We start from the raw sequence: 72,089 nt of genomic DNA, 5'->3' as shown, positions 1-72,089 counted from the left end.
AAATTGTAAAACGTTGATTGCTCGCCTCTTCACCCCGCGCTGCCCCCTTTCTCTTTCGACGAGGAAGCGAGAGGGGTGAAACGAAGTCGCGAGAGAGAGAGAGAGAGAGCTCGTAATCTCGAGGGGCGAGTTTCGTCGAGTACTCGCCAGGAACGGGTAAAAAGGCGCCTTTAGCCAGAAGAATGAAGAATTGCATTAGCCTGGATTAAATCAAGAAAAAACGCACCGTGAGCGAGCCGCGAAAAAAAGCTTCTCTCTCTCTCTCTCCTTGGCGCGGACGAAACGAGCACTTCCCTTCTCTCTTCTCGGAGGGGGAGAAAACAGCACGAGAGAAGAAACGTCATTTTTCTTCGTTCCCTTTGTTTTGTTCCTATTTTCAGCGAACTCTCGGTTACAGCCCTGCGAGCTTACGTTCATTACCGATTACCTCGAAATCAAATTTCGCCCCTCCCCTTCCAAATTGCTCGACATTTTGCCTACCGTCGATGTCTTTCAGTCATCGAGTCGCATACTATCTTCTATTCTCCAATCAAGTTGAGAGGTCAGGACAGTTTGAAATTTTCGAGAAAATCGATTTTGTTTGTTTGTTTGTTTTAAATAGTAATTTGAAGTGTTAAACAACAAGGTACAAAAGGTCTTCCTAGCCTTTAAAACGACTTATTTTTGGGTATAGTAATAAATCCGCGGATACAGAATAATTAAATTTGCATCACTACTTTAATTAAGCAGTATTATAAAGTGTAAATGCGTGCGATTCGAATATTACTTTTAAAGGTGAATCGAATATTAGGGGACTTGGATTCAATTTAGTTGTGAATTGTAAGAACTGCGATATATAAGTAAAAAAAAGTAAGCGAAGGACACATATGAAAAATGACGTTCTGAAATTTTAAACGCTTTTTTCTCGAAACTAGATTTTTAGAAACGGTGTGCAAGATATCTCGGAATCTAACCAACCGATTACTGTGAAACTTGCTACGTATCTTTTTCTAATTTTTTAATTTTTAACAATTTTGTAAAATATGAACAAAAGAACGTGGAAATTTTTGGCATGAATTCGATATCAAAAACAAATAGCTATTATTTTCATAATTTTCACAAAAATGAAAATGTTGGATCGTCAATCCCTAGAGAATATTGTTTACTTTTGAACTTTCTTTTGCCTTTTTATTGCAACTAATCATGTTTGACTGGAATCATGCACACCGATAGGCAATGTAAAGAAAAAGTTATGTAAAAAGTTGAAAAGTTAAATAAGATCCCTCTTTTTCTCTTTTTTTAATGTTGCTTTTTATAGTTCACAATGTACTGAAATAAACCACAAATGCTCGTGTCAATCAAATATGCACTTTTCTTTTACTAGCCCTCTGAAGTCTTCGTAATTTTTAGGCCCGTCCTGCTCCCTTAAACACTCTCATAGGCAAATTTTTCTCTCTCGTTGAGAAACCTTTTATTTTGTTGCAAAGTTATTCACTGAAATTTCAATTCGTTCACTTGTTTAATTTCGAACAGACAATATAACATTAATATTAAGATTATAATATCGATATTATAATATTAATATTATAATATTATAATATTAATACTAAGAACAGAGGTCCACGCAAGAACGTTCACTCCGTACTAGAGTCTTATACAAATAACCAGAGATCGTTTGAAACGATCAGTTTACTTGTTAGAAGTTCAAAGAGCAGGATACACGTATATCTCGAATGAATTAAAAGCGCTGTACTTCAAGGCAATTTATCATAAAATTTCAGACTTTTGGTAATTTCATCGAGCATTCAAAAGTGTTGGTTAAAATCACGTCTGAATAATGTCAATAACTCAACACCGAGTATGACAATGGAACAAAATATGCCCAACATCAACATCCGGCTGGTCGGTTCATAACTTCGGTGATTGAAGATGATCCGCGATGCCGAGGAGGTTTATATTCGCGACCCAGATTCCACGAACTTGACGCCCCTTATAAATTTTCACGTTATTGTGAGATACGCCCGTCAGTGCGAGCTTTTAAGCTGTCGCGTCGCTTGGATTCCCTGATATCGTTTCCACGGAGGGAGGATCCACACCGGGCGAAAGGGAAATACGCTAAATTTCACCGCGTGCGAATTTCCACGAATGCATCTGCAATTCAAAATATTCTACACCGGCGCGCGAAAAAATGGGTATCCGTGTGTGTGTGTGTGTGTGTGTGTGTGTGTAAGTTTGCCCACGATCGCATTTTGTTTTTCTTTCTTTTCTCTTTTTTCTTTTTTTTTGTCGGCGTTTTTTTGCCCTCGATACATGTACCTACTCCCGATACTATGCATCGATCTTGTTGTATGGCAAAAATATAAATGCATCGACAAGTAAGAATTTAGCGGCAACTTGCGGTAGTAGAGGTTCAGTGTTTAAGATATAATATCGTGAGGCCACGGATGACTATAGCGTTATTTAAATTTAATTTCACTCTGTATTTTATGTCTTTGTGGTCGAACGATCAATTCCAAAAATCAACAGACATTTTTTATGATTTTGAAAATATTTCAGAAAATGCTCAGTAAAGGATTCAGTTTATTCTTAGGTTTATTTTCGTTCGACGGACGTAACTTACGTAGAAAAAAATAATATAACTCAATTGCTGCTGTGATTCAGATACTCATACTAAGACGAACTCGCAGTCGATCAACTTTTGTTAAAATAAGAGGAAGCTAGTGAATTTTTATCGTCCAAATCCCTCGATTATCCTTATTCTCGTACGTGTTTGGGTATACGAAACTCCTTTTTGCACACAAATCAATTTCGTTTCGAATATCTCCTCGTACTGCTTCACACATTCGTGCTCGAATTTTCAAAGCTTGAGAACGAGAAACGAGAACGTGTTTTATTTCTTTTCCATCGACTATCGATCGATCGTCACTCTGTGTACGTTGATGATCGGAATTATTATACTACGCGCAGCACGTTTTATGGAATCAACGTGTCCGTGCATTATTCCCTTTTTTCATTCATCAAATTACCGGGACAGAGAAAGGGTAAATTGAGGTCAGAAGGGTAAGCGAAGAGCAGATGAAGATTAAAGAAAGTCGTATGAAGAGGAAATAAAGGATAACCGGAGGTCGGACGAAGAGATAAAGGGGACCCGGTTAAGTAAATCAAGAGTTAAACGAAAGACAAATGAAAGGTGGATGAAGGTTAAATGAAGAATATACGAAGGGCGAATGGATGCCGGATAAAAGTTGGATAAAGGCCGGACGATGATAAGACTCAGATTACAATGCGAAACGAAAATTGAGTCTGACTTGGGAAACAAGAGTTGACAATAACGAAGAATGACAATAACGTGCAAATGCAAATAACACTATTAATAAAATTCTATTAAATAAATACTTAATAAAATATTCTATTAAATAAATACTTAATAAAATATTTTATTAAATAAATATTTAACAAAATATTATGTTAAATAAATATTTAACAAAATATTATGTTAAATAAATATTTAATAAAATATGCTTTTAAATATTTAATAAAATATGCTATTTAATAAATATTTAAGAAAATATTCTGTTAAATAAATATTTAATAAAATATTCTACTAAATAAATATTAATAAAATATTAATAAAATATAAAATATAATAAAATATTCTGTTAAATAAATATTTAACAAAGTATTCTATTAAATAAATATTTAATAAAATATTCTGTTAAATAAATATTTAGAAAAATATTCTATTAAATAAATATTTAAGAAAATATTCTATTAAATAAATATTTAAAAAAATATTCTGTTAAATAAATATTCAATAAAATATTCTATTAAATAAATATTTAACAAAATATTTCGTTAAATAAATATTTAATAAAATATGCTTTTAAATATTTAATAAAATATGCTATTTAATAAATATTTAAGAAAATATTCTGTTAAATAAATATTTAATAAAATATTCTACTAAATAAATATTAATAAAATATTAATAAAATATAAAATATAATAAAATATTCTGTTAAATAAATATTTAACAAAGTATTCTATTAAATAAATATTTAATAAAATATTCTGTTAAATAAATATTTAGAAAAATATTCTATTAAATAAATATTTAAGAAAATATTCTATTAAATAAATATTTAAAAAAATATTCTGTTAAATAAATATTCAATAAAATATTCTATTAAATAAATATTTAACAAAATATTCCGTTAAATAAATATTTAATAAAAAATTCTATAAATACAATAAGCATTCCGGATGATGGCGTAACTTATGGCGTAATCGCGTAACTGTTGAATCGCTTGTTTTCAATGTCAATGCGAAAAGCGAGATTTGCTGAATGTTTACTTGTGCGTTGTGACAACGAAGATGAGATCTTTTAGCAGAGGGAATATACGTACACGTGTGTGTACATACATATGTCAAATATTGGACAGCAGTAGTGATGATTATGCGAGTCAACTATCGGATATACCACTGCAAACTCCACATACGCACGTACATACGTACATATCTGTGAAAATGTTTCGTTTCCTTTTTACAACTCCTTTGTCAGATTCGTTTCCTAATTGTTTAACAATTACAATTAATCGCATTTCCTTTACGGTTGTTCGTGAAGATATTTCTGGAAATGTACGATCTGTCGTACATTTTCGGCGCGTTATTCCAAACGAATTCCAAATCAAACGAAAAGAACGTCTACGTTCATTTGAAAAACAAATTTATTAACAGGTCAACATCGCTGAAGCGCAACGTCAGACGGAATGAATAAAGAGGATAATAAACGACGCGGAAGCGAGTCGATCAGGATAAAAAAAGAAAGAACCGACTTGATTAAAATATAAAATCGGACGAAGGCGGACACGTTCCTCCCCCCCCATCCAACCGTGTCGTCCGAGCAAATTGAGCAAACGATTTCCCCGTTCGCGCGCGCGAGGACAGTTTGCCCGGTTTTTATTAAACGACACCGGGCTCGTTTACTGCCCGCCTTTGAATTTATGTAGTTCGATTACGCGAGTCGTCTCGTTTCATCTCGCGTGCAGAGAAATTTATGCTTGGAAAAAAAAAAAAAAAAAAAGAAAAAACTATTTGTACATAAATGTAAATACACGTGGGCGGTATCATCGAGATCGATTGACGAGCGGTGTGGGGCTGGTATTTGCGTTGCGTATTCTCGCAACAGTGCAGATATGCACGTGCGTGTGCGTGAGACGCGTGGGTGACGGGAATTGGTCGAGAGCTAGTTCAGAGAGAGAGAGAGAGAGAGAGAGAGAGAGATGTCCAGAGTTGTTGTTGGTACGAGTAAAAACCCCCGACCTGACCGAGGGGGTTCATTCTATATTTTATGGTGGCCAACCCCCCCGCAGTGGGGATGCTACTAGCTGGGTATACCCATTGGCGATAAGGTGATAAGCTTGAATGTATTGGCTCCCATCAAATCGTGCGCTTTACTGCTATAGCCAACCCCATAAACGCCGCTCACCCTTTTCCACGGTTATTTACGTGAAAGAATATTTCTCGCGGACGATTATCGTACTGGAATCATTACGATAGTTGCGTTATTTTATTTTCGCCGGCGTTGCTCGTTAGCTGGTTAAAAAGTAAACGCCAAATGTTTGAAACAAAGTGGAGGGAAGGAAATGGAATGAACGAAAGTGAAACAGCTATCTGCACGTGAACTGGAACGATAACTGCAGCTATCGCGTGTGAATCATTAAAATATATACGAGAAATATCGTGGTAACATTGTGCGCAAGCAGTGTGGTCGGAACAATTTTTAAAAGTAGCGAATGTTTTCATTTGCCCCGTAACGAGAGAATTGTTTTCCGCGTTGCCAGGAGTAGATTGTTCCTTCGTCGTTGCATCAAATGGATGGCGTAACAAACCGATGCGCGTATAAAGGTATTTTTTATGGAACGATTGATTGGATGCAATTGCAAATACGCCGTAGAAATTATTTCCTTTAACGCGATCGGGATCCTAGCACGCGGTAAAAAGAACATAAAATATTTATAGCCCCGGCAATCTCAACTTCCTTCTCATTCTGTATCTTGTAAAGTGAAAATAATAACGTTTTTGCAAATGTCCATCGATGTCGATCCTTGAATTTTTCAAGAAAATTATTAATTGAAGAACAAAGTGGATTATTCGTCTTGATTATCGTCGTTTGATTTAAAATTTCAACTACAGTAATTATCAGTTTTATATGCAATGGCCAATACATACTCTCTCAACTGTAGTAATTATCAGTTTTATATGCAATGGCCAATACATACTCTCTCATCGATATTGACACTTGAATTTTCTTGAAGAAAATCATTGAAAAACAGTGGAATAAGATCGATTAATCACTTGCGCTGGCAACTGATTGCGGACCATAACGAGTGACCGAATCGTATCAAATAATTCGTCGTTTTTTTTTTTGAACGACTCGTCGGTATGATATCACTGGATAGAAATTATTGATTAGTAATAAATTTAGTATTTGTTTTGTCTGTGTTACGCTTCAATATACTTAAAACTGAGAGAATATTGCAATTTTTGGGACAAAAAGTTTTCGACGTGCGTGGCACGTCATTCCAGCGCAAGAGGTTAACCGCTTGCGGACCATAACGAGTGACCGAACCGTATATACAATAATTCGTCGCTTTCTTTTTCTTTTGAACTCATGTCGGTACGATGTCACTCGGATAGAAATTATTAAGAACTTATCATTTGTTTTGCCTGAATTACATTTAAACATACTTAAAACTGAGAAAATGTTGCAATTTGGGACAAAATGTTTTCGACGTGCGTGGCACGATGTTAAAGATCTCAGCTATAATTGTAACCTTGTTTCACAATGGCCGAAAAATCATACGTTTGGTATCATTCTCGCGAAAGATACAAACTCGTTGAAAGCTAAATCGTTTCATAAAGAGCTCGATCATTTCATCTCACAATTGCAGCAACGATTACAAGAAAGAATCTATACGTTCACTGGTTCGGTCTATACGCGGAATGAAAACGTTACAGTTTTACGACGCGTACGTCGATGATGTCTTCTCTTCTCTGCCTCTCTTCCCTTCGTTCCACGTGTGTGGATGTGTATAATACATCGCGGTGACTTTCGACGGACATTGCTCGATATTAAAAGGCGTTCTCGTAATGTTCTGCCGTGTCGAGCAACGGACTAACGAGTTTTCCCCGAAAGATTCATCGTGTTCTGGCAGCGGATAACGGACAGAAAATTGAACTCCGGTCGAGGAGAGCGTGGCTGCGATAAAATTGCAAATAAATTACGCTTGAATTTCCACCATCGAACGGGATAGGGGAGAGAGAGGGAAACTACGAGTTTTTTCCTTCGAAGAAGGATAGAAAGAAGTGGTGTGTGCGAGAGAAGATAAAAGGATTGTGGAGAGAGATAAAACTCGTGTCTTGCTGCTGCTCCTTCTGAAGTATATGATGTATTATAAGAGTGTGTCTCACAAATCATGGACAATCGGTTAAGGGGTCAGAGAAGTTTGAAATTTTCGAAAAATCGACTTCTTTTTTGTTTTGTTTTAAATGGTAGTTTGAAGTCTTAGGAGTAAGGTATAAAAGATCCTGGCCTTAAAACGACTTATTTTGGGGTATAATAATAAATCCGCGGATACAGAATAATTGAATTTGCATCACTGTTTTCTACTTTAAGCAGTGTTACAAAGTGTAAATCGTGCGATTCGAATATTACTTTTGGTGAATCGAATATTAGGGGATTCAATTTAGTTGTGAACTGTAAGAACTGTGAGCCGCGACATATAAGTAGAAAAAGTAAGCGAAGGATATGAAAAATACATATGAAAAATGACGTTCTGAAACTTTAAACGCGTTTCTCTCGAAATCGGGTTTTTAGAAACGGCGTGCAAGATATCTCGGAATCTAACCAACCGATTACTGTGAAACTTGGTGCGTATCTTTAGCGTAACATTTACTAGGTATTGAGGATCGAACGTTTTTCTAATTCCTAACAATTTCGAAAAATATGAATAAAGAAACGTAGAAATTTTTACGGCATAAATTCGATGCACAAATAAAATAGCTGCTATCTCAAAGAAAAACGTCTCGTGAAAGGAAGAGGAACTGTGTTCTACGCTATATATTTATTTTCGTCGGTCAGTTCACCTACTTGGCCTGAAATTTTCAAATTGTTGAATCTTACGACCGACTTATGCACGTGGAATACGAATCCCTTCGCTCGATTGTCCACGATGTACGAGATAGCCTGTATATAAGCAAGAAGGAGCCTCGAGAGCCAATAATCAGTAAGCCAGCCGCTCGTTAGGGGTTGGTTAAAAATACGAAGGAGCCCCGTTCTTCTTTTCTTTTTCACCCTTTTCGCTCTTCTCAGCTCTTCGTTGCTTCTAGAGTTCTCCCTCTTGTCGGGGGGGAAAGAACTCGAGAAGGGTTGGCAGGGTGCCGTGGAAAATAATGGCTAGCCGTAATCGACGGCTCTTTCTTAGCCTGGTTAAGGCTCAAGGACGAGGTCGTGCCACGGCACGAATGCTTGCTTCCGCAAATGCGTTCGATTAAAATCGAACTCACAGCGATATATATATATATATATGTAGAATCTATACGTATTCTTGCAAATATCTGAAAAAAGAATTTTTTTCATTCGATTGCATCGAGATTATTGGTGAGTTCAACACGTTGTCACTAGATTCGGGATTTTTACGTATTTCCAGGGAATTTATACAAATTTTGAACTTGAAATTGTAACGAAGGAACATGTAGATCCACTACAGTGTTCTCTACGTTTTCTACAGAAGCTTCAGTCTTTTTTTTTTTTTATTATTACTAACTATAGATTTTGCATCGGTTCCACCTTCTTATTATTATTATAATAGATTCAATATAAACCACTTTATAATATTACAAATTTTCATTTTCGCAGTGGAATTCTTCAACTTTGATATCTTGCTAATATTTCTCTCATGTCCTTTTAATTTTTACGATGGCTTTATCGCATTGTCGATAATAGTTGGAAGAAATTTCACGAGAAACTCAGTTCAAGAATCAACATCAGTAGTTTGCAAGAGTCTTACATCTTTTTTTTCCCAATATTTTAATAATTTCTTCAGAAGAAAGGACACATTTTCATCTGTATATCTAATTAATCGCTCCGTAAAATATTTTTATATCACGGGCAAATAACAGACATCCACACTTTTGAAGAAGGATTGTTTAAATTAGCGATAATCGTACAAAATTGTTGTAACGTGTAATTTATTATTATTAACGAGACAACAAAGAATAATTTATAGATCCCTAGAAATATTGTATCTGCATGTGGCAATTGCAGTGATTGCTGAATAATCTGCTGAACTAACAATAAACGATCGCGATAATAATCGCGACGACAGGATCCGATTTCGTATCCACAGCTCCGATTCGCGCCAAGTTATGGTTGATTAGGCATTAGCCTGTCACTCCTTTAATCTTCTCGTTAGGGACAGAGCCTACACCCTTCGGTTTTCTGTTCGTGAAGTTTACTGGCGAAACCGCGTGGGACGGTAGTCTTGACGGTGACTTAAAGTGGCTGTAATTAAAGATGGCCGTTTCGAAGAGGGTTTGGCGACGCCGAGATCAGGAGGGACTGCAAATCGGATTAAAGAGATGATGCGAAGCACAAACAACGGGAACGGTCGCGAGAATTTCTGTCCTCTTTTTGCCTTTCGTTTTCTTCTCTGTTCCTTTCTTTTCTCCCCTCTCTCCACTCGTTGAACAGAATTTTTTTCGTTTCAGTGAGAATTAGACTACAAAATTTGCCAAGCAATGAGGCGCTTATTAATTTTATTCGACCAATCGTTAATTTGTCTACGTTCGGTATTTCTTCTCTTGAAAATCTACCAATTATTCTCCGTCCAGTCTCGATTTAACCAGATTTTACTATTAAAAGGCATCCGATCCGAAGTATCTGCTTTGCTTTTAATAATATAAAAGATGTTTCGAACAGCGTTTGAATGTTCTCATAAAGAGAGTATAGTGTATACACATAGCCTCATATACGTATTCTTTTTTCGTGAATCATCTTTTACGCATTTTTTTATACGCTGCCGATATTTTTCGCTGAACAGTATCCTTTTCACTATATCATACAAAACGTATTAAGATACGTTCGTATTGTAACTTTCATGGTCGATTTATTTTTGAAAATGAAGCCTTAAATCAAAAAAATCCTCTTTTCGGGGATTGTATCACCAGATTAAAAATACTCCACTTGGTAATAAACGATTAGAATCCATTCATGGAAGAAGGAAAATATTTCACAGAAAAGTTGTCTTCTCAAGGATTCGAATAAATCCGATATCTGTGGTTGGTTATTGGACGATCCATCGTATGTGGATCAGCACAGATTAATTAATTTATTATTATTTATATTATATTATTTATATAATTGTATAACTATTTAGTTATTTTATTTATTCCTTAATTTATATTAACTTAAGATTAATTCCGAAATAATTCTAAACAAATAAATGAATAAATAATAATCACACTTTAAATCGATGTTTGATATTGAACAAATTTCGAAATAAGTATACGCCGTGTCATTAAATACGGAAAATTGGAAGAAATAAAAGAATTTGATACGCGAAATAAATCGATGTGAATTCTAGAAAGGTGCAGATCCAAATTCCCCCGTTGCTTTTAAAAGTCGCGTTCTGTATTGCTTTGAAACAGCATACTCTCGTTTTCATCTCTTTTTCACTCTCTTTCATCAATCGTGCCGCGTTCCGGTTCAACGAATCGAGCGAGTTTCGGGTTCGATTATACGGCGGGCAAAGTGCGGAATCTCGCGGTAAAATCTGATCTCTTTGCCTTTACGGCTTTAAATTACCTTCGTTAAGTGGTCGCGCGGTTTCTGTGCGCGGTTTTCGAAGTGTCCGAGGAACTCATTCCAGATAGCTGTCGATAGTTTCAGCAACCGGCTTTACCAGCCGGTGGTAAAAAAGCGAATTGATTGTTAATAAAAATCTAAAAATTTTCATCCCTTTGTCTCTGCTCTCTCTTCGTTTCCTTCTTTCTTTTCTTTTTTCTTCTCTCCGAGTTGCAAGACCCCGTTCTCATTGCAGGGGAACTCATTCCGAACAATTTCAACCGCGTAATGAAATTTTTATCGCGCGCCGCGGTGTATTGTTATTACTTCCGCGAGAAAATGTGAAAATCATGATTGGACGGCGTTTGTTCGTTCGCTTTTTAGTTGTCTGTAATCGAAAGCCATTGACGCATACGCCAGCAATATTTGAACACTTGCTAGTGTAACTGGGTCGAAAGGCAGACGTTTCTGTTACATCGAGCGTAGTTATCGTTGTGTCGAAAAACGTTTCTCTGTTTTTGATCATTTTTTTATTACTCGGCGCAGATGGATTGAAAAATATCGTGCCATTCAGTCGCACGTTTCAAGTTTCATGTTTGCTTATTTGCAACGACTGACGACTTTATAAAATCAAACAGAAACATCGAATATTATATGTCAAAAGTATCCGAACATTTGTCATTATGTCACTGTTGATTTTATAAATATATGACATTACGTGTGTGCTACACACGTGAAACGTTTTCAAAGTACTTGTTCCTCCGCTGTTGCATTTTATCAATGCACCATTACGAAAATACTGAATGATTCATTTGTATATCAATTGTATATAATAATTGTCAGTTTCCTAGATTTTAATTCAGATCTTTGGATTTCGTAGATCAACGAAATCTTAATCGTGGAGGTTTCGTATCTTGATTATCCATATTGGCAGAATTTGAAATCGATACATACTCAACAAAAATATTAATATACGCCATTGATAATTCTACTGATTATTAAGTGTTATTATCACAATGAATAATCAATTGTTTAATTACTTTGATGATACTTGTGGAATATTGTATACACTTGTATTAAATTGTATAATATAATATAATATAATATAATAAATATAATAAATTATATAATACAATTAATACAATTATATTAAATGTCCCGTCATTTTTATATATATTTTTATATTCAATTCAATTGGTTTCAACCATGACAGTCTCGACGAAATTTTATACAGCGTTTTACACAGAACAACCATAACGTGAGCAACAAATATATTTCAGCCACTCCAACGTTCCAACAGATACATATATTTATTATATAAATCAATTTATCTCAGCTAATCCTAAAGATCTAGAAGCCAAGATAATTATCATAAACGTTACAGTATACAAATAAATCATTATTGGTCACAAATAAATTATCATGTTACAAACAAATCGTTCTTTCCCTCGAGAAATCTTATCAAGGGTGCACGATTGTCAATGAAAAGAATATTAAAATTAATTGAATTAAAAACATTCTGGATAACTCGAGAACACTTGCAGGAAGAGCGAACGTTCCATACGATCTCACCCGGAAAGCGTGCCACGTATCGAGCCAACGGAATTCAAGAAATCTCTCCCTCCCCCCTCCTCCTCCTCCTCCTCCTCCTCCTTTTTCCCTTTCGTTGACGAAATGTTTGTAATCGCTTCCATCCCACCAAATTGGATTTTTCCAGGTGCAGCTTTCAGCCGACGTGAAGTAGCGTGTTGAGCCACGGATTTATAAGGGAGAGCCCGTCCCGCGATATTCGAGAACTTTTAGAACGACTTTACTTCTTAATAAGATTCAACGTTCCAAAATGAAATTCGAAGCTGTACGTACGACGAAAGTCGTTTAGTGGCAGTGCCGCACTTCCGCCAACTTTTCCGGGGCGAAACTTTCAAAGCTTCCTCTGCGTTATTTCGCCCTCTTTTCGCTGTTTCTCTCTCTCTCTCTCTCTCTCTCTCTCTTTTGCCTCCTTTCGCTTTTTATCTCCGTCTACGTTCCATCCCTCTGTCGCCACTTCTCTTTCTCTTTTTCTTTTTTTTTTTTTTAAACGTGGTTTAAGAAGAAACGCTTCGCGAACTGACGCTGAATGCATTACGATGCTTTATGCAAAGCGTGTGCTCTCTCTCTCTCTCTCTCTCTGTTTCTATCTGTTTCTCTCTTCTTCCTTCGTCCTTTGTATAACGACATATTTCGTGGGATCTCGCGGAAGCTTCTTCCCTTAATGTTTCCTCGTTGTTGCGCCACTTCATGAACCCACCCGCTTGCTCGAGCGTCTTTCCGTAACCCGCGTTATTTTCCAGCTTACGACTCATTTGTTTATCCAGCGAAGAGAAAACAGGATGATGAAATATCGGGAGAAGCGTAATTTAAACGTATTTCGTCTCTTTTCTTTCTTTTTTTTTTTTTTTTCGTAATTTCGAGCAGATTCCGGAAGGTGCGAGCAAGGGAAGCAGTAACGACTCGAGCGGACTTTTACGATAAGTAACTTGCGAGTTTTCGCGCGATTTTATATTTTTGCGAAGATTGGAAAAATTTAGACGGAATTTGGATAAAAAATTAGTTAGATGGAAAATTAGTTCATTTATTGAATGTTGTGTTTAAATATTAAATTAAATACTATGGGGAATATTATGCTATTATCTTGTACTACCGTTGCATCTTTAAATTTTCCAAAAAAAAAAAATATATATATATATATAGAAGGAATCTAATGACAGGAATTATTGAGAATTTACGTAGTGTATATTTTTGATTGCAGTATATTTGTGACAGCTATTGAGAATTTATGTAAAGAATATATTTTTAATTGTAGATTGTGATGGTCATTGAGAATTTATGTAAAGAATATATTTTTGCTTGCAGATTGTAATTCACATTCGTAGATTTATATTGAGTACATATTAGAATGTTAAATGAACATTTCAACAGTGTCTAAGAAAAATATCAGCTGGGCACATTTTTGACCTCTAGATTTATAATAATGTTAATAATAATTTCTAATAACATTTTTAACTTTATTATTCTCTTTTTTAAATTTATTATTATTTTTAAATTTATCTCGACACACAAGAACAAGCCCGGCATGTAAATCTGTTATTTGTAGATCAGAATCAAAGAATGAGAGCAAAATTGAGACAGAAACATTCGTACAACCCTGTAATCCTCACATCTATCACTTTTCATAGCAACTTAACAATTTCTCCGCGAAAGCGACGCAAACGGAATAATACGAGTATCGAAGAGAGAACAGCACGAATCCACTTCAAAATAATACGAACGTTTAAAAAAAGAGAGGAAAAGATCCTCCGAGATACAAAAACCGAATAGCGCTGCCGGTGAATAGACTTCCTCCGGATCGATTCCTGCTTTATAGACATCCGTCGGTGAAAGAAAGCCAGCACATCAGAATTCTGCGCCGTACTGATAAGTATTTACTGCCGTGGGACCTCTGTTCGACGACCCTTCTTTCCTCGAACCAACCTCGCGCGCACATAAAATCTCGTTCTATCTTCATTTCCACGCTGTCTGTTCGTTCCTTTTCGTTCTTTTTCCCCTTGCTCTCACGTTGCATACATCCAGGAAGCAGGAAGATCCCTCTGTCGTTGTCGGTCGATGTAACTAACGCAACGTTGGCTCTCACTAACATTGCACTCGAGGAACGAACAGCGGAGAGCCTAAAATTGAGCCAGTGCTTGTAAATCTCTTTTTGTTAAAGTTTGTTAAAGTCCGTGTTAGGATGTACACACTGCAGAGGAACTTTGCGCACAAATGTTAATTTGAGGCGATTTTTTTTTTTTCAAAGTTTCACGAGTCTTTCTCGAATGTTACGAATTTGTCTATTTGTATAAAAAAAAGATATTCGAAGAAAGATACTTATTGTTAGTTATTTTTCATTGTAAGGACCACATTGAATGGTACAATAAGTTGGTCAAATGAATGGTACAATAAGTTGAAAATATTTTATAGAGTAATCTTTCTGTGAATAAAATAGTCAAGGCGATCCAAATAAAAAAATATATGATATATATATATATATAAATTCGAATATATATTAGAAGATTTTGAAGACTTCTTCTTCTTATATATATATATATATATATAAATTCGAATATATTTTTTAGAAGATTTTGAAGACTTCTTCCCAATATAGCAAGAACTGATGCAAGTTCTATTTACTAGATCATGACAGGTGTTCTACTTTGAATCTTTTACATATCAGTTTTGCATATAACAATCTGACATTCGACTTTTGCATATAACAAATCAAACTTTTAATTTCTCAAAAGTTTACCAGAAACTATTTGAAAAATTGTTCGCGGAAACAAAGCATGGAATAATGTAGAAAATCATTTTATTTGACGACTAAGTGAATGAAATTTCAAGAAACATCCATGCTTGCTCAAATAAGCTACGCGAGGTATTAAGTTTAGGTATTTAATAAATGCATTTTTAGATGCGTTTATTAAATACCTATTGAGAATTTATGCGTTTAGATATTTAACAAATTTAAAAAATTATTGCCCATATTATAATATATATATTTATTAAATATATAAATATATATATATATATTTATATAAATAAAAAATAAATATATATATATATTATATATATTTAAAATTTATTGCCTATATAAACTACCTACGCTTAGGTATCTAATAAACAAAAATTTATTAAAATTTTTCGGTATGTAATAAATAGATAATCTAAACCTAATCTAAAACGCGAGATTATTTCAAGATAATATCCAGTTAAGCAGAGTTAATACGTTTCTCCAGTTATTTTTTAAAATTATTTTTCAAATTTATTCAATCAGTCGCCCAAACCCGATAGGAAATCCACGTTTGCTGATTCAGCTGTTCTCTTGACTAGTAACTCGCGCTGTTACCATCTCGTTGTATACCATCGGGTATATCCCCGTTTCCGCAATCGACTCGTGCATCCGCGTAAACTTGGCCAGAATGGACGCGTCACAGCCACAGCCCTGGAACGTGAAATTGACTTCTGTTCATGGGAGATGATCATCGATGAATTCGGTATTCGCGAGGCGGTGCAACAATTCCAATAACGTTGCAAGTTCCTCCATACGGGATCGGTTCTGCTCCGTTTTCGTGGTCCTCGGGCCAACTTCGACGAATTTTCTCCACTGTGATTTCACTCTGCGAGCGTCTTTGAACGGACGAACGTTATGCAGTTTCGAGAATTTCATGCGAAGTTCGTCAGCGATAGATGAGTATAGCGAGCTATTAACCACTGGTTAATCATCGTCAATATCGAAATAAACGGATAAAGTACCCGTTAGACAAAGATTTAATCCAGATTCCGTTCTTTTCGTTATTCGTTCGAGTGAAACGAATATTCTCCTTGATTGAAATTTAGTTTCACGAAGATACATTTAACTTGTATTTGAAGGATAATTTATGAAATACAGCGTGTTGAATTGAATTTCATAGCGTGTTCACATTCTTTTTTTTATCAAACATTTCATATTTCATTTTTCTGGTCAATTATCATTTTATATATTTATAATATGTACAATATTTTATTGTAATCATACGAAATTACGGAAAATTATGGAACAATTTAATTTTAGAAATACTTTAATTGTGGAAAATTAACGCGTACTTGAACTAGATCAAAAATGTCATTGTATGAGTAAAATTCTACCTCAATTTGGTACACTATAATACCACAGCAAAATATTAAAATTATTACGACCTCGTTTACGCGTTCATTATGTCTTTCCACTACAATATTACCTGGTCTAACATGGTTTACGATTCGTACAGAGAACAATGAAAAATAAAAATAAAAACTGAAGCAATTAACCTCTTCCTCTGGCAACTGGTTCGCGGACCATAATGAGTGACCGAGCCGTATGCAATAATTCGTCGCTCTCTTTTTGAACTCGTCGGTTAGAAATTATTAAGAAGTATTATAATAAACTTATCATTTGTTTCACCTGGGTTACACTTAAGTATATTTAAAGCTGAGAAAGTGTTGCAATTTAGGACAGAAAATTCTCGACGTTAACTACTACTGATTGCGGACCATAACGAGTGACCGAGCCGTATACAATAATTCGTCGTTCTTTTTTTGAACTCGTCGGTATATCACTGGATAGAAATTATTAAGAAGTATTGTAATAAACTTATCTGGGTTACACTTAAGTATATTTAAAGCTGAGAAAGTGTTGCAATTTAGGACAGAAAATTCTCGACGTGCATGGCACGTTATTCCAGCGCAAGAGGTTGACCACTTGCGGACCATAACGAGTGACCGAACCGTATATACAATAATTCGTCGCTATCTTTTTCTTTTGAACTCGTCGGTGTCACTGGTTAGAAATTATTAAGAAGTATTATAATAAACTTATCGTTTGTTTCGCCTGGGTCACATTTCAGCATACTTAATGCTGAGAAAGTGTTGCAACTTAGGACAAAAAATTCTCGACGTGCGTGGCACGTTGTTCCAGCGCAAGAGGTTAATTAATTACACACTTACAAACCAGAATATACACGTCAACCCGTCACCAAGTCCAAAAGAAAAAAAAGAAAAATGGAAAATTCCACTAACAATTCAAAGCATCGTCAATTCAAGCATCAAAATTCAAGTAAAAATTCTGAATATTAAATCGAGCAACTGCGAAATTCCCGAGGTGGGAGGTGGGAAGAGGGGGGAGAGACACACGATTGACCTCGTATCTCCGGGAGAGGGGAAGCGATTTTTCTTGCTCGGTACATGAATCCCGCGGAAGTATTTCCATCGGCAATCGGCCGTGGACCGTGGTCATTGAACAGGACGGTGAAAATAAAGTATCGACAAGACGATGGCGGGGGCCTAGCCACTGAGGAGAATCGGAGAGTTATCGACCCTCGTACGACCGCGGCAAGGAGAAATGAATGGAACGAGCCAGTCGGCAGGGAGGGGGCGATAGAAAGAGAAGGACCAGACAACCAGCGAGAAGTACAATCGAATGATTCTGGTTCGCTGATCAATTTTGTACGCTCGAACTTCTCCCGCTCGGGTTATCCATCACCGGAGCATTTGACCCCTCGTTTCTTCCATTTTTCGTAACCTTCCGGCACACCGTTTCTTACTTGCCCCTCGTTTCATACTTGCTGCTCCTTTTTCTCCTCTCTTCTTCTTCGTCCTCTTCTTCTTCTTCTTCTTCTTCTTCTTCTTCTTCTTCTTGCGCTCTAATATCTTCGGAGAAGTGTCACGACTCGTCTAGCGACACTTTGTTTTTTATAAATTGCCACGAAGGGACATCGATATCACGTTCTCGAGTCGAGACCGGAATCCCCGTGTAAACGAGATGGAACGTTTTCTGCTCGTTCATGGGCGTTCCCTTCGTTTTTTGGTTCACGTTTGTCGATGCAGAGTGTCGGGAAGCACTCTGGAATAATTTCTTTCTTTCTTGAGTACTTGCTTTCATACACTGATGTTTCTGCTAGGTCATCGAGAATTCTCAATGGTACTTTCTTCTTTATTTCCTGCGATTTATGAAGGATCGGCGCGTTTGGAAAGATTCCAAGAAGATTTCTTATGGGGTTTCTTTGGTCATAATTAACCCTTCGATCATGCTTAATTAAAAATGTAGCTCTCAAAAATATTCAAACAATTACTATAGACAAATTGTACATATTACATAAGTATCGTGTGAAATATTTTAAAGTTTCTGTTTCTGATTTGAAAAGGAATTTAAAAATTTGTCATATTTATTGTAAATACATTTATTAAAAAATTAGTTATGTATCCGTCGTATATTTTTTTTTGTATCTTTGTTTTTTTCTTCTTTTTTATTAGTGTATCTCGAACAGATTCTTCTTGTAGAAAAAGTAAATAAATCTTAAGCAGAAAAATCTTGTTAAATATTGGCTTATAGAAATAATTACACATTTCAATAGCATTTATGAAACGTATATTTACGTGCATATGCTTTTAAATTGTTTCAAGCTTGGCCGATATAATTGACAGTCGCGTCATATTAATAGTGTTAATTGAAATTTCAAAATATTTCGTGTATCACAAATATAACATATTCGAAATGTTCGAATACCTTTGTGAGCAACTATAAATCTCGATAGACCCTAAAATTTTCCACATCTGATTATTAAGATGTTAAGATTATTAAAATTCACGTCTAATTAGAAACTGGAAGCTGGATAAAAAATTATTTTATCTACTGTATAGTATAATTTCGAATCAAATGCTAAGTTGCATGCTGTGGATTTTCTTCTGTTTTTATATTTTTCATAAATGTCCGAAAGTCCGCAGACTTGTGCCAATTATATCTATTCTCCCGATTACGAACTGACATTAATCGTGTGCTTGTCACGAGAGAGAAACGAAGCTGATCGAAATCGGAGTCGACGAATCGTCAAAAAACGAAGGGGCAGATGTCGAACGAAACGATTCGTAAACCGGCGTGTATAACTTTTCGGGATCGAGCCGCAGAGAATCAGAGGGAAGTTTACGGAAGAGATTAAACTCACCTGGAAACTTGAACGTTCTTCTCTCCTGGTGACTGGCAACGTCTCCGCGTTGGAAAGCCACGAGAGCCACTTCTGCAATCAGAAAGGACGAAACGCCGATCGTTAGTACGCTGCGGTTTTCGAAGTAACAGGCCTTCGAGCGCAAAGAGACAATGAGAACCATGGTTCGAGAATCAACATTCGATTGATATCGTTAGATATCGATATGTATACAATTTGGAATTTCAAACGACTTATTCTTAAAATCTTCATTTTAATCGAACTTTGTCGATCGAATTGAGTTTTGAATTTATTCGATTGACTTTTTCTTTTAGTTGGGACTTTTTTCTTTAGTCAACGTTAGAACAATGAAGTAAAAAAAGTAAAAGGCAAAGCTTTATAATACAATTACACAAGCTTTTGTTTACTCATTTTTCGTGAAATCATTTAGTTTTAAAAATACACTATTTTATGTCTATAAGATTTTTGACAAAAACTATGAACTTTGGTCATTTGGCCACTCTGGTGTTAATTGAAATTATAAAATACCAAAATAGAATTGAATATTATAAATTTTTGAAAACTATAATAAGGTTTCATTATCTGTTTGTCAAGAAGATTCGTGAAAATTCGATTTTAGAGAGACATAGAAATATTTAATTAATCAAACATTTGATATATTCGAAAGTTATTGTATTAATTATTATCATAACTGTCATATTAACTATTGTTAGAAAATTATATTCTTTTTGTAAATATATATCTCGCCTTTTCTCAAAGATCAGTGCTCAAAGCAACTCATTCTTCATCATAGAAGATATGAACTCAAAGATGATGGATAATAGTATATTATTAAAACATGATTTACAAAATTGTTTAAAACAAAATTGTCGTCAATGTCGTATGCGACTGTGTGTCAATTCAGAAGAATATTCCTAAGACGAGTATTTTCGCATGCGTCGTATAAATTACTTGTTTTTCAAGGATAATTTTAACTTAAAAGTTAATTATCAATTTGTGTACATTATCTAATTTTTAATTTGACTTACTATTGTCGTTAGACTTCATCAGAGGTAATATAAAGTACAAAAGAAAAAAACAAATTAAATACTTCAAATTTTTGTAATATGACACAAATTTCATCTGTAGTGAATGTTCGACTAGATAATTGACTATAATTGTAAATCATGTATAGTAAAATGAATGACTAGTCACCTCAGATAATTAGTATCGAAGAGGTTAATAAAATTAATAAATAAATAATAATAAATAATAAAATAAATAATAAATAAAATTAATAAATTAATAATAAATAAATAATAAATAAAATTAATAAATTAATAATAAATTAATGAATAAAAAGAATTAGAGTCACAGTTTTTTTTCTCTTTTTCTTTTTTTGGCTTAATATTGAACTTTTTACGCGATGATTAAACGACGTGGCGACTTCATTTTTGAGATTGCGATCTGCCATGTTCCCAGGGACTGTTGGATTTTGCGGCGGCAATAGAGGAAAACAGATACGTTGTTACGTTGGGAACGGAGGTCAGGAAGCACACACGGTTGGCCAGATTCATCCCCGGGGATGTATTCGCGAACTTACGCCGCTCCTGGGGCCAATAGAATTCACCGGATGCGACGCCGGGTCCCGCGTAAAATCTGTGCCGCTTTAAATCGGGATTTCTCGTCTGGTTTACTGCTGCATCAATTTGTCTAGCGAAATCGGGGCCAGGGAAATAAAGCATCAAACAGAGCGGTGCGTTGCACTTTTGTAATTTTGGTGATTGACTCTGTTGTTCGATTTTTCTTCTTCTTTTTTTTTTTATGGGAAATTGAAATTGAAATGTGCACGTTATACAGAAAGAAATATTGGATAGTCGACAAATCGAACTTCAATTGTGCATAGTTTCTCGAAACTGTTGTTGAATTAATTAAAATAATTTTTGGTATAATCGTTTTATAATTATTTTTGTTTGTTAGAATCACGAATTTTAGAATTGAAAAGGTTCTAGAACGAAGCTGTTGTAACTTCTTTGTTTATAAAATAGTTGAAGATAATTTGTGAATTGATGATTTACTTAGGTAAAATCAGAAATATTTTTAATTTTCTCCTAATGCTGTATTTACGTTATAATCTCAATAAGAAACTTTCTGAGAATTTAAATTCGTACAAATATCCTGATTACAAGTTCCAATTTTAGATTCCAAAAGATTCTAGTGATGCAAAAAAAAAAAAAAATAAAAAAAAAATACAGTAATACTCACTTACAAAAATACAGTATTACAGGAAAATTCATAAAAAAAGGTCTTATAATATAGCTATTCTATTATTTTCACAGCAATTAAATCTATTTATAAACTATAATTAACTTAATCTAATTCAAATCTTGTCATAAAATTTATCCAAAGTTCTAAAATATAACATATTTCACATTCTAAAGATATCATTTATTCAAAGTTTTAAAAGTTATTTTATTTTACAAACCTTTTTCTACCTCAAATCTAATTCAATCCAAATTGTAGTTATTACTTGAATTTTAAAAGTACAACATGTTCCAAGTTCTAAAGTTCTAAAAGTATATGCTCAGAGTTCTAAAAATTATCCTGGAACATACTATTCCATTAATTTTATAAACCTCTTCATGCAACCTCAAACCTATTAATTTAAATTTTATTTACGATAATAATTACTCAAGTTCTAAAATTATAACATGTTCCAAATTTTGAAGCTCTAAAAATACAATATTCAAAGTTTTAAAAATTATCCAATTTCATTAATTTTCACAAACCTCTTCATACAACCTCAAATTTAATCGAATCCAAATCTTACTCGCCACATTACTCTCGCATGTACAAACAAACTATCGTTTCATAAAAACCACATCCTCTTTTCGTTTCAAAAATCCCATTACGTCGTACTCTCTCGTCTTGCCACCATTCCAATACGAAGAATCCGTTTCAAGGGAAACAGCGTTAGGGCGGCAATCGAGTGGAGGCGTGCTTGTTAAGGTCGTTACGTTCTGTTTCCGTGGCCGGTTCACGGTTGGTAGAACCTTTTCGCGGCGACAGAAAACCTTCTACGTCTTCTATTCTTCCACGTATCTTCGAATCTTACATCCTTTCGCGGGATCATTGTCCCCGCGGTTCAATCCTGATTTACGTCTCCCGGTTAAATCGAGTTTCCCGCGATCTTTCACGCCTTGTAGCCTTGATCGATGGCGATGGCGAACGTGTCTGGTTGGAACGCGCGACAAGTTTCCAAAAAAACGTTTCAGTTAAGGTCAGTTTCACACGATTGGTAGCTCAATTCGCGTAATTCTCGATACACGTGTTCGCGTATTTTTAAACGTACAGGCTGATTCTTAACTCATCCGGTGAAATAATAAATAATAGATAATAAATAAAAGAATTCACGAATGTAGATTTTTAATTTCTTAACACTAGAACGACTGAAGTATAATATCCGTAGCAAAGAAATTAAAGTGCTAGGAAAACTTAATAATACACTAAAGAACACAAGCTTCTATCGATGTGTTTTATCAAAAATCACTCGGGTATCTAAAAATATACTGTTATAAATAGACAAAATTTCCATAGAAAATCATGAATTGATCATTTCGATCGCTTCTGTAGTTTTAGTATTAATATTGGTGCCCAGCTGTGGCAGAAAGATTCATGTTCGATACATGTTTCACATGTCACATAACAAAAATGTTAGTTTCACGTGTCCTCAACGGCTCCAAGGTAAGAATCTGTCTCATTGATACACAGTAAATTCAACCAATAGTCGAAACAATGTACGGAGGGATCGTTAACCCCTTGATAACCCCTATATAAAAGTAAATCGAGGGATTGGTATCATCATTCATTCATTATTCACTGTTCCGAGTTTCCTATGGAAGAAAACTCAGAAGACAGTCAAGTAAGTCGCGAGACACTTTCCCAGCAAAATTCTGGAACAATGTGCTCCGAATCTGGCAAAAGACACTCGTCCAATGTCTGTCGTGTCTCCTTCGTTCGTTTCGAATTCGTCTCGTCGACAACTTTTCCCGTTTCAGATCGCGAAAATCCACCCGCGTGTCGCGAGAACAACGGGGGATGGAGGGCGATTCTCGTTAACAGGGCGGCGTTGAAGAGGGGAGTTGAAATCGCGTCGCGATGCAAAACCGAAGCGGAACGCTCGCGCCCACGCTGTACATCGTACATCGATCGTAACAAATGAGCGTTCGCTTGTATTGTGTCCCGGCGAATGTTTTCCGCGAAACGTGGCCGGTAATTGAAGCGAGCCGCGGCCCTCGGCTCGCTTTAATTTGCAACATACTCCTCGAAGGATTAGCGGCTCTAATTGGGAGAAGGGAGAGAATCGACGTCGACGAGTCGGCGAGAGGGTCGTTGACGAGTTTCTATAAAACAGGGTTCGGGGGAGCCGAGTCAGAAACGCTCGTGATAAATGTAAAGTACCGCACATAAAGTGCAGAGTGTACGTGTATAGGCAGAACGTGAATTAACGATCGAGGATTATGTTCAACGCGAGTTTCCCCCGGCTCATCAGTCAAACGATCGCCGATTATTAAATAATCGGTTATTCATTGATCGACGAACGAGCAATCAAAAGTCAAGTTGCGAATCGAATTTGAATATTATAATTGGATTTGAATAATGTAATTTAATGTGATCGTGAAATGGTTACACTTTTTGATTGTGCTTTCGTTTAGTTGTTTGTTCAGTAGATCAAGGAGAATTTGTAAATCTCTTGACGACGTGATGGAAATGATTCGTTCGAATTAGTATTATTATTAAATTTTCTAAGATGCTTTACCTGTCTTTGCCTGTACGATCAGGGATAATTTGTTAAATTTCTTTACGATATGACGAAAACGAATGATTCAGCGTTGTTCCAATAAAATGAGACGAAATTAATTATTAAATGTAATTAAAATTTGTTAAAGAGATACGTGTAAATCACAGTTTATTGCAGCTCACAAGTATTTTAGAACGTGGAAGTATTACAATTTGTAATTTTATCGGGTAGTAAAGGGATTGAAAAGCGAGGAATTTCACATTTCGTATGCACTCGTAATATAACACGTATTGTATAATTTCCAATACACAAATATATACATTGCAAATCCCAACGAAATGTGAATTAATCACTGGATCACTTAGAAATTACTGATTTGTGATTAAAAATCACGAAAATTACTCGTTACATCAATAACGTTTAATCGATCAGTGTTTACCGTGATAACGATTGAATTCGATAATTGATTACGAAACGATATACTGTGCTCGCAAACGAATTCAGTTTCCTATCGTTAGTCGTTTCGAAATGTTATTTATATTAATATTTATTTTATTTTATTTATATTAAATATATTACATTTATATTAATTATTTCTCCTTTCGTGTTTGACTATTTATTCAACAAGGATTGTTGATAAATGTATCGAAATTCCCGAGATCGATCACTGTTATACTCTGAACTTTTGCTCCCGCTAATGTAGATATTTTGTCATCAAAATAGACATTCGTAAAGGGAAATAAAATATATATATATAATATATAAGGCGTTTTTACGTAACTTTCACACCCGAAATATTTTTAATTACGCGTTAATGAAAAATTGTTTTTAATAAAAAAGTTGTATGGTTAAGTAAGGGAGGCAAAATATGGCATGTGTATTTTTTGTGTGTTGGGTGATTTCGAAATTCTCAAGGTCGCCTCTATTTTTTCAAATTAAACTACACTATACACTTTCTTTTCATCACAGATCGAAGGGGGATATTAAATTTTAAGTAAAAAAGTGTTAACCGATGTTGATCCTAAACCTGATAGCTAAGAAGATATTTTACGATAATTTATCTCGAGCATGAGAACATATATATATATATTTCGATCACGTCTTGAAGTGGATTTAACCAGAGAATGTTTTACCTGTCTACAACATCTACAATACCCCTACTAAATCCTACCGCCGCTCCCACTTTTTGTCGAAACTTGATTAGGCGCAACTGTATCCCACTCCGTGTCTAACTCACTCGATTACCACGTCACCGTGAATTTGCTCCTGTAACCTGGTTACCGCGACGAGTGCGGGTCGAGAGATTGAAAATTCGCGTGGAAAAAGCCCGCTTACACGCGATTGCATAACGCGAGCGGCGAGAGTGGACGTTGCCCGGGCAGAGTATACAACGGTCGCGTGTTCTGACGAATTTTTACGTCGTTTTTACGGATGAAACGTACGAAGACCGAAATGCATACGCTCGTAACGATCTGCATATATGCATACACACACGGCGTGTCCCGGGAGGATAACAGAGGACAAGAATAACTTTGCCAGCCGTGTTTGGTACGGCGTTCGATACACGTGTGGCGAAAAAAAATATTAACTTCTCTTTGAGCGAAGGTTTCTGCAAAGAAAATTATTTGTTCGCACGCACGAGCGGTGTAAAAAGAGATACGAGACGTATGAAAAAAATGATTGTTTCTGATGAATTGTTTTTCTGTTTCATCAGTTGTGCATAAATGTAAAATCTGCTTTTTTTGAAATAAATACAGTACAAACCGAGCCGAAACCGAATAGCGCGTATGATTCTGTTTACTCAGAATGATAAAATTTCCTCCTGGAACACCCTGTATACAGGTTTATTTTGAAATATGCAACACCCGTTACCGTGAAAAGTCTTCATAAATGGGACGAAGTGACAATAGCAGATCGTTATGGATTTTTATACATATTTTCAAGGAAACAAATCAACATGTAACACGTGTTAATTGTTTTAAACGTTCGAGAAATATATTTGTGGCAACTTTATTACGAATATATTATATATATAACGTTCAAATTCGAAATTTTGTTATGTAATATTGTAATAAGACTATCATGATTATGCTAGTACGAATTAGAAAAAAATGTATATATATATATATATACATATTTACATATATATACACATTTAAAATATATATATATATATATTTGTATGTGTGTATATATATATTTTTTTAAATGTGTATATATATATTTCTTAAATGTATACACACACATACACACACACATTTTTTTCAAATTCGTATTAGCGTAATTATAATAGTCACGTCTTATTACAATATTATATAACGAAATTTCGAATTTGAATATTATATATAATATGTTCCTATATTATACATATTATATATTATATATATATTACTCTTATATTAAATATATATTATATAGTATTATATATTATATTATATTATATATATTATATAATATGTTCTTCTATATATATGTAAGAGGAAAATATATTTGTAGCAATTTTATTACAAACATATTATGTATAATATTCAAATTCGAAATATGCGTGTATCGCGCCAGAATACTTTTGTGAGTCAGAAAATCAAATTCTATACGAAATTCTAAAACGTACGTTATCACACAATTATTTAACGACGCGTTAAATTCGAGACTCGCTCCACTCGCGTCGTGTTCCACTGCCTCGATACGTATCCGTGCTCGTCAGAGCACGCAGCCACTGAAACCCTAGTTTCTCTAGCTGCGTCTGTTCCTCGTCGAAGAGGAAGTTTGTCGTGACACGCGTCGGTTGCCCATGACAGGTATATAGCTAAAACTAAAAGGAAAAGGGAGAAAAAGGAAGGGAGGAGGAGAAGAGAAAAAAAAAGGGGGAAGAAAAGGGGGAGAGAGAATAGGGCAGAGCAGCGAGATAGAAGGAAAGGAAGAAAGAAGGCTGAAGCAGCGTGCGGCGAGATCTCTGGCAATTTGTCTTATCCTCTTTCTCTGTCCCTCTGCCTCTGTCCGATGCTCGCCATCTTCCTCTTTCTCTTCTAGAGCAGAGGGTAGTGTGCCTATCGATCCAGCAGGTCCTTCGAAGGGTGTGGTTGTGTTACTCGGCGTCGCGACGCCTCTACTCCCCTTCCTGCTCTCTCCCTGCTGCTCTATCCTCTCTCTTTCTCTCTGTCTGTCTGTCTGTCTGTCTGTCTGGCTGGCTGGCTGTGTGTTACACGGTTCATTCTAACCCGTTCGATGCTCCTCCGCCGGATCGAAAACGAGATCGCCACGTGTCTTTCGCTCGCATGCACGCGACACTTGGCGATCTTTGCTCCCCTGTGACGATGACCGCGACGTCATTGTTATTTTGCAATAATGACATGGACGTGGAAAATTTTGTTTTCTCCAATAATATTTTGTGTATTAATAATGTGTAATATTTTCTACTCTGTTTGTGTCTTCTATTTAGGTTCCATTTTTTCAATAATCTTCATACAAATATAAAATTGCATTAATGGTTCTTAACAGTTGATGTGACAATTAGAAGAAAGTTTAATATTAAGAATATTATTATTATAATATTTTTATATTAAAGTTTACATTATTACAATATAATAACTTTAATATCAAGAATATTATATTTAATATAAGAAAGTTTAACATTGAAATAAATGGTACACAAAATTATGTTTGACAAGAGCAGCGAACGTAGGTTATTGTTACCAGTATAATAACCAATATAATATTTTCTACTCCCTATACAAAGTATATAATGTTATAGTATTATAATGTTTCTACCTAGGTAATAATCTTTGTACAAATATAAAATTGCATTAACGCTTATGACAAATAGAAGAAAGTTTGAGACATTAAGTTAAATAGTCACACAAAACTATCTTTAATAAAAGCAGTGAACTTCAAGATAAATTACTGTTATCAATATAATACTGAATACAACATTTAGTAGATTATTGGCACGTATGGTATCTGCATTGCAAAGTCTCTTTTGTCCAGCATTGTAAATCATATACAGAAATCAGAAGCTAAACTAATATAGAGATAATTCTTATATTTCTTCTATTAGCTCTGGCTGATTTATACGAGGCTATACTACTGAATTCGTTACTGGTACCAACTAAAGATTCTTTAATATTCAGCTCATTTCTTGCACTGGCAATCGCATTATTTGATGATACGATCAACAATCGCTTCTTCACGAAACAATGGATATATAGATAGATATGAATATACATAGATATAATACTACACAGATGTACAATGCAGTTGTGGCTTTAAAACTCACTTGTCCATGGACAAAAGAAAATTGAAGAAATAAGAACTTTTAAAACTTTTAAAATTATTATACTTAAGTGTAAAATATTAGTGAACGACTCGATAATTTTACAATTTTACTTAAATTATTATAATTAGACAACAATGTTTATTAAATTTTGAAGAAAAGCGACATTACTCATGGATACTCCTATTTTATCATTATAAAACGTTCAAATCACAAGGCCGACATCGTTGCAATATTGCAACACCGTCTCTCTTTATCACGGCCTGTACTGAGAATCAACAAAATTCGATGAACACTTGTTCGAATCTTCGTCTAGACTAGATAGATGCCTTGCCTTCCAATTATTCGAGGCGCCGAGGAGGCGAAAATTGCTCGAAGTAATCGCGAAGTCCTCGGGCTCGATGGGTATAGACGGCGATTATTGATGGGAACGAGTTCCAAACGAATTTCGATATTAAGTAAAAATGGGTCAGCCGATCGTTATCGGCTGGATATCGCCGTGGAATTTCGTTGGCCGACGTGGATTTAACGACGGCGTCAGATATAATTGGAAATCGATGCCCAGGGAGATTCTATCCATCCCGGGGACAGGTTATTATCCTGTTAATTTGTTCGATTCGATTTCGATTGGAGGACAGTTGTGATTTTTCAAGCTCGTTTGCTCTTATCCTCCACTCTGGTTCCCTCTTGCCGATCTTATCGAACGAAGATCATTTTTTGTATACTTCGTACATTAATACAATTTTCTTTGACACATGTAATGAGAGATTATAAAAACGAAGTGTTTTCTTAAGCGTATAGTTTCATTGGATATTAATGTATAATTGTTTAATAATTTTATAATTTTTATAATTTTGTTTCAAACTCTACGGACATGATTAATGGACCGTCCATGTTTACGAAAGTTTAAGCTTTTACGAATGTAATTGAAAGAAAGGATTCTAATCAAACATTGTAGAACAAGTGTCATATTCTGTGCATTTTTTGCAATTGAAAATTTCCCACGAGTGCATAGAAATTCACAGTCGAGTCTCTTTATGGTAGTAATGAAACACAAAAGAGTTCTCGTTCGTATGAAAGATTTCTAGAAGCTGTCGAACGTTTCTCGCGAGCAACTGCAAATATAAAGATACGCTGTCAGTTTCCTGCAAAGGTTGAAAAATATTGCGACACACACGTGTATATATTTTCCTTGCTTTCAAAGAATCTTCGGTTGGATCCTCGATGTTATGCTTTCGAGAAGATGAAATGTGCCTCGTTCGGCATAATTTCGGCACCGGGGAAGCTCGTTCTTCCCTTCTGTGCCTCCTCCTTTAGATAGGAAAAGATCGACGAATCAAAGCCAAAACCGAAACTGGCTCTTATCGCTCGAGATACTCGGATTTTAGATCTTTCTCGCGATAACTTTATCCAAGCTCCTGTAAACATTCTTTGAAACGAACGTTATTCTTATATTCTCTTCGTCGTCTCGATGCTTTACGTTATTTAATTTAGGGATTGAAAAAGGGTTAAAGGTTAAAGGGTAAAGGGTCAAAGTTACATAAAAAATGTGCCGACAAAATCTACGTCTTTTAAAACGTTGAATTTATTAAATATTCCTACCACTGATAATATTCTTTGCTATTTTTATTAATTTAATTTAAATATTATTATTATCAGCAACTCTATTATTGAAACAAACTCGGTGTCATTTTTTAAATTTTAAATTCGCGCGTGGCTTCCATGTTTTGGTATTTCTGCATTTTTCATGTTTTATATATTTTTTTAATACAATTATTATATATTATTATATATTATTTATATATTTATAATATATTATATATTATTTATATATTTATAATGTATTATATATTATTTATATTAATTATTATAATATATTTTAATTTTTTTTTTTATAATTATATACAGTATAATATAATATATTTTTTAAATATTTCTTTACTCAATTTTGTTCGATAAAAGCAACAATTGCTTCTTTGTTCAAACACCTGTAGATGTTCTTTAAACAGCCAACACTACTCTTGCAGATAGACAAATTTCTTTTCTTTATTAGTCTCATATTTCCCAAGCTTTAATGTACTATACTATGTTATCCTATTCAGTTTGTCGGATGAAAAGATGTTTGTTATTATACTTGCACACAGATTTCTTTCATTTACTACTGTCGTATTTTTTCACATTTCCGATTCAATTCAGGGGATGAAAAGATTTTTCTTTAGATTCTTCCTTTACAACATCTTTTTATTATTGTTCTGCATAAGATTCTCGCCTTTACATACATATTCCGTGAGACTGCCTGTTTCTCGATGCTTTTGTTGTTCGATTCGACGAGAAACAGGAACGAGAAAGAAAGAGCAGGAAGAACAGAGGTTTGATGAAATCTCGTGTACAGTAATAAGCGATCCTTAGTTACATCGGGGCAGGCTGGCGTTTTCCTAATTCCCTGCCAGACGCGAGAAAAATCGTCGGCAAGATCTGCAAGCCCGCTGCTTCTCAACGTTCCGGAAAAATTGCTCGAGAACTCGTTACCTACCCGGCAGCAATCGATTCGCAAATGCTTCTTTTCCCATCGATCAGTCTGCCAGCCTGCGCGTCGCTCTCAAGATTGAGATATTTATGAAGGCGATCCCGGTGGACGCGTGTGTATTTGTGCCGTAAAGTGGAACTGGAAGAGGGGACGCTTGCATAATCGCTCTCGTGCGTGTATACGTATACACACACGTACACACTGTTTGTTACTAAAAAAAATGTTAATCAAGGAGAAACTTGGAGAATATACGACTTACGTCCAAAATGTCCTCGGGACACTTCATATTTTTAATGCTCGGTACTTATTATAGATGTATAGATGTAATTTTATTGTTAATATGCTGATTACAGGTCCTTTTTGTATTATCAATATTATTTGATTTTTTACATTATTTTATTTATTATAATATTAATAATAATATTAATTTATAATTAATATAATATTAATATAATATAAATTAAAAATAATATTAATTTATTTATTATAATCAATATTTTTACATTATTTTATTTATTACATGCTTATGTTCTGTTACATATTATACGCGTATGCATTATATTGTGTATTACATATGGATATTATGCGAGCATTGTTTAATTTTTCTAAGATTTTTGAACTTTGATATTGTATCGAATGAGAATCAGTATGTTGTTGCTTCATACCTTCCCTTTTTGCCCACCAAGCATTTTTCTTCAGTCGACGTTTTAAGGAAATTCTTTTAAATATAGTAAGTAACCTCAAACATGATCGTATCTCAGCAGGAAAATCATTTTTCTTATTAATTTACGCATTAACTGACATTCACGTTCTGTAACTGCAAATCGAACGAAATATCTATAAATGCAAACGACAGTGTGCTTGTGTACATAAACTTCGAAGATGGAACTACCAACGACTGGATCTTTATAAATATGCTTTGCAGGAAATCACAGAAAATTCCTCGGGATATAAATTCTCTACGAAATTACACAAATTGGTCGTTCCCGTCGTTCCAACAACAATCCAAACAATCCAACGATAACTCCCCCCCCCCCCCACTGTGCTCTTATCCTTATTTCTCCTTGTTTCCCAATTAATCAGCGGAACAATTAAACAGCGTCCTCGATGTGTAATTACCTGACCGCAGAAATTCTTGTCTACCTAGTTTCCCTTATTACGTTCACCCCGGAAGTTATATCCGCCTAGCTTGCTGCTCGTGTACAGGATGTTTCTCGTTTTCCCAACAAAATTTTAGGAACATAATCTACAAGCAAAAGTAAGAGAGAAAAAAGAAAAAGAAGCTTGATTTTTGCTTTTGGGAAAAATAAAACAAACAATTCAACAGCTGAAGGAAACTTTAGAACGTACATAATAAAATTCACGTTGTGAAGCTTGCAGCAACGCGGAAGGAAGGGTCATTCCTTCAAATGAGAATCGAAACATTTTCAATGGACCTTACCACATTAAGAAATACTTCAAGGAGTCAGGACAGTTTGAAATTTTTAAAAAATCGATCTTTTTTTTGTCTTAAATAGTAGTTTGATGTCTTAGAAATAAGGTACAAAAGGGTTACTTTGGGGTATAATAATAAATCCGTGGATACAGAATCCGATCTTTTTTTTGTCTTAAATAGTAGTTTGAAGTCTTAGAAATAAGGTACAGAAGGGTTATTTTGGGGTATAATAATAAATCCGTGGATACAGAATCCGATCTTTTTTTTGTCCTAAATAGTAGTTTGAAGTCTTAGAAATAAGGTACAGAAGGGTTATTTTGGAGTATAATAATATATCCGTGGATACAGAATCCGATCTTTTTTTTGTCCTAAATAGTAGTTTGAAGTCTTAGAAATAAGGTACAAAAGGGTTATTTTGGAGTATAATAATAAATCCGTGGATACAGAATCTGATCTTTTTTTTGTCTTAAATAGTAGTTTGAAGTCTTAGAAATAAGGTACAAAAGGGTTATTTTGGGGTATAATAATAAATCCGTGGGTACAGAATCCGATCTTTTTTTTGTCTTAAATAGTAGTTTGAAGTCTTAGAAATAAAAGGGTTATTTTGGGGTATAATAATAAATCCGTGGATACAGAATCTGATCTTTTTTTTGTCTTAAATAGTAGTTTGAAGTCTTAGAAATAAGGTACAAAAGGGTTATTTTGGGGTATAATAATAAATCCGTGGATACAGAATAATTGAATTTGCTACTTTTGCTAATTTGCTAATTTTGCTACTCACTGTTTGCTACTTTAAGCAGTATTATAAAGTGTAAATCGTGTGATTCAAATATTACTTTTGGTGATTCGAGTATTAGGGGATTTGGATTCAATTTAGTTGTGAATTGTAAGAACTGTGAGCCGCGATATATAAGTAAAAAAAGTAGGTAAAGGATACATATGAAAAATGACGTTCTGAAACGCGTTTTTCTGGAAGTTAGGTTTTTAGAAACGGTGTGCAAGGTATCTCGGAATCTAACCAACCGATTACTGTGAAACTTGATACGTATCTTTAGTGTAACATTTACTAAAGATTGACGATCGAACATTTTTTAATTTTTAACAATTTCGATAAATATAAACAAAAAACTTAGAAACTTTTGGAATAAATTCGATACATCAAAAACAAATACCTACCATTTTCATATTTTTCACAGAAATGAAAATGTTGGATCCTAGAGAATATTGTTTACTTTTGAACTTTTTTTCGCCTTTTTGTTGCAAACTAATTCTGCTTGGCTGGAATCATGCACACATATAGGCAATGTAAAAATACCGTTAAAAAGTAAAAAGAAGAGCCCTCACTTTTTCTTTTTTAATGTTGCTTTTTATAGTTCAGAATGTGTTAAAATAAACCACAAAAGCTCGTGTCAATCAAATGTGTACTAGCCCCCCCCCCCCAAAAGTATACGTAACTTTTAGGCCTTTTTTGCCCCCCCCCCCTTAAATATCCTTGAATATCTCTTGGTATATCTTTGAAATTTACAATTTTCTTTCAGAATATCTAGAATTTCGTAACGTATATACAAATAAGACGTATTTCTTTCTTAATTTTCACTTAGCGGATTGCGCTGCTGACAATTTCGTCGGTAAGGTAGGGACGCATACATCCTGCGTATGTGCAACACTTGCGCGAACGTGCAAGTACATACGTAGAAATGTAAACGTGTGTGTAAAGAGAAAGCCACTGACGGGGATGAGGATTAAGGATGCGTTTAAGGGCTGTTTACGGTTTTGCGGACGGCCAGCTATAAGCCTGCGTACGCGCGGCGTCGGTGGCGCGTCGGAATTTTGGATGGTGTGGTTTATGGATGGCGCGGCGGGGAAAATCGGGACGTGGTGGAGGCAGGCAACTGGATAAACGTTCGCCCGTTTGTTTGTGCCGGTGGGTCGCATAAGAGATCACACGGTAATTCACGGTTAAGTCATTGTAATAAGCTTTGTCTACACGCTGCTCGGATCAGAGATTCGACGCGTAATAGGATTTCGTTGCGTGTTAATTCGGCCCGATTGAAGCCGGTTTCGCCAAGATTAATTTAATTATCAAATCTATGCGTGTCAGTTGCCCAAAGATAATTTCGAGTATCTTGATTGATATTGTTGGCTGGTAGTTTGGATGATTTGTTGAGGAAACGTGAAGGTTGTACAGGTGCAAAGTATTTGGAATGAACTTTGTTTATTTCGATGAAATTTGAAATCCCGTTCGAAAATTTGGAGCATGTTAAGATAGAGAATGAATAATGATTTCTTTGAGTAAAGGAATATTATTATTTTTTTATTATTATTTATTATTATTATTTTTTTAGGAATATTATTATTTTTTTATTATTATTTATTATTATTATTTTTTTAGGAATATTATTATTTTTTTATTATTATTTATTATTATTATTTTTTTAGGAATATTATTATTTTTTTATTATTATTTATTATTATTATTTTTTTAGGAATATTATTATTTTTTTATTATTATTTATTATTATTATTATTTTTTTATTATTATTTATTATTATTATTTTTTTTAGGAATATTATTATTTTTTTATTATTATTTATTATTATTATTTTTTTTAGGAATATTATTATTTTTTTATTACTATTTATTATTATTATTTTTTTATAGTAATGAGACGCTTTATGTTTAAAAATGGAAGTTACGATTGTAATATTCAGTTTTGTTAGAAAAATTTTTGTGCAATTATTATACATGACATTTAACGCAGGTACACATATATGTATATCTTTCAGAGATCACAAAATTATTATACTTTTAATAGTCAGAAAAATTTTTGTGAAACGATTATTATATTTTTAAAATGATTCATATACATATGTCACATGAATACGTGAAGATAATGATATTAAATTAATTCGTAACGTATACATTTGCTAAATTTTTTTAAATTTTTGTTTCAGATGATCTAAATTTCAAAATGGAACAACACGTCGCACAATGATATTCCAGAGATGATGAGGTTAGTTCAGTTTCTTAGATTTTGTATATAATCGTGTTTAAAGATATCTAAACTTCCTTTTGCATTATTTCCTTATCATTTTTTTCTTTTTTGGTCTTTTCTATATATTGAGTTTTATACAATCAAAGTTAAAATAAAAATTATGTAACAAATATTTTTACTTTAAAAAAGATCCACATATAGCTCGTCACATATTTAGAAATCTCTCAGGAAATTTTCTTTTATTTTTAATTATTTCAAAATTACACTCTACGAGACAGTTAGATCATTCAATAATTTATCAGAAAAGTGATTGTTCTACTATCCAAAAATTTCATACACCAAACACTTGTGTCTCTTCGTTAATTCAAATATGAACTTTACTTCGTTTACACATGAAGTTATTGTTTAGCTAAATTTTCCTGTATCTTCGAGGACTTAGATCTGTAAACCTAACAGGTTATTACATATTAAACTTCTCTTTAATCATAAACTAACGTTGAAAATTAATAAAACAGTCAGAAATTTTATATGCAACAGGCAAATAAAATTAATTTACGAGCGTATAGTGTTACATTAAGTCCTAAAAACCTCTGGAGCGCGGTAAATCCAGGTGAATTAGCCAGGCGGTTCATGCAGTTCGATCGCGTACACACGATGATACGTACGTACGTATGTAGAAAATTCAAGATATTTCGACTTGACGAATGTCCCTGTCTGTCGTGTTCGGCTGTTTTGAAAGTACACGAGGCCACGTGGATCCTTGGTGGTTCGTTAAGGCGCGAGAACTTCTAATTTCCACGTGTCTAGCGCGAGCCAGCTGCGCACACAGCTCCGGGGGGTGGAGCGTCATTGTTTGCGACGCTTGACTGAACTGTATAGTAATGAGCTTTATGCCGGTGTTTGCTGAGAAAGCAAAGAAAGCGTCTGTTATCACGTCTTGAGACAATGTTAACGACGAAATTTCCTGGATGAATCCGTCGCCTTTCTCCTGAAATTTATCTCTCGGCCCTCGCCTCCGCTGCGTGCCCCGACTTTTTCCACTTGATGTAGACATTATAATACGATATTTACTGTTTACACTTGCAATAGTCTATTCGCGCGATAGTTATATTGCGACTATGTTACGATCATATAATATTGTAGTATATAATTATATTTACATGATAATTAAATGATATGATATTTATACGTGTTACCTTATGTGAGAGTATTCTATTAGCAACTTTATACACAGCGGATTTATGTTTTCTGTTAGAGACCTCGAGGGCGACTGTTACAGTCTCAAATTTGACGAATAATAAATAATGTCCTCGATAGTTCCGGATCTACGACCGACAGCTAGCTGCCTTTATCGTTCTCAGATGGCGATATTGTCATTGTCGATATTGTCGGTTTCATAACAATATGATTGTATTATAATTGTTTAGATATTATAATACATTTTTTATAAATGTATTGCGTTTATATGATATATATGATATATTATATTATATTATGTTATATTGTATTACTTATATTTATTATATATTATATTATATTATATTATATTTATTATATTATATTATATAAATATTTTATATTATATTATATTATATTTATTATATTATATTATATAAATATTTTATATTATATTATATTATATTACATTATATTTGATATGATATATTATAATATTACAATCGTATATTCATATGATATTTACATATCATTTAATTATACAATTAATATCATTTAATATCGTATAATAACACAATAACTAATATAATATTCATATATCTCTTAACAATAAAATGTACGTAGAATGTTATTCAAAATTATACGTATAGTCTATAGTCTAAAGTACTATAGTATTTGTTATATATAATTTAATACGTAGAATAGTCCTTTTCAAAAATTTGAAATTCAAAATTGATTCTAAATAACTAAAAGCATCGCCGTCAATCCATAAATTTCTCGCGTAATCGTAGCGTAACAAACTCTTCAGTCTCGCCATTTTGTTGTTACAAGTACAGAAGAGTTCCGTTTATCCGAATGAAATTTCAAACAGTGGCCCGTATAAGCGAATTCTTGCCAGATCGATTAAATCACTCTTCTATTGATGAATTTTTGTTAGACAAACCAAATTTGTTCGAGTGTTGACGACTGTTCTAAAGAGATTGAAAAAATGAAGTTGTAGCACGTAGAAGTTAAATCGCCTGGTACAGGGAGGAATCGGTAACAAGATGTTACAGAGCGAAATGTCTCTTTCTCTTCCTCGTTCCCTTTTCTGGAAAGCTTCGCACACGGAGCGTTTGCAGACGGTGTCGGTCGATGGGAGTCGCAAAAACTACAGGACGGAACACGTCGCCGTAGTTAAGCACCGTCACCGCGTTGTCCGCGGTAATTGCTTTTTATCGGATTCGCCAGCGTTTTCGATCCGCTTCGTTCAAAGAAGAGAAAGAGAGAAAAATTTAAAAAAAGAAAAAAAAAAGGGTCGACGTACTTTCGCGCGACACACGCATGCGTAATCCCGAAGTTTTCCATCGCTAACGAAGGAATTTCATGATCGCGTGTGCACAATATACGAATCAGATTCCATCTCGGTACCAGAACCGTAGATTGGATTCATAACGAGGCGTATCGTACGAGCGACGAGTATTAAGCTCGTCCGGTCCGAAATCCCTTAAGCCAATTTACGTATCCAACCCGACTTTACCACCTTAGCCCGTTGTCAGTGTCGATAGATAACAGCGGAACGACGCGAGGCAACTCTGGAGATGTTTCAAAGACTTCTGCTTTTTATTCTCCTTTTTTTTTTTTTATTTTTTTTTTGGTGGTTCGAGTTAACGTGCTCGTTTGGGGAATTTACTGAGGATAATAGAAGAAGTTGAGAATTAATTGAGAAATGAAAATGACAGACGATAGAGGAATATTAAGGATAGGAAGACTCGAAGAAGATTAAGAAAAGAAAGGAGGAATTGTCAGTGTTGATAGATAACGATGAAAGAACGCGAGGGATGACTTTATGACATGATAGATGATAGAAAAATGTCGTGAAATTGTCTGTGTCGACAGATAATGATGGAATGTTCACTACTTTTGCCCAATGAAACGTAGGATTTAAGAAATCTGTGGAATACATAATATATAAAAGAACATGTTTTGAGGATATCAAGGATATGAACTTATCAGACAAAGAAACATAGAAAATTCGGGAAATATTTAAAGAATTCTGTTTTTTATTTTTGTTTAATATAATAACGCGAGGTTTCGCGGAATTTGCTGAGGGATACCATGAGAATATTAAGGATAGGATATGAAAAATCTATATAAATAATAGAAAATTATTCTTTTTAGAGTGTTTATCGACGCAGAGGATTGTGACTGTATTAATATTTGAATATTCATAGATTGTTTGTTTATATATTTTTCCATCACAGTTTCTATTAAAATACCACAGGTAGAAATACGGTTTGAAACAAGAGAATCAATTATTTAGAGTATATTTTTCAGCATTTGTCGATAAAATTTTGGAATAGAATATTCACAATTAATGATTGTATTGATCGTCATTTTATTTATGTTTGGAAAGGTAACGAAAAATTCGAATTGTTTCAAGGTATTGATAAAATATTAATCTTGAGCCTTAGTACGAGGACGTAATTTTACATTTTTCTTAAAGATAATTTACAAAATGGTATCTAGACTTAATAATTTGTAACTTAATCTGAGATACACGAAGACGATGCAAAAATGTTCAAATAATTTTATCTACCCGTTAGGGGTAATGAAATAAAATAAAAGAGGTAATAAAATAAAATAAAAGGGCTAAATATGATAATAAAATAAAAATAAAATAAATATATATAAAAATAATAAATAATAAAATATATATAAATAATAAAATAAAATAATATAAAATAAAAGGGGTAATTAATAAAAACGACGGCGCTAGAAGAAAAGAGTCATTTGTCCGTGTGACATTACGAGAGACAAGTATGAATTGACATTTCGCATGAAATTAGCATCTTTCACGCAGAGAAATTTTTTTCATTGAACATTAGCAACAACTACCTACCCCTATTTCGGGGCACACGTTGCATTCATCATACTCGTCAAAAAATATTTCATTTTGTAAAATTTTCATTTCTATTATACAAAATTACTCCGGCGTCATTTGCTTTTGAAATATTCTCCTGTCCACCATTGTAAAGTATCCGGGCGTTTGATGCTTGCTCGCGGAATAGCAGCAGCCACGTCGAATGGATTCTCGTTAGGGAAATGGACACGGTGGTAAACGATGAAGTATCGTTACGCTTTTTATGGGGCGTCTAATATGATAATGCCCCCTTTGTTGCATAAAAATACATCGTATAAAACGTTATGGGTCATTTCGTTTGAACGTCGTAGGAACACAGAGCGGTGAAATTCTCCTTGCCGTTCCCTCCCGCGGAATCTCATAAATGTCTTAAGCGATATCTTGAAAAACGCCGTATAAACTTCCTGTCTTAAGCCTCGTTCAGATTAGTCGAATTACTCGAAGCCTCGTTCCTAAGTACCTAAGTGTTGAGGTTCGAGCAATTTGAATTTAAGTAACTCTCCAGTGGTTATCTGTCGGTGAATGTAAATAAATAAAAAAAAAAAAAAAAAAATGATATCATCTGGTAATATATCTTCAAGTTTCTACTAGAAACAAATTTATTATTTCTTTTACTGGAAATGTATTTTTAAAAAGAGCCACCATATTAATTACGAGTAAATCGATGTCGAATCCTCGAATTTGAGATGAAATATTCTTCCAGATAATATTGGGAGTCTTTTAACTATTTATTAATTTAGTATTGTCTGTGTCTTATGATGTGTTGTGGAAAAGTAGTAGATTACGAGATTTTAGTATTTTTATACGTTTATGTATTTTAAAGAGGGCGCAATAGTTCCTATAATTTGAATGGAAATTAAATTGGAATATCGTTTAAACTACAACGTCTTCAGATACAAGACAAGTGCACTGTTGTCATTAGACTAAAGAATCCATCTACTGTCATTCATTCAATTTCATTTAAAAAAGGATTGATAATCTTAAAATCTTATAGTCTGACAAAAAAATTCGTAAAACTAAGTGCATATTAAAACCGACAAGTAAAGCATACAATTTCCATCCGACGATGTTAAGGTAAAAGAAACAAAAGCATCTTACAATACACAAGCTTCTACGAAGAATCATTCAAGTCTCTGAAAAATGTACTATATCTATTATATCTTAAAATATCTAAAAATTATTATATATATTATATATTATATATTATGAAAATTATTATATATTATATATCGTCCACAGAGGGCGCGACGTTTGAATAAACGACGATATTATATATTATATATTATAAAAATTATTATATATTATATATTATATATTATAAAAATTATTATATATTATTTATTATATATTATATATTATATATTATAAATAAAATATAATATTATATTATTATATATTATATATAAAATATAATCAGTTCTAGCGTTAATACTTTCGCCTTTGGAATAAAGGAAGCGCCTGTCGTCACTCGTTCGAATCATTTCACTCAAAGAGAGAACAAAGAATGAAGAAAGATTGATAATTTAAAAATATTACGTTCTGACAAATTCGTTCCAAATAATTTCTCTTGCAAACGTCGCGTCCTCTACGAACGATGTAAGATATTCAAGTTACACGAGATCACTTCCCGAGTTCTCGGCCGAAATTTACGTGTTACGTAGCAACGCCTGGCATTTATTCGAACGGAGCGCAAGATGGGAAGCAGAAACGAGCTACGAGATTCCGGTCGATCCGGCGGTAGAACGAGAGGCGTCGCAGTCGCGTTGAGCTTTAATTTAACGTTCGTTTAACGGCCGCGCGAGGAAAAACACGTCGCGCGGCCGGAAGCGGACGCGAAACAGAACGTTAATTGTACCGTGATTTTCCGGCGTCGCGGGCGAATTATACGGCGAGCGAAAAAGGGGAGAGAAAGAGGGGGCGCCAGAAGTCGTTGCGGCGCGGTTTTAAACGCGGATGCCGTTCTGGGGGTGGGGATGGGGGTAAGGAAGGAGCGTGGCGGCGCATAAATCAGACATAAATCGACGGTGAGACGCTCAAAAAGTCCTGTTCGCGGCGGCGAATACAAACGAGACAACGCAAAACCGATGGGAACGAGGCGGGCTGTTTCAGTTATCAGAAGTTAACGAAAGTTGCGAGTTCCAGGCACGAGTGCGGGACGCATATCGATTGTTCTGCATTTCGTCAACATTTTCCGTGTTCCGTTTCTTCTCTTTTTTTTCTCATTTGAAACCAACGTTGGACACTGCACAGACAGTTGCAAATGCAAGCTGTCGATTCGTTGTCTATAATTTTTTCTTCTTCTTTTTCTATTTTTCTTTAATGTCGCATCATCAGCGATAATTATCTATAATTTCTATTCGAGTTATCACTAATTATATCAATTCCCACTTTTCGCGTAGTAGAAGAATTTCTGGGCGAGCGATTGAAAAACAGTTCAGTTTCTTTTGGAATTAATTTTCAAGATACAAGAATTAATGTTTAAGATAGAAAGGGCCAGAGAAACTCATAACCGTTAACACGAATTATTTTTGATCAAATTCCTATAATACGTTAATCGAGTAATTTAGAAAAAGTTGCTGATAAGTAAACTTGAATTTAGATTTTCCAAATTCACAGTGGCAGTCTAATTAATTTAGATTTATTTATCAACGCATAATTGAATTAACGTTCGTTGAATAGGGGATAGATAACATGAGATTTCACCGGACAATTACCATCAGACAGGCCACTATGCATTGATCAGAATGGCCGATCCCTCGAGTTGATCGAGGGAAAACGTGCAGCTGCGTCCACACAGTGAATGGAAAATTTGTTTATGGAGTCGAAGATCGTTTCCAGGATCGGTCGGTCGTCGAACCGCTTCGTCTTCCTGTACTTTCTGACCTTTCCAAAGGCGTGTCACGATCAATTATTCTTTTTTCCCCTCCATTACGTCCATTGTCGTCTCTCGATAAACTTATCGTTTATTGACGTCGCGCGAGAAAATCCTCGACACGTATTTTTCTACGAGGCTTTTTAGTACGTGTATGTGAGATGTATGTAAAAATATAACACAACGAACAGAATAATGCAGGTCTTGTGCAGAATTTGAAGACGAAGGGACGCATACACCGTTATAATATTTAGGAGAAATAAATTACGATTAGAGAAATATGTACATTCAGACAGAAGCTGAAAATTCTATTTATTTAATAGAATCTAAATAGAACTTTTAGATTCTAAGAAGTATTATACAATGGAAATTTTTAGATTTTGAGAAACATATTTGAATTCTGTTTAATTTTTCTTAAGCTTCTATTATATTTATAATTAATTGTTGTGATTATAAGAAGTAAGAACCTAAATAGGAAAAATATCACAGAATCTAATTTTTAATTTCTGTTTAATTTTCAGATTCTGTTAAGTATATTTGGAACTCTCTATTTAGATTCTATTATATTTCCTCCTTGGTGCAGATAAATAGAATTTTTAGATTCTCTTATATAATTAATTGTTAAGTATAGTATATGCGAGTATTCTAATTCTTACTTTCCGTATAATTAATAATATAATAATATCAAACAGGAAAACGTAACATAATAAGCTGTAAATAAAATTCACAAAGGTATGAATTTGCCTCATTATTCGTAAAGAATATTTACTACACATCACAGAACTCTGCATTATCTTATTCAAAGTCGTTCGCTCGCACAAGACGTCGTTCGTGATCTATAAAGCGTCGGAGATCTTGAAGTGGAAGTGCTTTCAGTTGATCTGTCATAACTTCTTCAAATCACATCCATAGTTCCAAGACGACAACCTTTGAGATCGGTTTTGACCTTTAAAGATAAAGGAAACCTATGAATTCAGATCTCTGGAGAAAGATTGCAGAATCTAATTCAAACTTCAAATCTTGATTTCCTGTAATCGACTCGAATTGGTAATACAAATTATCGTTCAGCTTGGAAAATTCTGACAAGACACAACAAAAATTATTAAAGTCCTTGCAACTTCTTTTTGTACTCCTAAAAATTAATAAAGTGAATAAAGATCGAAGAGAATTGGAATAAAGAAATCTTACTCAACAACTTTGAGAAATAAATTTCTTCTTTCTTTATGTTTTTGATATCGATTTTTTTACGTTTTTATACAATACGTCAGTATGTAAGTTCCAGAACGTGTGCTTTCCAGAAATTACCAAAAATCCAAAAGTCTAACATTAAAAACGCATTCATCTTCAACTACATAAATTTATATTTATATATATATATATATATCGATTTTTTTATATTTTTATACAATACGTCAGTACGTAAGTTCCGGAACGTGTGCTTTTCAGAAATTACCAAAAATCCAAAAGTTTAACATTAAAAACTCATCTTCAACTACATAACTTTTGATATATTTATTCAATATATCATCCTCTTTGAGTTTCTAATAAGCAAACCAATTATTTTATTATCGATTAGGAAACTGTCTGTACAATACTCCAGTGTGAATTGAACATTCAAAGGTATTTATTGTGTTCTTAAATATAGGATCGAAATTTTAATTAAAAAAAAACGCCCACACTCGCGAGCTGTTTCACAAGGAGCAAGAACCAGATACGGTGTATCTTTCAGATAGAAGTTCAGTCTCGTTTCCATTGCTTCCAAAGACTTATCTACAAAGACTGTCCCCCCGTACGCTGCACGAGCCCACTGTCCAGAAAGGATGTTCCGCGGGAACAAGCGCGAGATATCGGTCCGGTTTCCCTCGAGTGTGATTTCCTTGATGCTTCTTTTGTGTATCCCGGCGTTTCGCGCCGGTTGACGGGATCGGATGATAGAACGCGATAGCGGAGCGCGATTCAAGGCACGGTGGCGTTAGAGGGAGCTAGAAGATAAAGAGAGACAAGGAGTAGCAAATAGAGGCCGAGACTAATCCTGAAGGACCCTAAGTAAACCGCTTCTAATGGACTCTGTCGCTAGGCTTCAGGACGCCCACCTTCTGTGTACTTCACTTTGCCGGACCGCCAAGTGACGATAATAATGGAGAATCGAGTGTGAGAAGGGAACGAAATGAGGTAAATGGAGGGAACTAGGGTAGGCAGCCTAGGCTCCCTTGCCTGGAAACTGTGTAGGCGGCGCTGGAAATTAATAGGGTCATTCGAAAGTCTCCAACTGTCCGTGACAATGGCCCGTTTGGCCCATTAGATCGGCGTCGTTTAGGTTACGTGTTGCAGGATAAGGTGTTCAACCGCTGATCCCACTGACACAATTTTTATCGGAACTTCCGACCACCAGCTGGAGCGATAAACAAAGAACGAGTTCTTAGGAGATGGTGATCTTTCACTGCGCCACGAGTATCGTGTGCAACTTGAATGTTCAACTCGTGTCCATTGATATTAATCACTTGCGCTGGCAACTGATTGCGGACCGTAACGAGTGACCAACACCGTATACAATAATTTGTTGCTTTCTTTTTCTTTCGAGCTCGTCAGTACGACGATCACTGGACAGAAATTTGATTAGTAATAAATTTATTATTTGTTTTATCTGGGTGACACTTAAATATACTTAAAACTGAGAAAATATTGCAATTTTTGGGACAAAAAATTCTCGACGTGCTTGGCACGTCATTCCAACTGCAAAAGATTTAACCACTTGCGCTGGCAATTGATTGCGGACCATAACGAGTGACCAAACCGTACTTCGTTGCTTTCTTTTCGAACACGTCGGTGTGATATCACTGGATAGAAATTATTGAGGAGTAATAAGTTTATTATTTTTGTTTCACTTAAATATACTTGAAACTGAGAAAATATTACAATTTTGGAACGAAAATATTACAATTTTGGAATTCTCGACGTGCGTGGCATGTCAAAAAATTAATAAAGTTTTCGAAAACTTTAAGCTTTTTTCAAGATAACCGAATGGTTAGGGAGAATTTAAATATTTAGATACGCTTATTATCAGTTTAATAATCAAACGCTTTTGGGCAGTTTTCATGAGGTAACTGAATGGCTCCAAGAGAATTTATTATTTAAGTTAGGAGATAGTGATTACATTCTTCTTGACTTTTGATTGTGCTACAACTTTCTACACTGTGCACAACTTGAAAATTTACTTCATTCTTACATTCTTATCTTATAATTTAACGAACTTTTGGAAACTTTAATGAGTTTAAGGTTAGAGAGGGTGGGGATTACTTGAATTATACTCTTTTCGATGGTTTAGACTGTATTATTAACATTATGTTCGAAGTTTATCATTAATTTAATTTATTATTATTTATTATTATTTTAATAACTGAGGAAACATTAAATAGCATCATTGAGATCGTATCGAGATTCTTCTGTTTTTCTTACACTTCTCCTTTTTCACCTATTTTCTATGTTACTCAAACAACGAAATATTAATCATTCAATTGAACTGCATTAGCTATCAAAATATGAATAAATGATATCAAATATATACTCGTGACAATCGTGAGAATTAACTTGAACGAAAACAAGTGCAAGAAGATCTATATTCTATTTATTTTCCATATTTTATTTTCCTTCTTTCCTTACTTTCCACATTGCTCGAACAACGAAATATTAATCATTCAATTGAACTGCATTAGCTATCAAAATATGAATAAATGATATCAAATATATACTCGTAATAATCGCGAGAATTAACTTGAACGAAAACAAGCGCAAGAAGATCCATATTTATATTTTTCTATTTATATTTTATTTCTCTCACACTTCTCCTTCGTCCTCTATTTTCTACATTACTCAAACAACAAGTGTCGCACACGCGACACACGTCTGGTGGTTCGCGAGATCTTTTTCCATTCAAAATGTGTCTCGTTTCTCGTTAAAACGTAATTTAAGTACAGCGACTGGTATTTGTAACTGGTGTTCAAAGTTTACGTAACAACCAGAGAGGGATCGCGCCGCTGCATCGCGCCAAGACAAGAGGGGGTGTGGGATATGCATGCAAATGCGGGAGAATAGACAAACGGGGGCTGCGGCTGTCCGTGTCAGAAGTTCGTTCGAGGATTTCCTTGCGAGAACAGACGAATTTACCACGAACGACGCCGGATTTCAAGTAAACGAGCCGGGCGGACGAACGCGTGCGGCACGGGCCGCATACGGCAATCAGAGTTTGCCGGAAGTTTCGATTTGAACGCGGCGGGGGCGTAGTTTTGCCACCGTGTCGAAGCGTGACGAGCTGCCGAACCATCGTTTCTCTCCCGTTACCACACTCGGTTAAAACTCCGCGAGAGAACGTGGTCGTAATTTCTCCGTTACACGAAGATCGGCAGCCATCTCGTCGATAGTTGCGGGACATTTCTTACGGCTGTTCTTGTAACTGAAAGTTTCCGTTTCGCGCTCGTCGCTGTGGTCCTTCCAGTTTCTCACGTTTCCTCGAGTACTGTCGGTGGATTCGTTCGTGTTTTCGCGGAGAAAGATTGCAATTTTCAAGAGGAGGGATTTATTCATTCTCTGACTGACTTTTTAGCAGCGTTTCCATATTTTAGTTTCTCAATTTTCTGAGACACGGGCACACAATGGTACATCTTGTCTGTAAGTGAACTCTAGAATGGAAAAGTTAATATACAGATTGTGACTTGAATCAACACACAGTGAATTTTTATAATAACAGTTAGAGTTTGACAACACACAGACTTTGTAGTTTTGTAATAAAGACATACTTTTTTTTATTTAAATACTTTCATTCGATATGAAATTCTTTAATTAAGCCAAAATTGTCTAAAATATCTCATTAAATATTAAAATTCAATAATATTATATCTCATTCAATCTAATTATATCTCATTAAATATTAAATATTAAATATAATAAATCTCATTTAATATTATTATAAATACCTAAATTAATATTAGCAAATAATAATACTCGATAGTGTTAAGTGACAGAGAAAATTGACCAATTTTAGCACTTTCTTTCAACTACGTTCCAATCTCGCAAATGACAACTACATCATATTGAAGTATGCGAAATCCTTGCGTCATATATACGTAAAATATTCCTGCACAAAATTCATCCAGCGCTTCTATTCACATGTTCTACGTCGTGTCCTATATACAATATTAGTTATAGAAGTTGGCACATATTTGATAAATTTCAAAAAAATCCATATCTAGCTACATTTTATGTCACATCATTATTCTATCACAGATTATTTAAAAAAACTCTAATCAATTTTCCACCCACGTTATACACTGAACGTTTCGTTAACGAAAAATAAATATTTTCAGTAAAAAGTGATCTACCACAATCATGTCTTGATGATGATAGAAACTTCTTTGTTTCCCTCTTCAGGGTTTTCTCTAAAATGGAACAAAAACGAGCAAATCTCTGAAGAACATTTTTCCTTAGCTCATCAATCCCCCTACATGCTCCCGAAATCTTAACATTTCAATTCAGGATTCTATAAACTGAAAATCCTACAAATTCCACCTCACTTGTAATTATCAGTTCGTCGATTCCTCTACATAATTCCTGAAATCTTAACATTTCAATTCGGAACAGTATACAGACTGTCGCACTTTTCATGATTCTTCAAGTATTTCCGACAATTTGACAAAAAAAATGCTTTAAACAAAAGTTGATCAGTTTTCGATTGACTATACAGTGACTATACAACGAACAAAAATTTCCAAAAAAACTTTTTTCTCGATGCTTGTCAAGGTCACCTCTGTTTTTTTTTTTTTTTTTTTTGAATGACAATTTATATTTTCGACTCGATAGCATCGTAGATCGTATCCAGATTAGACGTAACATTTTTCTCGCCAGATTATCGCAAGTACTTGAAAAATCCGTGAAAAGTGACACGCACCCTGTATAGTAGAAAATCCTACAAACACCGCAATTACGTGACATTCAATCGCAACTGTCACTATCCCGTTCTCTTCTGCCGATCGTCGGAATTCTGAAAAAAATTTTCACAAACGGGCCGACAACACCAATCACACGCCCACGATTGCAGTAGCTGAGGGAGCACGGGGGTGGAGTTGGCTGGCAACGGCCCTGGCAACTCCGAATGTATAGCGACGAATCAAGCGACAAATTAAGCGACGAGTCGGAGAAATTGTATCGAGCAGTCGAAATTGTCCAATCAGCGGCACATTCGAATCCGCGACGGTCGGAGACAGATATCCCGGGTGGTTGTCTGGCACCCTTCACTCCGCGCCGGCTGAGGATCCGCTTGCGCGAAGACGTCGTCGTCAGTCGACGACGACGACGACGACGACGACGACGACGGCGGCGGCGGCGGTCTGGAGGCAGCAGCCCGCTGCTGTAGTCGGAATCCTCATCAGCAAACTTCCCCGTCGACAAATTACCGTCGATCCTAATAAGGCCTCGTCTCCATTGACACGAGGCAGGCAAAGGTTTCCGGGGCGTGGCCGAGGAACACTGCCTCGAGGTGGTTGCTTCGACAAAGGCTGCGGCGTCGTGCCTCTTCGACGATTTATCCTTCCATCGCGACCCTTTGTGAGGCGAGCGTTATTGACGCCCTCCACCTTCTCCCTCTTTCTCTCTTTTTATCGCTCCTCTCTCTCTGTCTTTCTGTCATTTTCTTTTTTCTTTTCTCTCTCTCCTTTCCTTTCTCGTCTTCTCTGCCTCTCTCTCTCCTTATCCCTGTATTAGCGTGTATATACTCGGTACATTTCGCGGGGTCGAGCTCGTCCTCTTTCTCTCGCGAGTTCGATCCGGGACGGCTGCATGAAAAGAAGTCATCCTTCGAGTCTCCTTCGAGTACGGCGCTACCCGTAATTGGAAGGTTCTCATGCGTGGATATCTTTGATCTGCACAGTTACGGATTCGATATCGTACGTGACTTCGTATCGTTCGTGATCCCACCACTGTGGACCACTGCTGCTTCGCAACAATCCAACCGCGGATCTATGGACACGCTGTATCTTTTTTGCGGAATTTTCATTCTGTTTTCTTGTTTTTTTTTTTTTTATTTTGAGCGATTAATTATTTTGTTACAAACGGATAAACGTTTGTAATTTGTAATTCATCGATGTGTTGTCTCAGTTCTGACGGCACGAGAATGGCAATTGTTGGATTGCCATTTCCACCAATTTTCGGGATTAGCTGATGTGTTTATCTTAAAGTGTAACTTTATCGTGCAATCTTGTCGACAATTGTCTGGTCGGCGACGATTTTAAAGTGGAGAAAAGGAATATTTTTGCCATGATTTGCAAAAGGAGAGGAACGCTGCACAAGCTTATAAAAAATCATTTCGAACCGCAGCAGTGTCAGAACTGGTTTGTTAAATTTCACCACTGATGAGGGTATCGTATTGTTTTTGGAAATTTCTTTTCGTAAAAAAACGGAGTCAAAATACGGAATCGTGAGGTTACCTGAAACGTAGAAAAAAGTCGAACAATTGCCCAGAGAAACATTTGTTTCTCGCTTTTCGTTTGCCATCGATCGGAACTAAAAAACAGTTTATCAAACACAGTTACATGTTACATATAAAGTTGCGAATATCAAACAAAAACATGATTTTTTCCTTTTGAATTTATTAAGGGGGCAGTTTGATGGGTCTAAAAATCACAAATACTTTGGAGAGCTATTAAAAAAAAAATACATATTTGATTGACATGAGTTTATGCCAAAAATTTCTACGCTTTTTGTTTATATTTTTCGAAATTGTTAAATTGTTGAAATTAAAAAATGTTCGATAGTCAATCCCTAGTAAATGTTACACTAGAGATACGCACCAAGTTTCACAGTAATCGGTTGGTTAGATTCCGAAATATCTTGCACACTGTTTCTAAAAACCTAGTTTCGAGAGAAACGCGTTTAAAGTTTCAGAACGTCGTTTTTCATATGTATCCTTTACCTACTCTTTTTACTTATATATCGCGGTTCACAGTTCTTTACAATTCACAACTAAATTGAATCCAAGTCCCCTAATACTCGATTCACCAAAAGTAATATTCGAATCGCACGATTTACACTTTGTAATACTGCTTAAAGTTGATACAAACAGTGATACAAATTCAATTATTCTGTATCCGCGGATTTATTATTATACCCCAAAATAAATCGTTTTAAAGGTTAGGACTTTTCCATCTTATTTCTAAGGCTTCAAACTACTATTAAAGACAAGAAAAAAAGATCGAGCAATNTATTGCAAGATTTATTCATTGATTTCCTTTATTTTCAGGATTATTAATAAATCAAAAATGATTAAAATTTCAATTTTTTTTTATATTTATTGGAGTTAATTTAACATTTTTTCGTCAACATTTTTTAGGATTAATAGGAATACCACGACGATATTCTGATTATCCTGATTCTTATTATTGTTGAAATTTTATTTCATCATTAGGATCAATAATTTCAATAAATAGATTATTATTTTCAATTTATATTATTTTTGAAAGATTAATATCTAAACGATTTATTTTATTTAAATTTCATCAATCATCATTAGAATGATTAAATAATTATCCTCCATTTAATCATATATTTAATGAAATTCCATTTTTTGAGCTTTCTGCGACAAGTGTTCCAACATTTTCGCCAGTCAGCATTACATACATACATACATACATACATACGTTTCGAGTCTGCCTCGAAGCCTCGATTCCCTGAGAACGAACGGAATAGTCGATCTCTGCAGCATGATGTCTATCTCGAATTAAGATCGTTCGACGAACGTAACGGCGAACGGAGAGAGCTGGTAGAATGGGAGGGAGATGGAACGGCCATAGATAACCGGTTGCACACCCACAACAATTCATCGTACCGGCAACCGCTATATATTTCTCCTTCGGTGTATCGCAAAATTATGGTAGATGCCGGGCAACTAAATTTTCCCAGTCGATGCATGCCGCAGCTACGGACAGACCCCTAATGGGTTCGCGGTGGTTGATCGCAAGGGGCCAACGATTTCATTGCGACGAAGGAAGGGGGGGATTGGAGATTCTACGCTCGCTTCCTGGACAAACGCAGACTAGGATAACACAGAGAGAAAGATGGCGCGGTGATGTAACAAAGAAAGAGAGAGAGAGAGAGAGAGAGAGAGAAGAAGAAGAAGAAGAAGAGGGATGTAGGAGGGACCTGGCTCGGATATGCTCGAGAGCCTCCCGATCGAGCTATCAAATTGTCGCAGTGCGGTAGTGGTGTAGGCAGAGGTTTAGGCAGGCTGGCCGGCGCGTTTCGCTCAGCCGACTACTGTCAGCAATGTGCGAAAGAGCGACAGAGAGAAAGATGGAAAGCAGATGAGCGAGCAGAAGAGCGAGGACACGAGAGAGATAGAGATAGAGAGAGAGAGAGAGAGAGAGAGAGAGAGAGTGAGAGTGGGACGGACACAAGTGGGTACCGGGACCGGGGAGAGAATCGTCGTCGCTTAGGATCGCAGCTTGTTCCTGGCCTGTCCTCGTTCCTCTAATAGAATTCCGTGGTCCTCTATGCAACCGTTTCACTCGGCATGGCCGCTGCGTCTCTCTTTCCTCCCTTGTTCTCCACCGTTATCGTCGTCGTCGTCGTTGTCGTTGTCGTTGTCGTTGTCGTTGTCGTTGTCGTCCGGTCCTCCGTCTCTCCTCCTCGCGCCGCTCTTCGTATCTTTGCCACAGACGAGTGCTACCTTTCGCAGAGGCATCCCACTACCACTAACCATTGCTCGCTGTATTTCTATCGCTGTCTCCCGCGACTCTCCAATCCTCCACTCCATTCCTCTCTGCTCGAGCCTCCTCCACTCGACTCCCAAATACTACAATTTCAGCTTTGTCGCCACTACGGCACTTTAGCTACGAAATGATAAATTCCTGGCCCGTCTGCTCTTCTCTCCTCGTTCCTGTTCTCGTCGACGTCGTCGTCGTCGTCGTCCTCGTTTCCCTTCTTCCGACGCTCCTTCAATAACCGACGCACACCACCCCCTCGACGTAGCGTTTCTACTCTCTCGGTAACCACTTTGTGTGTCTACGGTGGTTAAGCCGACTCGCTCGATTGACTCCGATGGCCTCGTCGATAACCGCGTTCCTTCTGTTCCGTTGCCCCGATTAGCCGGCCGTCTCGTCACGCGTTGTTGGAAAAATTTCAGGCATCCATGGCGCGTCGATCGATCCACTCCCCACCTCTGCCTCTCTCTCTCTCTCGCTCTCTCTCTTTCTCTCCTTCTTCCATTTGGGATTCCATTGTCACGCGGAAACTTCTTTTTTTTTTTTTTTTTTTTTTGCCTAATCGAATCAATTCTCTCTCGCTGATCGCGTGGTTGTTCGCGTGCTCGTTGTATCTTGGATGTGAGGAATTCAGGGGCAACATCTTTTGACATAACCTTCCGTCACTGTAGCACGTTCTTCGTCGTCTACTGACTATTAGTTTGGAACGATTGAGAGTTGCAATTGACTGTGGGAAATTATTAAAATGGAAACTTCTCGCTTCGAGACTTTTCTCGATTGTTGTTAGAGACTTTTTAAACGGATTTATTTAGAATTTCATGCACGTCGGCTCGAATGACAATTCATTGTACAAAAAAGGAGCGTATCTGCTAGGAGAGCAACGTCGTATTAAAAGGATTAACGATTCGCACGAGTATTTATTCTGAATTTCATAGGTTGAAATAGTACTGTTGAGAAAATGTTTAATCCGAGAAATATTTATTATATACTGTATAATATATACTGTATGATATACTGTCAATATATATTATAATATATTATACTGTATCCGAGAAATATTTATTATATACTGTATAATATACTGTTAGTATATATTATTATATATTATATTATACTGTATATTATACTGTATCCGAGAAATATTTATTATATACTGTATAATATACTGTTAGTATATATTATTATATATTATATTATACTGTATATTATACTGTATCCGAGAAATATTTATTATATACTGTATAATATACTGTTAGTATATATTATTATATATTATATTATACTGTATATTATATTGTATCCGAGAAATATTTATTATATACTGTATAATATACTGTTAGTATATATTATTATATATCATATTGTTAAGTATTATACTGTATAGTATATTATACTGTATAATATACTCTTAGTATATATTATTATGTACTATATTATATTACATTGTATTATATCATATTGTATTATATTATATTACATTATATTATATTGTATTGTATTGTATTGTATTATATTATATTATATATTATTATATATTATATCAGAATACTGTAATATAACATATTACAAATATATTATTTCTGCGCCGAATTTACGATTGGTTCATGTACCTTCGGGGAGAAACTGAGAAAGAGATAGCTGAAAAACAGCAAAAGTTTCAGTTCTGAAGTATTTGACAGAAATTTCGACGAGAAGTGACTGAACTTCGCCGTCGCGTATCATCGTACGACGTTCACAAAAAAGATTGCGGCTGATGGGTAAAACTCTCTGATAAAGTACACATCGCATTAAACAGTTGCGTCTCGCGCGCTCCTTCTTAATCTCATTCTCCTTGTCGCCGTAAACATCAAAGCGTTCTCTGGCAAAAGAAAAGAAAGAGGAATACACGTTCCTCTACGGAGAAAATTTCAACGCGATATCCATCGGTCGCAGATTGCCATCGCTTTTGCGCAGATTCCTTGTCTGTTTGTACGACGAGTTTAATCGCCGGGATGGATAGACAAATCCAGGTTAAACGAAGCCTCTCGATTCCTAGTCGGAATTGTCCGGACGAACCGATTTTCGTTCAGATTCAGTCTCGTGAAATTTGCGCAGTCGAACGTGTGCAAGAAAAGTAAAAATGAACGTGGGAGGTGATGAAAACAACTCGAGAAGAGTGAGACAGCATTTATCATAGTTATCTCGAATATTTGAAACATTAATATTATAACGAAACTCGAGACTAGATTGGACTGATATTTTTGTGAAAATAATTTGAAAATACGAGCCATTTGATTGACAAGTGAGTTAAATCATCTTTCTTTGGGTGAAAGTTGGACCTTCGTGTAATACTTTATGACAAATTATTATAACATTATTATTATTAATTTTTTATATATTTGAATTTGTTATATTAATATTATTAGTATTAATTTTTCAAATTATTATAATTTAATCTTTTATATTTATTATTATTATTATATTAATTACTATTATTATTATTAATTTTTTCAAATTATTATAATATATACAAATTATTATATCATAATGTAAGGACATAAATTATGTGTAGTAATTACGATAACATAACCCAAAAGAAATTTACGTTCCTTTCAATGATATACTAATGTAGTACAGTGAATAATTAAATATCATCATTTACTTACGATGTAAAAATTGATTTCTTATTAATATAAAGCAAAATAGAACTGGCAAGTGAAACGAATATTCTTAATACTTACTATTTCTACAGTAAACTCATTTTTTTCAATTTCGAACTTGTACTACTGGTCAGTCGTATTATAATAGCTATTATTATATATTTTCGATATTTCATATTTTTTTGTGTACGTGTATTTATAAGAATTCGCAGTCGAGTCACGATTTGATTGATAAAATTTGAAACAGCTTCGAAAAACGTTCTCGACACTTCAAACTCCTTTAGCTTTGTGGAGAAAAGGGGTCGCACGATAAATTTTACATCGTTGTAAAGAGGAGACATCAATTGTCGAAATCCTGGATTTGATTATGAAAAAAATATTTTCCATTTCAAATCCATAAATGTATTGAAACTTGCAAAACGTTTGCGCGAAGAAACTCGCCCCCCCCCCCTTTTTTTCGAAACAACGTGAAAACATACTGCAAATACAATATAAATGCAAATATTTGATACAGGGTAAATATGAAACGTTGCGTCATTTACATGACAGATTGTTACACCGGAAAATTCTATGCTGAAATGTCCAACAAGGATATGGACAGAAAAAAAAACAAAAAAAACTCGCATCGATAGAAATTACTGTCGGCAAGATGAGAAAGTCAAAGACGTCGAACGAGTCGAAGTTACAACGCAAATTTTCCACTGAAATTCTTAGCTGGTCCATTACCGAACGACGAGGGGAAAAAAAAAAAAAAAAAAAAAAAGGAAATATGGTTGTACAAAGGGAAACAAGACCTTCCTCAGGTCGAAACCGAAACCTCGCGTAATACTTTTGTTAACGTAATACCTCTCTCCGATATTCCGTTAAAAAAAAAAAAAAAAAAAGGACACTTTCCTCTCGCTCTCGTATTTCTCCTCTCGCCAAGGAGGAGGAATAACGCGCTCGTTATCCGGAGGTTATAACAATGTACCATCGACGAGAACGTTTAATCAGATCAGAAAGCGTCTTCCCTCCTCGAACGAAAGGGAATTTAATTCGTCCGAGTACGACGCGGAGTATCGATAAGCTAATCGGTCGAGCGGGGTAGAGAACAGGTGCGTATCGATGACATAAACTGGCCTCGAGCAATCGAAAGGCAAATGGGTTAATAGGATCCCTCTGGAAACCGACGACGGTCGGATGAGCGCGCGCACAGCGCACTAAAATACTCTGGACAAGGAAATTATTGATATCAGCAGCGTGTACCGATATATTGGACGTTCCCATCTGTCTCATGCACAGTGAAATAATACCGTGCGGACGTGCGTGGATCTGTGCACTTTACACACCGAAGGCAGTCAATCTCATTTTTCATCTGTTCCTTTCGACAGATGACACTGTTAATGTTCAACGTGTCTTTCCGTTCTTCTCCTCGATATTTTCATTCTTCTGATATTAGAGAGAGAGAGAGAGAGAGAGAGATATTAGAGAAATATTAGAGAAAGAAAGGATTCGTGTAGCTTTCAGAAAGGATTTAGATTTAGAACAGTTTATAAGTTGCGAGTGCGTCAATTTTTTAAAGATTTCGTAGAATTGTGCGATCTAGAAAATGGAAGTCCGTCTTTTTGAATTTCGTCTCGCAGCCACGATGTTATAAACTTTTATTTTGATCATTCTGAAAGATAACTTGTTGATAATACCATAATTGCCAAAATTGTCACACACGAGGACGAAACGAGTTCTTTATTTATGTTCAAATGATCAATGATCTCTGTCTATTTTTCTTGTGTACATTTCAAGTGAAATAATAATTAAAAGTGCTGCCGTAATAAGGTAACAAGTTTGGTAAATTTAAACAAATTTATCTGAAATTTACTAAACAATTGAAGATTAACTATTATTTTGAATGTGTTGTAAATTTTTGACCGAAATCACCGTGTTACAGCTAATTTGTGAAAAAAATTGTCTTTTTTCATGAAATATACTATTTCCTTCTTGTTCCAAACTCGATTTTTAAATGGAATATCACATTTGCAATCATTCTTGAAAGCAACACCGTTTCTCGAAAATATTATAATATTTACGAGTGACAGTGTACTTATAATACTATAAGTATAATACTATAATATATATATAATAATATATACATCTGTAATATGTAGTATAATATATATACTATAATATAATATAATATAATATAATATAATATAATATAATATAATATAATATAATATAATATAATATATAATACTAATCTATAATATAATATAATATAATATACTATACTATACTATACTATACTATACTATACTATAATATAATATAGTATAGTGTACTATACTATATTATAGTATACTATAGTATATTATAGTATACTATACTATACTATACTATACTATACTATACTATAATATAATATACTATACTAAAAATAAATATGTATATATATTATACGTGTTACAGCTAATTTGTGAAAAATAGTGTCTTTTTTCATGAAATATACTATTTCCTTCTTGTTCCAAACTCCTCTTGGTCCTCAATTTTTAAATGGAATATCACATTTGCAATCATTCTTGAAAACAGCATCGTTTCTCGGAAATGTTATAATACTTACGAGTGATAGTGTACTTATAATACTATAAGTATAATACTATAATATATATAATAATAGATACATATATAATATATAGTATAATATATATACTATAATATACTATACTATAGTATAGTATACTATACTATAATATATAATACTATACTAAAAATAAATATGTATATATATTTATATATTTTTTATTATCTTATATCTCCACGTTTAGTTTATAAGAATCGTTCGTAAGAATGGTGAGAGAAAATCTACCGGTGACAAATTTATTTCCCGACAGTTGTACGAGAAAGTATCACCGCTTTCGAGAGACGATTCGCTTCGAATCCCAGCTACGTTCACGTCATAAATACGCGGCGAATAGTTCGCGGGGATCTTCGTATATTTATAGAAACGAGCAAGCCGCGAATGGTATCGCATGTAAATCCATTCGTTCGTGGGTATACGAGACAGCTTTCTCGACGAACGAGAAACAGCAGTCGATGTACATTTCTTAAATGTATGTTGCACGAAATATTTACATTTCGAAATAATTAACACTATGACGAGCGACAAGAACTTTGTTCTCTAAAAAAAAAAAAAAATTTGTACGTACGATTTATGTTGCAGAGGATTTTTATCTCGTGAAAATAAATAAAATTAATATCTTCTATCTCGAATTTAGTTTCGAACATTTGCCAACTTAGTCGTGACATCATTATAGTATTAATGAAGTTCAAAACGCTTCGCGTAACACGTATTATATTTGCAAAAGTTTGTCACGATACAATGGGTGAAAATTCTCTCGTAGGTTGTATAATTAATTCGAAATTTGTGTATGTACATGGAAATGTGTATAACTTGTTTTCTATGTATTTATATACATATGTAAAACACGTAACTTATATTTGTATGTACGTATATACGCGTCTTTGTATCAAAGAATTTTTATTATCAAATTAAATTAGAACACCATGCGTTGAATATCTTTTATCTCAAAATTTACCAACAACAGTCGTTACAGTTGTGCTCCCATTACAGTATTAGTAAAATTTCAAATGACATTAATTAGTTTACATAATACTCGTGTTATATTTGCTACAGTACACGAGTATTCTATCTAGTGGATTATTTTTGAATGAATATGCTTCTTTTAGTATAATTCCTTCTATATACAAATTTGTTCAATAGAGCGTAGGTTAAATATCTCCTATCTCGAATTTATCTCAAAATTTACCAATGTGATCACGTTATTAAAGTTACGTTTTTTTTTTTTCAAAGTTACAAACTGTATTATTCAAAAGGCTTGCAACGTGTAATGCGTGTGTTTATATCTGTAAAAAATTTGCTACGTTGAGCGGGTTGAAGCTCTTTCGTGGAAACGGGAATACGTATCATCCCCGGAGAGAGAAGACAAATGGTTCGGGGCGATGCGCGAACTTGTTCAAACAAATTATAAATTTTTACCGCGGCGCTCGGGTAAAAGTGTCGCGACGCTTTCATAAATTCAGATTTTCATAAAGTCGTCAAGCGTGCTCGCGGCTGAAAAACCGCGGCAGAGGGAAACCCGGTTTGCCAAAAAACCGTTGACGATGTCGTCGCCTCTTTCCTTCCCTCTCTCGATGCCTCATCGCGGAATCGCGAAACTCGAAATGCATTGTGGCCGAGTCATTGGACGTGTGAATGTCGTTGCACCCGAATTATTTATTCGGATAAATTGCAATCGAGTCAGTACATCTTTCTCGAGGTCCAACTTTCGAGATATTTCGTTCGTTGCTTTGGAATTTCACGTCTATCGTTTAAATAACGTTAAATAAAATATTTGATTCACTTTTCCTGCTGATTTCATTCTTGTACCTATAGTTTCGAAACAATAATAATTGGTGGATTGTGTCAGTCAAGTTGAAATTTGAAAATCTAGGTTTTTGAAAATGTTTCAATTATTCGATTGTAACAGAGTTTTTCATATCGGATTATAGAAAAATGATTTCGTGGAACCGAGGCGTGGAACTTTTAAATCCGGCGTGGTTCTTTAATTTTCTTCAGATTTCGAAAGTAATATCCTCGACTGGACAAGTGATAGCCGATATTTTTTCACAGGAAATGTTTGGGATAACCGTGAAGGAAAAGAACCGTGCGAAAGAAAACATAGATAAGGGAAACGCAACGATAGATTGGTTTGCAACCATCGTTCTTTCCCTCAACCTCAGGCGATTACATGATAAATATCGACACACAACCTATAACCATTTACGAGACGTAGGAAGGTGTGGCGTACAAGGTCGTGGCAGGGTGATCTTTTTTATGCAGTTCACTTCCAACGATACTTAGAGAAGGCTACGGTGTTCAGAGGGACGAAGGGAGGATGAACCCTCCCTGTCAGGATAGCTCCATCAATCTTCGGCAAAAGGATGACGCTAATACCCACGAGGAAACGTTTTCGCGGTTCCTTTATCCGGAAAGAACGTTCCACACCGTGCATTAGGATAGTCTACCTGCATGAAATACGGCCGATATCTGCTGGATATTCGCGATCGTCGCGAATTTATATCGCGAAACGCCACCTCTCACCGCGAGTCCCAGTAGATTCCTGTTGGCCGAAAACTGTACGCGCCTATTTGTACGAGATAGATGTAGAGTACAAATACGCGAAAAATAGTAAATTGACGACGTAGGATAATGATATTTAAGTTACTTAAAAAAAAGAGAAGAAATTTATATACATAATGTAATAACAATATTTTTTATTATATATTATATTATAGTATAACATTTTATATTTTAATGTAAAACTTTTCTTTTCTTTCCTCCTTTAAAAAGAAGAGGAACTTATAAGAAAGAAAAATGTCTGCTTCGATTCAAATTATTTTTCCCCGATTTGCTTTAAATCTAAAGAAAGATTCATCTTGAAAAAGATTCTGTCTTGTTTTCATTGAAATATTGTTTCGTGCTTGAAAAAAGTTGTACTGTATGGAACAAATGAATTGTATGAAGGTACAGAATGAATTTTTTTTTACTTTTGTTTAAGAAACAACGTTTTTAACAGAAATGTTAGTTTGAACGTCTTTGATTGTGAATTGGCCTACAAGACGTGTACTTGATAATTTTTAAAATTGAATTTTCTCAGAAACTAAGTATCCTACGTAGGAGCAAATTTTAATCCACACTTAGCATGGAATCATATGTTTAATGTAGAAGAATCTCTTGTTGAGTATTCATTTTTATCCACCCCCAGAGAATTGATTAAGCTCGAGTATGCTTCACGAACTTCATTTTCTTGAAATTTTCTCATGTGACTTACTTTGAAACATAGAATTATATATCTGCTGCCTGTTGTTCACTTCAAAATCAATTTATTTCTATTCAATTCAAAGAGTTATGAGATTCGAACACATACTTTTAATATAATCTTATAATCTGTAAGATTCTAATATTTTAATATTCTGTAACATTCCAGTATTTTAATATTCTAATAGTATAATATTCTATTATGTTTTATAACATCCTAATATTCCAATATTTTTATATTCTATAATATTCTGTATTCTATAATACTATAATTCTATATTCTTTAACATATTTTAATATTCTATAATATTCTATAATACTATTCTAATATTCTATAATATTCTAGTATTCTAATATTCTAGTATTTTAATATTCTATAATATTTTATAACATTTCAATATTTTAATATTTTAATGTTCCATAACATTCTAGTATTCCAATATTCTAATATTTTAATATTACATAATATTACATAATATTTTAGTATTCTAATATTCCAATATTCTAATATTTTAATATCACATAACATTTTAGTATTCTACTATTCCGATATTTTAATATTTTAATATTCCATTATCATAATATTCTAATTATGTTATATAATACTCTATATTCCATTATCATAATATTCTAATTATGTTATATAGTAGTCTATATTTTATCATCATAATATTCTATAATATTATATAATATTCTAATTATGTTATATAATATTCTATATTCTATTATCATAACATTCTAATTATTCTATAATATTATATAATATTCTAATGTAATATTATATTATATCCTATTATAATCATAATATTCTATAATATTATATAATATTCTAATTATGTTAAATATTCTAATTATGTAAATATTCTATATTCTATTATCATAATATTCTATAATATTATATAATATTCTATAATATTATATAATATTCTATATTCCATTGTCATAATATTCTGAAACTCTAATATCCCAACATTTTAATACTCTGCAACACCGTGACACTCCAATACACTGTTCTATGCTTGCAATTCTCTCAAAAATCAAAGCGTCACGCGACACAAATCACATTCCGCGCTTTCAACCTTTTCTAAAAATCTCCTCCCTGCCAATCGTACCACGATCGAAAACACGACACCCCGCCCGGCTCTAATGCCGCAGACAAACGCGAATAAATGTTTAATAGAACGACGAGAATGCACGGTGGCAGCTACGGTGGGTGTCGCCGTCTCTTTCGTTCGCGTCATATTTACATTTTACATTTTACCGCGCTGGCTGCATTATACCGTGGCGGGGTATATTCCGAATACGAGATTGTTGCCGCCGAGGATTTGTATGCCGGAATTTACGAACATCGCTACGTCGTCGTCGACGGTGGCGGCGGCGTTGCGTTATCGCCCCCTGGGAAGCCGAGTGGTGGCCACCGCCACGGAAACGATACCCCGGCGAGATTGGATGGCAGGGATCGCGATAACGACGATAATGATATCGGCTTTAACGCAAGTTACGAGATGCAGCCGACGGGGAAGGAAATCGTACAGGTGTAGCGCCGAGTTTCGACGTAATTTGTTCGGGAATTTCATCACGCAGGTCGGAGGAAGGTTGTGTTTGATCGTTTTGGAGGTTAGGAGTTTAGGGTCCGGAGGGAGGAATTTTTAGAGAGACGGTTCTGTAGGCAAGCGATTGTAATCTGCGTGATTCACCGGAGTCGAGAATCGAGAAACATTTTCGGATGGTCGAATTCTTGGATAGACACGGGCCATTTGCTTCTGAATACTGAAGCGTTGCGTTTTCAAACTTCGGCCGATTAAAAGGAACAAATACTTTAGTATCTGAATCGTTCGTTTTTTCAATTTTTTTTTTTTTTTTCAGAAAAATTTCATTTTCAAAATGAACGATCACAATTCTGGTACACAGTAGGAGAAAATTTGTTTCAGAGAAGATAGCGTGTTGGAATTAAGAGAGAAGCAGCATGCTTACCTTTTAGTGGAAACGGAAAATCGTTAATTAACTCTTGAGGAACAGAAATAAAATTAAAAATAAAATAAGAATAAAAGGAGAAACGGCCGCAAATCCAGCAACAGAATTCGCCGAATTCTAACACTCTCGGCTGAAAACGGTGGTGCGAGGTGAAATTTATTCGATTCTTTCTCGGCTGTCGCTTTTTGTACGTCGCGGTCGTAATATCGCAGTTCATAAACAAGCCAGATTCATGACGGGGTGATCAGACCGGGCGAAACGCGAAGAAACCAGCGGGCAAAAAAGAGCCAAGCCACTCCAACACTCGTGGAAACTTTACTCCACGAGTATCCATTTCACGTGAACAAATTGGCCGGAAGCGGAAAGTTCGACTTGGAACTTGCCGCTTATAACTCTTTCGCATTTTTATGAACGAGATATGTCTCTCTAGTGTCACTAACGAAAATGCATGCAAAGTAGAAATTCGGAATGAAAGTGAATTTTTTCAGGAATCGAGGGCTTGATGTTAACCCATTAATTTATCTTGCAATTTTTATTCGATCGATCAATATATATTATTAAACGTTACTTTTTAATATAGAAGTCATGGAAGGAAATTCCAAGTGTTATACTCTTTCATCGCATACCTTTTATTTAGATAATTTCGATTAAATGATTTTGTAGAATTTATTAAATTGATTTAATTGCATTTAAAAATATAAAATTGGATATTCACAAAGACGACATGGATCATAATTTTTAATATTATGTATATTACTACTTTTATCTAGATTCAGCAACTGCGTGAAATTTATTTGCTCTTTAACGAAATATAATAAAATTATATAAATATTTATTTCGCTCTATCAACTTCAATAAATACGTTTTAGAAAGTGCACGTATTAAGAAGTGCTGTTTCCAATATTCGTTATTGTCTCTTCTATCATTGTCTTTAACAATTAAGAAATTGACTATTGAATTGAATAAAAAATCGTCAATGAAATAAATAGCAAAATTATAGTCATCACATTTGCAATAAATCCTCGTCAGAAAGTATACATACAATAGAACGTCGATTATCCAGACTAATGACAAATATCGTTCAAAAAAGTCAAACAATCGATCTGGAAAAATTTGTGATCAAGTGATAAATCAACTAGAAATTAAACAGTTTTCAAATATGTATGTTTGTTACGTAAAACAACACATATCTAATAATCAGTGGATGTTATAAAATTTTTCCTCATCTCTTGGATTAACGCAAGATCCATTTGTACGTATACAATCTAATCTCGATCCAATTATCATCAACTGCTACTTTCTAGCTTCTACACAGACAAAAGTTTCTCTTATTATCCATGTTATTTCGAAATTCTAACAACATTGACTTACTATTTTTAATCTAGTTAATTGTTTTATGTTTTCCAACGTTTCACGTATTTTCGTTTCTTTTCTTAACGTTCGATATTATTTCAATTTCAGCACCACTCTCTTTCAACAGTATTTTCATGGTTTAAACGAAAGTTGGTTAGTTCACTTACAATAGACGAGGCACTGAAATAGACTATTCGAGACAAGGGCACGTGATCCAAAACATAAACATGGTGGGCGTACTGGCACGACGTAGTTTAAAGGGACAGGACAGTTTGAAATTTTTAAAAAATTTTGTCTTAAAGTAGTTTGAAGTTTTAGAAATAAGATACAATAGGTCCTAGCTTTTAAAACGACTTACTTTGAGGTTTAATAATAAATACGCGGATACAGAATAATTGAATTTGTGTCACTGTTTACAATTTTAAGCAGTATTATAAAGTGTAAATCGTGTGATTCAAATATTACTTTTGATGAATCGAGTATTAGGGGATTTGGATTCAATTTAGTTGTGAATTGTAAAGAACTGTGAACCGCGATATATAAGTAAAAAAAATAGGTAAAGGATACATATGAAAAATGACATTCTGAAACTTTAAACGCGTTTTTCTCGACACTAGGTTTTTAGAAACGGTGTGCAAGATATCTCGGAATCTAATCAATCGATTACTGTGAAACTCGGTGCGTATCTCTAGTGTAACATTTACTAGGGATTAACGATCGAACATTTTTTAATTTCTAACAATTTCAAAAAATATAAACGAAAAACGTAGAAATTCTTGGCATAAATTCGATACATCAGAAACAAATAGCTATCATTTTCATATTTTTCACAGAAATGAAAATGTTGGATCGTCGGTCTCTAGAGAATATTGTTTACTTTCGAACTTCTTTGCCTTTTTGTTGCAACTAATCCTGTTTGGCTGGAATCTTGCACACCGATAGGCAATGTAAAAACCATTAAAAAGCTAAAGTGCCTTCCTTTTTTCTTTTTTAATGTTGCTATCTATAGTTCATAATGTGTTAAAATAAACCACAGAAGCTCGTGCCAATCAAATACGTACGTTTCTTTTACTAGCCCTCCGAAGTATTCGTAATATTTACGGCCCGCCAAACTGTCCTGCCCCCTCAATTTACGTGTAATCAGAATGATCGACGTTCTGCTCTAAAAAAAAAAGAAAAAAAAAAAAAAATACCCTTTGAAAATGCAATTGCCACCAATGAAACCGTCAAAGGATCCACCGTCGCGAAGGTTCAGTCAAAATGGTGGAAGAGGAAGACGCATCGACGCGTGGGAAAAAGAAAAGAGAGCGAAATATATTCCTTACGGGTGGAGTGGATCAAGTTGCTCTCGACGTGTAAAGTTTGCCGGAAGAATCGTTGCTATCTAAGCTCCTGTACCGGCCGGCGAAGTATGCGTAAAGAAAGCGAGCAGCGGTGAAACGCCGAGAGTGTGTGTGAGAGAGAAAGAGAGAGAGAGAGAGAGAGAGAGAGAGAGAGAGAAGAAGGGACAGCCAGGCCAGGATAGGATTTTGCGGCGAGGCATTAAAAGTTGCCAAGTGCAAAGTTTCTTGCGGGATGATCCCCAAGCAACGGGCGTACAGTAGCACTCTTAATCCCGTTACCTGCAGCCAATTTTTCTTCGCGAGGCTCCTGTTTTTTCTTTTTTTTTTTTTTTTTTTTTTTCGTTTCGTGACCCTCTCCAACCTACCGGGTCCCCTCGAGCGCGCCATACCGGCTGCTGCACCGCCTTTAATCTTTTCATACTTAGCACCCCATTCGACGAAGAATACCGGCGACACTTCCTCGCGACAGGTGTCTACGTGCGTATGTAAACATGCAGAACGTCCCTCTGCTAAAACCTCGGCTAATCGTGTCGTGTTTTCGTATTTCATTTGCTTGCTGTTCTTCATTCACGGTTATTCCACACGTTTCGGAAATAAGGATTCTAACCTCTTGCCACTCGGAATGGACAATGCCACGCACGTCGAGAATATTTGGCCCGAAATTTGCAATATTTTCTCAGTTTTTCAAGTATATTGAAATGTAACACAGGCAAAACAAATAATAAATAATATAATCTAATAATAATAAATTTATTACTGTATAATGTAATAGAATATATAATATATTTTTATTATTATATAATAGAATATATATACTAATAAAAAATAATAAAATAATAATAATAAATTTATTACTATATAATGTAATATAATATATATAAAAATAATAAAATAATAATAATAATAAATTTATTATTATATAATATAATATAATATAATATAAATTTATTACTTCTTAGTAGGTTCCCTCCAGTGATATACCGATGAATTTAAAAAAAGGAGACGAATTATTGTATACAATTTGGTCACTCGTTATGGTCCGTGAACCCATTTACTGGCGCAAGAGGTTAAAGATTCCAGAAAAGAAGACAGAGGGAGAGTGATAAGAGAAAAATGTTCTCGATTCGACTAAGTATCGGCTAAAGTTTTGAATATAGGTAATTATTGAAATTATTGTGGAATGGTAGAAGCGGATTTAGTAATTTTTTAAATCTTATCTTTAGAGAAGGTTGAATTATAATGCCATTGATTATAAAACGAAATTAAAGAAGAAAAATTTTCAATTTTTTCGGGGGTTGAAATGATAGAAGCGGATTTAGTGGTTTCTCAATCTTATCTGGAGTTAGAAAAGGAATTGAATTAAGATGGAATTAATTGGAAAGCGAAATTGACGAAAAAATTTTGAATTTTTGGGAGGTCAGATGAATAATTTTAAAATCTTTCGAGTGTTAGATGTTTCTCCATGGGTGACTTTAAAAATGAATGATATCGCTTGATATTAGATTATACTTGGATTTCTTGACTTCACTGATACTGAATCTTTATAATTCTACTTATTCAGTCTTGATATTCGGATGATGAATATTATCTCTATAAACAATTCTACTTGAGTCTGTTAGAATCTGAATCCTCTGTTATCTAGATAAATCTAACCAACTGTTCCCTTGTCTTCAATAGTTCCATATTTAGCATTCTGTTTGCCAAAAAATACCAAATGTAGACAGCATTTCGCACAAATGTTTAAAATTAATTTCTAATGTTTAAATTTAATTTCAATGAATACTTTGAATATATTTTAGTGAAGTATTTTATTGATGGATCTTTAATGTCAGAGAAATTCGAATTAAGATTGGAATAGTTATAAGTGAAATTAAAAGACTTTCCAGATAGTTTCAGACGAGAGTGATTTTTAGGTGATTTATCTAACCTTCTTTCGGGTTAAATTGCACTAGACAGGCCTCTCGAGTGTCTCTTCATGGCTCCTTTGTGACCTGACTAATTCTAACTAGATTCCTCGAGTTCTAGATGATTCTACTCGGATCTCTTAACTCTCAGATGGCTAAAGTTGCCATCTTTCGAGTCCTAAATGAATTCAGCCAGACTTCCTCTGTTTTTTGGATCTTGAAAGTTTAATTTCCCAGAAATGTATGAAAAAATGATCTCACCCACGTGTGCATCAATTAGCAAACGACCAATTTTCCGGGGTATCAATTGACTTTGGATAAATCTTCCAATGCTTTCGAGATATTTGACAGAGTTTAATTAGACTTTCCTTCGATTTCTGTCGAATCACTTAAAAAAAGAACATATTTTATCGCGCACGTCCATTTGAAATACATCCACGGTCTGGTTTCTTTTTCACGCGTCAACTTTAAAATTATAACATCCTCACTCCACAACCCGTTGCAATCTCAATCAACCGCTATAAAAATTCACACTTCAACTTTCGTTGCACAGATTGCGCCCCCTGTCGATCAATATCGGTCTGTTCGTAGATAAAATATTCAAACGCAAACGCGTATCCCAATTTTTCGCCGTGATTCTCTATCCAGAAAAAAGAAAAAAGCGAAACAGCACGGTACAACGATCAAGTCAATTTTTCTCGGAATTGAAAATTTCATATCGCGTTGTCAGCGACGAAACTGATACGATTAAATTTATTAAAGCGCGATCGATATTTCACGTCCGTGGCGATATTTAGAGACGAGGAGAACGAGGAGCCGGGATATAGCGTTTATTAACAAAAGCGTCGGTTAATTCGATTAAAAAAAACAATGGGGATTTTCGCCCGATATATACCCTCTCTATTCGCGGCTGAAAACCGTATTTGCTTCGCGGCCCGAGGACGAAACAATTTGCCGACCTGATCGCCGTTGAATTTTCCTTTAGATGAGATTTTAACCAAACTGTTGCAAGTGCTATAAATTATCTAAAAGTTATGGCTCTGAATTGCAAAGACTTTGGTGCTGAACGATCAAAAATTGATTAAATTGTTAAAATGTTTTGGCTACGAATAGCCAATACAATGAAATTTTTATTAATTAGAATTTTATTAAAAATTTTATTAACTACCAGTGATAATCAGACATTGTAACTATTATCTGATAAATTTTGAAAGTTATGGTATAAGAATTAATATCTTTGAGCTGGAAATTTTATCAAGTGTAATCACTACAAACGATCAAGAAATTTTATCAAGTGTAATCATTACAAACGATTTTAACCAAACTGTTGCAAGTGCTACAAATTATCTAAAAGTTATGGCTTTGAATTGGCAAAGACTTTGATGCTGAACGATCAAAAATTGCATTGATTAAATTTCTAAAATGTTTTGGCTACGAATGGCCAATATAATGAAATTTTTATTAATTAGAATTTTACTAAAAATTTTATTAACTACCAATGATAATCAGACATTGTAACTATTATCTGATAAATTTTGAAAGTTATGGTACAAGAATTAATATCTTTCAGCTAGAAATTTTATCAAGTGTAATCATTACAAACGATCAAAATTTTGTTTATTTTATAAATGACCAAGATTATTATGGTAATAATCAGATATCATAACTATTAGACGGCAAATTTTAAAAGTAACGCTAAAAAAATTTTTGGCTACGAGTAACCATTATATACGATCAAAATTTTTTTTGATTATCGGTATCAGTTGTTGATGACGGGACAAGTAACTTATATAAATGACCAGAATTTTTTTTCTTTTTACCAGTAACTGTAATCGATGATCCGAACTCTATTACCGATAATCGAAAAATACTTTCTATTAATATTCGTTCGCGATATAAAAGAAATTTTATTAGCAGAATTTAATCAAAAAGAATAAAAAATGGTGCGAAACGAATATGAAACGAACAATAGAATGAAAGACACTGCAGTACAATATTTTTATTAATACATATTATACTATGACAAGCAGTATGGTGTCAAAATATAAGACAGACTCGCGTCTTCTTTAAAATTAAGATGCGAACCATTGGCATGCAATTAAGAGTCGTCCTACATACCAAAGGACGGTATAATAAAAAAATTTCTCTGAAAATACTTTTGCTAAGAGAAGATCTTAATCGAATTCGATCGAGATGTCATCCATTCTGGTCCAACTTCGTCCATTCGTTTCCGCGAAGTTTGATCAAGATCTCGGCGGCCAGTTTCCTTGTCGGAATTAATTACTTACGACTGTGTTATCTAATTGACTCGGATTTCCCATTGGTTTCTGAGCGAACGACTTCCGCCATTTGTCCACAAAAATTGCGGTTGTTTCTTTTTAAAAGTCATTAATTGAGTCATTTGACCTTTGGTCAAATTCGAATTATTTAGAAGGATCAATTTTACATTTTATTTAGAGGATAATATTTTGAGAACATATATACAAAATTTTACGCTCAAATTTGGGTTGGGTTACGGATTAGGTTAGATTAGGATTTTAAAAAATTTAAAATTTTTAAATTTTAAAACTGGTTTCATTATCAAGTTTAAGCGTAAGATACAGTCACGTTCTCTCATGCTTATTTATTTGATCGAACAATTTTTTTCAAACCTTGAAAATTGTGCACCTCAAATCATTCAGATTACTACAGTATTACTGTTCACTTATTACAGTCCATAATATTTATTTAAATTACACATATCATTAATTTACATATGTTATGAATTCTGTGTTAAGATATTGTTGTAAGCTAGACAAGTATAATAAAATCAAATTAAACGGATAATAAACATACAATAATATAGTAGATAAATCAAATTAAATGATAAAACTGTGCAGGAATTGATATCAATCGTACAATGGATTATGTCAATTCTCAATTTCACGTTGCTCCTGTAAACTAGATAAATAGTACGATAAAATCAATATAATAAAACAACCGAATATACTACAATTAATATCGTAAAGTAATTACAACATAATTAAGACTATATACAATATCTAAAGTCGAGTATTTATTGCAAGGTCAGTAAAAAAAAAAAATCTACTTAGGTTCTTACGTTTCTAGCCGCGCCTATGAAAAATTTAGAAATCGCATTCTCACGCTTATGTAACAGAAAACGCTAATGTGACAAAAGTCACATAAACATAATAAAATCGCCGAAAGTAATATCATCGTTCTGTAAAGCATTTTGTTCGAAACGATCGTGGACCGGCAGCTGCGACTTACTGATTGTTACCGAAGTGTTACAGTTTTCGCCTCGAGCTAAAACCGAGCAGAATCTTACGAACGCGATGAAAACAGCGCCGCTAAATGTTTATTTCAATATCGACGGTTGTAATCCATTGTTATTTGTCCTGGCTGGCGCGCTTGTATGTTCACCGATGCGAAACGTGACCGGCCGTTGGTTTCCGGGATCACTGAAACCGCGAGCTTCGATTATGCTCGGCCGAATCCACCGGAAGACCTCCAATTTGCTAGTGAAATCTTTGAAACCCGTGATCGGCTACCTCGATCGTGTCTAAACGCGATTATCTTACATTTTTCGACACGGCGGCCTCCAAAAATAATTCGCACGGTCGATTAATTTTTATTTTTTCGTACAGATACAGTTAGAGGACCAGAGAAAATTTCTGTACACGCTCCTGCTTAAACTTAACTTTAAACTTGCTTGAAACTGTTAGAATTTTGAAAAAGGCAAATGAATGTTTTATTCGTGATGTTCGGTACTATTTTAAGCGTCACGCGTGTAGTATAATTGAGTCACAGATGGCTGTAAAAATTTATGCTAAATTGTGTACTAAAATGTAGTACAGTTTCAGAATGTTGTTACTTTAATTTGGGATATAGGGAATTAAAATTAATAATTATAAGGTTACTAGTTTAATTTGAGTATATTCTAGAACTATTATATATAATATTATATATATTATAACTATTATATGTAATAATATATAGAATAGTATATAATTAGAAGGTTATTACTTTAATTTGGGATATAGGGAATTAAAATTAATAATTATAAAGTTACTAGTTTAATTTGAATATATTCTAGAATTATTATACATATTGTAACTATTATATATAATAATATATAGAATAGTATATAATTAGAAGGTTATTACTTTAATTTGGGATATAGGGAATTAAAATTAATAATTATGAATTAAAGTGCCAGCAATAGCGGTTAAACTTAAATTATAAGTTAATAATTAACAAAGTTTATTAAAATAAATAATTTATATATGAAAATTAGTAATTATAGGTGAAATTTAAATTATATATATAATTATACATTTATATATTAAAATATACGAAAATTAAATATTAAACTAGGATTAGATATTCTATTATATTAATATAAAAAATATTTTTTATTTTAGGGAAATTTATTGTTTAATTTGATAATCCACGATAAGATATACTTAAATTATATTTATGTATTGTTATTGTAATTTATGAATAAAAATTTTATAAAATAATATTTTAAATCAAAATGTAGTATATTTAAGAATAAATGAATTATAAAAAATTTTATTTTTGAATAATTAATTCTAATTAATTTGAAAGAGGATTTAATAGTAAATTAATTAAATTATTTTAATTAAATGAAGTATTAATTGGTGCACACATTGCCCGTCAATTTCTAATAGGAATATGTAACATAGTAAAAGTACTGGAAAGTGTTTTTAGATAAAAATTTTAGTTCATAAAAAATTATTTATTTACTAAATAGAATTAATTTTAATTAAAAATTTTATTTCAGAATATAAATTTATTTATTATAATTATTAAATTTAAAATATAAATAAATAAAATTTTATAATAATATTAAAATTATAGTATTAATTTAAAATTAATAAAATTATTTACAATTAAAGTAATGAAAATGAAATTATTAGAAAATAATAAGTAAAATATAATTTGT

The sequence above is a fragment of the Frieseomelitta varia genome, unplaced genomic scaffold, assembly GCF_011392965.1.
Source record: "Frieseomelitta varia isolate USP_RPSP 00005682 unplaced genomic scaffold, Fvar_1.2 scaffold_620, whole genome shotgun sequence".
NCBI classification, from domain to species: Eukaryota; Metazoa; Arthropoda; class Insecta; order Hymenoptera; family Apidae; genus Frieseomelitta; species Frieseomelitta varia.
The sequence above is the reverse complement of the archived record's forward strand: the minus strand, read 5'-3'. Positions refer to the sequence as shown.